Below are 60,948 nucleotides of genomic sequence, written 5' to 3' on the forward strand. Positions count from 1 at the left end.
ATCTATAAGTTAGCCACAGTGTATGTAATTTAATCAGAATGATTCCTATGTAACTGATATTTAACCTGGCATTGAATGTGACATTTCTTAAGATATGCATTGTTTTAGCCATTCCTCTCTTTATGTGTACAGTAGTAGATGCTGAAAAGTCGATGAGGTTTGCAAGATTTCTAGATCATATTTGCAGGAGAGTCATTGTCTGCACAAAGTCCCCTGCTGTGTGTGGTGTATTTTAACCCTGGGAATCAGCATTTACATTGTGGATAGGGATCAGAAAAGTAAAAGAGAGGGGAAAGAAAGCTAATCTTTACTCTCTCTGGCACTAATCAATAAAACAATGCGTGTTGGTCACTGAGTGCAGCAGACATATCCTCATCTGAACTTATATAGGGTCAAATGGGATCATGATACATTACTGAGGATGAAGCAACATTACAAAGTCCTAAGTGATAACACAGGTGGTAGATAAAGAGTCTATAGGCTGTGTTCAAAATACTCCTTCACTTCAGTATCACATAAACATAAGTAACAAATGAGGTACAGGAAACTAACTTCACAGAAAGTTAACTTTGTATGTCTGCAAGCAATTACAGGTATAGTTTGGCATTTTCAGAAATGCTTTGTTGATATCTTGACGCGTAGGATAAGAAGTTGAAGCAGTTTTCATTTCTGTAGCTGCAGCCTGCAGGCGGTTAGCTTAGCACTGAGATGGTAAAGGGAAGGGAAACAATTAGCTTCATTTAAAGGTGATTTATTAACATCAAACATGTTATATGTTGTTTGTTTTAACCAATAAGAAACAAAGATACAAAAATGACATGAGGAATTGTGTGTTTTTTGTGTTTAGTCTGGGTGCAATGTCTTCCTGTGATCTTGTCTTTAAAGTGAAGTTCAGTAAGACTTCAGGAAGGATACACCAGCAAGAAGAACAAAAAAGTATGTGTTAATAGGTCATCTTAAAATCTACCGATCTACTCTGAGGGATGCAGTATTTTTCACCAAAAACTATGTAAACCTATTGACCAAAAAGGTTCCGTTTACTACTAAAATACACAGCTCATCCTACATGAAACTACACAGACTGGGGTTACGTAATGTAACCCAGCTTCTATGAGTATAGGCGCAGCCCTCTAATGGCGCATTTCCACTGCAACGGGGTAGCCCCGTTTAAGCGTCCCTAAGCGTCCTCGCTCAGGCCTCGGGCTGCCTCGCTGGCCGTCCAAGGCCGTGGCGCATTTCCATTACAGTTTAGGACCTGGGGTAGCAACGCAGTGTAGGCGGGGCGATCGGCTTTGTTTTTGTTCACATTTCGAGTTGTTCCGTCGAGCTCCCGCTGGACTTGATCATCCCCAATGAGATGTAGGAACGTCGTCACCTCCTCGGTCGACCACGGTGTGCTTTTCTTATTAGACGTAGCCATTTTTGTAGCTCATCCGTTTACAAAATGCTGTTTATAAAAATGCTGCAAGCTTGCTTCTAAATATATATGCGACGCTAGGGATGAACTCGCGCGCGATCTTGTGACGATTCTCTCTGACCAATCAGCAGTCGAGAGTGTTGACGTCACTAGTTCAGCCCTGGCCCTGGTCTGATAGAACCACGATTTTATGGGGCCGGAAAAAGAGGGAAAAAGTACCCGCTAGCCGGTACTAGGCTATATGGAAAGGCCACCAAAAACTGGCCTGGCCGCTTGAGGACGGTTAAGGACGCTTAAACAGGGCTACCCACTGCAGTGGAAATGCGCCATAAGGCTATCGCTATTGGGTTAATCCCACTGCACGTTTGCAGCACTGACAGACTTATTCCACGCCCACCTATGACGTGGGCCCCACCTCCGGGCTCACTTCCGTATAAATAGGAAGTAGGCCCTACAATCCACTCCAACAGCTTTTCTTCAGCTATTCGCGGAACCAGTGGGGCCCGAACCTTAGAGGGCTGCGCCTATACTCATAGAAGCTGGGTTACATTACATAACCCCAGTTCTATATCGTATAAGGCTTCGCCCTCTAAGGCTATCGCTATTGGGTTAAGGGTGAAGCAGGATGTAGTCTACTGGTTCCGTCCGTTACCAGAAGCACAAAACACACCTACTCAGTTAACAACCCATGTCCATTACGCCATGCGTAAATGGAGCATCACATTCCCAGGGAATATAGCATTAAAAAATGAATATTCTCCATCAGGGAACGAAGGTAGGCTTACTCGGCCTACCTGTCGTTTATAAAAAGTAGAGATCGAGTCTCACTTGTTAAAAACGATCAAGAGAGGGGAAAAAAAGGCAGCTCTCTAAGTGCCGACAGGCAGGAGAGAGGGCATGCAATTGAAAAACCCCGACATTACTCATTCTGGCAGGCTATTCAGTACTAAATGTGTCAGAGAGGAATGGGAGAAATCCCTCAAATACAAACGAATAAAAGAACAGGGGGAAGACCAAGATGCAGCAATGCAAATGTCTTCCACTGTCATTCCTCCGTGCAACGCCGTAAAGGAGGTGAGGAGGAGGAAAGAAGCCATCCAAAGTTATCACTCTCGATCTAAAACGAGCTTGTGATAACCTTTGGCATAAAAACCGGGTTAGGGCGCAAAACAGCTAAGCTGCCATCTCCTTGGATCCGGAGACATGACGGAGCCACCGAGAGAGCAGACCAATCACTCACCCTTTTAGCTGATGTCAGAGCCAAGAGCAGAGCTACTTTGGCTGATAAAAACTTCAGGGGAACCTGATCTAAAGGTTCAAATGGAGCTTTAGGCTACTCAGTGCGCGTAACACTAAAGCCGAAACCCATTGAGGCGCCAAAGCGCGTGACACAGGTCTGAGTCTCTGTGCTCCCCGTAGAAAACGTTTTGTCAGAGGGTGACTACACACCTTGCTGACACCAATCTAGTGGCAAGATGAAATGGCAGCAGCATATGTTTCGACCGTGCTATAAGCCAATTCCTGTCCAGCAACAGCTGGAGGAACGACAGCACGAGGCAGGGGGCCCAACGGGGTCCAGGATTTTCCCTACACCCCAAACGGAACATTGTCCATTTGGCTGTGTAGGATGTATTCAGCAGCTGCGCTGATCGAACACCTCCCTGGTGATTTATGTAGGCCGCCGCTGCTTTGTTGTCTGTTCGATTCAACACATGTTGATTGTACAGCAACAGGGCGAAGTGCTGGATTACTTTCCATATAGTAATTCCAGCACGTTTATATGGAGAGACATGTGACCCGGCCACTGTCCCCCCACTGCCTGCGACATGCACGTTCCTCAGACTGCTAGAGATGTGTCTGTGAACACTGTGGTGTGAGACGTCACTCTGCTCAGGGGCACCCCCACTAACGTGGAGATTTTTTCAGTGGGTTCAATCCAAACCCACGGAAGGAGGAATGTACACCGTGCGTCTCCTCTGACGCACGGGGTCGATACGCAGGCAAATAAACCACCTCTGGAGTCTTCTCACTGTGAAGGAGACCCAGGGGGATCACCACGTGACCAGCTGATATCATACCTAACAGCTGCATCACGGAGAGGGCTGTCACCGCCCCGCGGGGTGTGACGCGCCGGAGGAGAGCTGTCCGAGCTGCTTAAAAACCAATAGGTTTTTAAAGACAGCCGGTTTATGCAGCGAGCCATGCTGCCTATAACCGACAGGTCAGGGGCAGCCGGCTTAACCGGTGAGCCTTGCTGCTTATTATTATCCATCTGTCCATCGAACACGCGCGTCGCCCCTCTGAGTAATACTCTGAGAGCACGCGACCTGCTCTGGATGTGCTGTGGTCGTCATGGTGACGAGCCACGTCAGAGGGGGCCTCCACACGCTGCATCTCACACCGGCTCTCATCCTGTCTCTGTTTAGGAGAAGGCTCGTAAACTGGACATTGAGGCGCGTTCACGCTCAAACCTGCTGAGGAATGAGCGGAGGTGTGTGCAGTGCTATTCACACAGTGCGTAATAACAGCCCTGGGCTCATTACGACCGTGTGTAGTAGGCACATCTGGGACAGAGGAAAAACCGTGCTGCCTGCTAACCGACAGGTTAACAGCTGCACCGGTGGAGAGCTGTTACTTTCTCCGTTCTCTGCTGTGAGAGTCGCGCTCTCATGCGGGCTGAGTTCAATTCCACTCCCAGTTAAATGTCTGGGAGGGAAGAGGACAGCTCTTCTTCCAGTTGATAATGAAACCCAGGCTTTGACAGATGAGATACGAACTGTATCGTCTGAAAAACCGCTTCCTCCCTGGAGCGAGCCAGCCACAGCCGGTCGTCCGGGCAAAATAACCCTCATCCCCATTCTGAGTAGCTGCTCCAACCGTCTCCACCCACTTTGAATAAAGTGTGTGGAGCCAGGGATGAGAAACGCAGGAATTTGCTGTGTTTCGGGATGATGGTTACGTGGAGGTAAGCATCCTTCAGGACTATGGATGTGCACCTCCCTGGTGAACACACTCCAGCACCTGTTTGATCGTCAGCATGGGAAAAGGCCATTCCCTTGTTGGACACTGACAGATCGAGGATGGGTCTCATTCCCCCCGCCCCGTCTCCTTCGGGACCAGAAAATAGCGGGAGTAACAACCCCTGATTTTCTTCCCTTTGAGTAACCCCGGGAAAAGGCTTTCTTTAACCAGAGTTCCTGCCGCTCTGCACGGAGCACGAGACACTGTTCCTGGGATGACAGGACTTCCTGTATCCCGAAGAACTGCGGGGGGAGAGGCGAATTGCAGAGACTACCCTCTGCCCATCCGCCTGCTCATCCATCTGTCCATCAGACACACTCGCCGCCACCCTGAGTACCATACAGTACTCTGATAGGGCCGGGTGTACATTCTCTGGCTGTGCTGTGGTTGGTGACAAACCATGCCAGAGCCCTCCACACGCTGCATTTCACACAGGCTCTCAATATGTCGTTGTTTAGGAGAATACTCGTAAACTGCGCGTTCACGCTCAACACCACTAAGGGATGAGCGGAGGTGTGTGCAGTGCTGTCCACACGAGGCGTAATAATGGCCCTCCGTGGGCTCATTACGACCGTGGGTAGGAGGTGTCTGAGACAGAGGAAAAATCCATGCTGCCTAAACCCAAAAAGTTTAAGGTAGACGGATTTGAATAGCAAGCCCAGCTGTTTTATTAACCGATAAGTTAAAAAAAAACAGCCGGCTTAGGCAACGAGCCATGCTGCCAAGTAACCAATAGGCTATTGGCAGCTGGCTTAACCGGGGAGCCTTGCTGCATATTAACTTCCCTCTGTCCATCTAACCCACGCGCCGTCACTCAAGGCGCGAACCTGCTCTGGATGTGCTGTGGTTGTCATGGTGACGAGCCACGCCAGAGCCGTCCAGACATTGCATTTCACACAGGCTCTCCTTATGTCGCGTTTAGGAGAAGGCTCGTAAACCGGACATTTAAGGTGCGTTCACGCTCAACACCCCTAAGGGATGAGCGGAGGTGTGTGCAGTGCTGTCCACACTGTAATAATGGCACTCGTGGCTCATTACGACCGTGTGTAGGAGGTAGGTTTGGGACAGAGGAAAAAAATCCGAGCTGCCTAAAACCCAACAGGTTTTAAAGACAGCCGGTTATGCAGTGAGCCATGCTGCCTATAACCGACAGGTTAGGGGCAGCCGGCTTACCCGGTGGGCCTTGCTGCTTATTATTATCCATCTGTCCATCGAATACACGCGTCGCCACTCTGAGTAATACTCTGAGAGCGCACGCATGTTTTGGATGTGCTGTGGTTGTCATGGTGACGAGCCACGTCAGAGCCCTCGCCGCCGTTGCCCGTGAAGCAGCCCAAGAGGGGCCCGGACTGAAAAGGCTGCGAGGGGCCCTCCACACTCTGCATCTCACACCGGCTCTCATCCTGTCTCTGTTTAGGAGAAGGCTCGTAAACTGGACATTGAGGCGCGTTCACGCTCAAAACCCGCTGAGGGAATGAGCGGAGGTGTGTGCAGTGCTATTCACACAGTGCGTAATAACAGCCCTAGGCTCATTACGACCGTGTGTAGTATAGGCACATCTGGGACAGAGGAAAAACCGTGCTGCCTATAACCGACAGATTAGGAGCATCAGGTTTAACCGTCAAGCCCTGCTGTTTAATAACCGACTGGTTAATAACAGCCGGCTCAAACGGCGAGCCCCGCTGTCTGTTAACCGTACAGGTAGCAAACAGCTGGCTTATGCACCTCCACACGCTGTATTACACAGCGGCTCTCCTCATGTCGCCGTTTTAGGAGAAAACTCGTAAAACGGACATTGAGGTTCACGCTCAAACCTGCTTGAGGAATGAGCGGAGGTGTGTGTACTGTGTAGGAGGCACATCTGTGACATAGGAAACAAACCCGGGCTGTCTAATTAACCGACAGGTTTTTAAAGACAGCTGGTTTGAGCCGTAAGCTTTGCTGCCTAACAACCGACAGGCTGTGAGGCGGCCGCTTATGCAGCTTTTTTTATGTCATCCGGAGGAGAGCTCTCCTGAACCGGGGAAACGGGGAGATTTCATTAGGCGGCTGCCTTTCCGATGATCTCCGGGAGTTCCTGGAGAATACCGCCTATCGACGGCCGAGCCGTGATGGCGGATAAAGGGATCCGTTGACCCGTCGTCAGCCCGGCAGCCGAACCTAGGCTCGGCTACCGGGCTGACCCCAGGCCCCCGCCCCGTCTCCCCCGCCGGAGGAGAGGGAGACAGGGCGGGGGAACCACATGGTGATCCGTGACTGGAGGGGAAAGAGTCGCCTGACTGCTGCCCGCCACTCGGATTCAATAAATAAAGGGCTTGGTCCACAGAGTAAAAACTCCTGGACTAGCCAATCATTCTCGGCCGCAGCAGCGAGAGCGTCCGCTCTCCACTGTCTGTGGGCCAGAGGGAGACGGACACAATGAGTGCACGACACCTGGGGAGTGAGAGCCGCGTTTGCGTGCTCTAATCCCCGGCAAAACTCACACCGTGAGCTCCGGTCGTAACTCATATGTCGGGTTGACACCGGGCCCTCACCCTGTTTCCCCCGTCCGGAGGAGAGGGAGGATGGGCCCAGGGGAACCAGGAATTTTTAGTAAGTGGATCTTAAAAGAACTTGTTTTGCCTGTCAATGCTTCTGCAACGGAGTGCTGAAGAAAAGTAGGAGTGGATTGTAGGGCCTACTTCCTATTTATACGGAAGTGAGCCCGGAGGTGGGGCCCACGTCATAGGTGGGCGTGGAATAAATCTGTCAGTGCTGCACACGTGCAGAGGGATTAACCCAATAGCGATAGCCTTAGAGGGCGAAGCCTTATACGATATAGAACTACTCGGACACAGTATTTGTAAACACGCATGCACATTTTCAGTTATCAATACCAGGACATTATAACACATCTGCTCACTTGTTCTCAACATACACGTTCCTGTTGGATGATGCTTCTGCGTTAAGTCTCCATGGTGGCACATGGAAACACTTTCCTTATTAGGTCTCGACAGGAAATCTATGGAAAAGAAGATGAAGAAACACTGTTGCAAGGACGATTGTTCCCGTATAGATTAATGACTACATCAACACAAGTGATTACATCATTAAGGACGTTTATTTATTTTGTTTCTTTGCTCTTTTTTTAAAAGGCAACACCCTGGAATAACGGCACCTTCTTTTTAAATTGTGAATTATTTAACTGTAGAGTAGATTGTGTGGTATAAAATGTGATGACAACCTGACAATCCCATTTCTTCTTGGCATCACATTTTGATTAACCAGTTGATTTATACCAAGAATATAGGCCTGACTTTAATAATAATTGCATCTATATATTACTTCCAACCGGTCTAAAAACCACGTATCTACATTTTGTACACAATATATAGGTTTCCACACCCCAATTATATTGCTACAGTCAATTATAGTTTTGCAATTCTTCTCATTTTAAATAATTAGAAAAAGGTTTACCTATGATTACTCTAATACCTTCTCTTCTATGCTTGACTGCCTCCTGGCACTCACATGTAGCTCTCAGAAAACAACCCTAAAATCATTTAATGGACCTGATCCGAGAGCCTTTGGGAGGAGAGCTGAGTGTATGCCCCAGGGCCGTGGAAAAAAGGCAGGGAAAGGGAGAGATGGAAGGATCACAGTGCAACAGTAAATAATGTTACAGTATATGAATAATGAGCTCCCTCTGTGCCGGGGCCTCAACTGGACTAATGGCAGAGACCTGGTTTAGATTAGGTATTGCACAAATATATACACACACATGCATGACCAAACACACACACAAACCTGACTGTCAGGAGGGACGTCATATCAGTTTAGATAATCTGTTGCTCTCTGGAGCTCTGGGACAGCTAATATAAAAGGAGGAAACAAAGGAGGTAGAGGGCATCACACACACCTTTAGTCAACCATACACCCTTTCCTTTGAATTATATGTCGTCTTTTTCCCTCTGTTGGTCTTCCCAGTTTTCTTCTGATAAGACTGAGCCTCAAATCTCCCTCAGCAGTGAATCTGTTTGTCCAGAGCTACACAATATTTGAGTCACTTTTAAATATTTGATGGTGCAGGTCTGCCATCTGCTGTCAGTAGTTGGTTATTTTAATAAAACAGACACGCAATGATATGCACATGGTTTATTAACAAAACAAAAACTCCAGTTAGTTTTCAGCTTCAACATCTCCCATTAGACATACTTCAAAACCATATACCTTTTATTTTAAACGGCAAATGTTAAACTTGCTTACTGAGATGGTTACATTTCCAGCTGTTGTCTAAACAGTAACCTTTTTTATAGCTTTTTAGACCAGTTTCTGGTTGTGTCCACACCATCTGGACAAGAAAATGTTTTAAAACAAATAATTTCAATGTACATGTTGGAATACTATTACTAAGTGGAAATCTGTCAATCCTTCAACTATCAAAATAGAAATGCTGGAACTTTAAATAAAAAAACCTATGACTATTCTTCATCATGTATACATCTACATATAACAATAGTGTATTTATATCTAGTCATACAAGTCTCTGTCAATGTGCTCGGTTTCTTTGTTTAGTAGTAAAATAGTATATTCTGATCCCGCCACTCAATCAAGATATGCTAATAATCAGGCAGATTTAGTGAACATAAAGTGTTTCTGCAAAAACATTTGGGTGACCTCCACACACTCTTATCGTCTTGGCTGTTTTAACTGATGCCAAAATCAGTGATACTGGAGTTAAATCTAAGCCAAGCACTTCGCTACTGATTCATGTGACTTGAGCTGCTTCCTCCTGGGTCCTTTCTAGGTGTCAAAGTGGCTCTGACTGTTTGTTGTTCCAGTCTCAGTTCACATCCTCCCCGCAGCTCCTGGCTCCACTTGCAGGGAGAGAAGAAGGCGAGGCAGTGCTAAAGTAGGTGAGAAGGCATCATAACTCAAAAGTCTGCCTCTTCTTCTTCTTCTTCCTCATCGCTTCTCCAGCTTCTTGAACCTGGCCTCTGTAAAGATAACAAAAGACAGGGATGTGGTCACTATTAAGCCAATGGCTGTTCATGTTCAAATGCAACACAATGTGGTATTGGTTCCCTCTCATTGAAGGATTAACATTTTCCCTTTAGGGATTGACTGTGGTGTCACAGCACCATCTGCTGGTGGACTTCATAATGCTTTGCAATACGAGCTGCTGTACTATTATTGGTCTTGACTGCACATACCAGACAAAATAGCCAGCAAATAGAAAGGAAGCTATTCTATTTCTGCTGTCATGATGGGGCTCTGCTCTCATTGACAAATACAAACAACACATTCACTAACGACAGTTAAGTACATTTTGGAGTTTTACAAATACTATTTTGACCAACAAATGTTGCAATCATTTCAATAGAATCAGCTTCACTCAATAGATTACTGTACAAAACATATTATACATACAACATAACTTCTCTACATTAAAAGTCTTACCCAGTTTCTTGGAGTACGCATCCAGTTTGTAGGCACCCTGTTCAAGTGAAGACACTTGCTCTTCAATCTGATTTATCTGGTCCAAGTAGGGCTGTAAACTGGCATCTAAAGAAAACATACATACCCGCCATAAATCATTTATGAATTCCAAAAAGGACAAGAAAAAGCCTTTGAGCAGATAATATGTGTCACGCACATTTGTTGTTGAGATCCTGCAGGTTACGGCTGATGTTGATGCTAATGTCCTTCATTTCCATGTACTTCAGACTGGTAAGCTTATTCATGTTCTCCAACAGACGGTAATCCTCAGAAGTTCCTGAAAAGGTAAAGACATATGCATGAGAGAAAATAACACTGAGCAAATACATATTCATCATACAGGTTTCCTAGACCTTTTCCAAAAGTAACTTCAGCGTGCCTTTTTTTGCACATTACATCTGTGGTTAATTCCATTTTGATATAATGGATACTTATTACACTTCTCCATCACATATCAGTGTGCTTTAAGCAACTCTGATGATGAGTTGTGGATTGCAGCTGTCTGTAGTACCATTGCAAAAGCACAATAACGTATTGTCATCAGTAAATCAGTGCTATGGCTAAAATATGTTTGGAAAAGCGGGAGTGTGCAAAATGTTTTTTTAAATACCAGTTAGTTCTCCTTGCAGGACGATTGCCATCTTTTCAAACATGTCAGCGCATAACTCATTGATATCAGGCTCTGCAGGCTCCACAGCCTCCTCTGCTGTTTCCACACCACCATCACCTGAACACAAGCATTACAGCAGGATAAACACAACATGCAAATCCAGTTCAAACATAACTGTCAACAATGGCTAAATAAAATAAAGCCAAATATAGGATTACATACAACAGTCAAGAGATCGACAATGATGCTTTTCAATGCAACCATCACTGACAAGACAATTAATATGATAACTGTAATGCTGCTTTAGCATTAGCAAGCTACGGAAAATGCGAGGAAACATCGCTCACTGTTTGTGCTGGTCTTTTTGGGAACAACAGCCGGAATTTCTGCTACGTCCTCCGGGGCTTCTGCCTGACTGCTGGAGGCTGCAGCCGCGTTCAGAGCCGCTAGCTGGGCCGCTGGAGCCCGGGAGATGCTGTCCATTGCTGCGGCGTCGTCTCCCGTTGCAGCCATTTTGTTCCTGTTTTGACTTGTGTCACGTGAGCTGAGGCTCACGTGACATCCGCCACCACAACCACCACCCCTACTCGCGCGCATTGCCACGCCCTGATGAGGTCGGAATGTGAGGCATGTGCGGTTAATTCATATTTACTAATGTAACTATTATAACGCACTTTTCAATTTGTATTTAATTACCCAGTGTAAACAAGAAGCAAGAAAAGTAAACATGTCCAAGGTTAGGACCTCGGTATTAAGTCATCTGTATGAAGGCTGCAGTCATAGCAGTTCGACCTTTTTCCATTTAATCAAGACTCAATGTAAAAGAAACCAATTCATAAAAAAACACTGAATTTGAGAGTTAATGAATTACAACGTTTTTTTACATTTTCTTTGAAATGATAAGTTACTTATGACAATTATGTACAAGAGAGAAGCAGTCGTTGGCAATGAAAATCTCAGTATCCCTCCAGCATTTATTCAATGTAATTTACTGTAGGCTATTCAATACGTCTATTCTTTCCTTAAATAAAATATAAACGTTTTACTATTTATTTCCCCAAAAGTTCATTGTTTTTTTAATATCCATAACCGATATTTGCACTGTTTCCCTAAATTATAATCATTGTGTCACACACATCATCTGAAATACCCGAAGAGCTATACTTGGCAGCTAAATTAGTTCTGCCAAACCACCTCTCATATCACAATTGGTTTTACCAGGATATATTGTCCTCTGATTTGTCATGAAAGTGTTGATTTTAAGAAGAAGAAAAAATGTAAGGAAATGCATTTCTCAAACGCACGCATCAGTACCGAAGCCAATTTCTGCCAGTGCAAAACATAATAATAAAAGGTATACACCTATTTAAAAAAAAGTCATTAACTTTAAAAAGCAAGTCTAAGTGATAACATGAGTTACATTTTTGCTTTAATAATAATAATTTATAATATTTATTTGCTTTTAACTTAAATGTTTTAATATGCCTATGATTATTGTTATTATTTCTTCACTTGTCTTTTCTTGCAATTAGCTTCCATACATGATTAGTTAGTCCATGACAGTAAAATATGCCTCAATAAAAATTCTTAGAAATCACAATATGTTTGCACAACTTTTCCCTGTGCGCGCTCCCGCGAGAAGCATGCAGTTCTTGGCATGCAGAACTCGACACAACACCTGTGTCGGCGGCGCTGTTGTGGGGGAAGCTCGATCGTGACAGGCTAGCATCAGTGGACTGTAAACATGGCGGCGTGCACAGCTACAGGGCTGTGCCGAACACCCCGTTACTATTAGTCCGAGAGACGGGAGACAACACAAAAATGGAGACCGAAGAGGAGCAGCACATCACCACGCTCCTCTGCATGGGTTTCCCAGACCCCGACGTGATAAGGAAAGCGCTCCGGCTAGCAAAGAACGACATAAACGAGGCAGTGGCGCTGCTGACAAACGAAAGCCCCGGACTCGGGTATGGATATGAGCCGATGGAGAGCGGGCCTGCCCCCGGCGTGGGCTCCACTGGAGACGGGGAAAGCAGCGGGCGGACTGGGACTGGAGGGTTTGATCCCCCACCCGCATACCACGATGTAGTGGATAGTGAGGTAAGAGCAACTAGAGTTTCACTAAGCATCAACTGAGTGCACGAAGGAGCAGAACATGATTAGTTTCAACTTACTGGGAAACAGTGGACTCGCCCATTTAACTAGCTAAACTTAGCTTCAATGCTACATGCAGCCAACGTGAGCTGTCAGAGCAGGATATGAAATACTCTCCCGTCCTACCGTACTGAACATGTCAGTGTTTAATGGTGACTTGGGAATTGTCTGTTAACATGAAGCCTTGCTACTTAAACGATGGACCTAACATAAATCGCTGCGGTTATTCTAAACTTACAAGCTAACGCGGCTAGCTAGTAGCCGGCTAGCTAACGTTAGAGAGTTGAACGCGCCAGCAGCACAGAGGCATCATTCTGGAGGATTGCAATCACAGATTTTGACTGGCAGTACTATCCTAGTGGGTTATCAGTCCTATAAGTCAGCCTGTAAGTAAGGCTGTGTCATTTAGGTCTGATTTTGAAAGGTTAGCTAACGTTAGCTTCTAGGTTGCCTGACAGCGTCACCCGCTCCATACTGAGATTGCAGTCTAACCAACTCCAACCAGACTACAATCAATTTCGCAATCCGTGTTCGTTTTGATCATTCTTCAGTGAGCTTTATAAGCTGTCAACATAATTTGTTTTACTGGTTTATTATTAATTAAGAGTATTTGTTAGGATTGATGCATGAGATCATGTAAGGCCAGCTAGTGGTTCTGTCAGTGATTTACCTCCAGGTCGTATCATGTGGTCCGAGTTTGCTATGTGTATGTGGTGTTGTAACAGTAAACTGCATTGGCCTTCCTAAACAAGACATGTCAAGATTGCTTTGACTGGCACATTGAGAAACTCGAGGATGTTTGCGTTCAAGTACTTGACTTCCAGCCTGTTGCTCTCCTAGATCTCTTAAAATCCTGCAGGTACTGTCAACAGCTCTTAGAAACTCACAAATCATTTGACCTGGCAGATTATTGATTCAGACCTTCCAGCCACTTGTTGTATTCCTTTAATGGCTGTTTGAGCTGCAGTGATTATGGGTCAGCATAATACACATACATTACTCACTACCTTTCTTTCTCCTCTAAGTCTTTCACTGCTGTCACACTTTGATGAAGACGGTTATAGTGTGAACTACAATTGGCACTTACAGCTGCAGGAAATAGCCCACACCTGTAGGTTACTGTAGATACTGTGCCTTATTTTGTATGTGAATAATGGAGTTGTTGCAAATCTACTTAGCCCAAAGTGTACAATTTTCATCTTCAAATCTGTGTTAAAAACAAAACTCATATTTGTCATGAGATATAGTAATTGAAGTGTCACCCCCTCATTGTATAGTAAAACATGCTTTATAGGGAATAAGCTGAAGAATGAAAGTGCTTTATTTCCTTTCTTCACTTCATCTGTTTGCTACATTTGTGCTAAAGAGGCATGTCATAGGTCTATGGCCTTATGCTCCTAAATATAGCCCTGCAGTCTCCCTAAACACAAACACATTGCAGTTTAGCTCGGGGACCCAGGAGGGTCGCAGGGTGCGTAGTAACAGAGTCGCGCTGAGATACCTCACCGTCCTGCGCAACAACAGACGTGTTCTGGGCCTTGGAGCTCTAATATTTCCCCTACTGTAGGTCCTGAAACACTGAGAACTGTATTACACTTAGTAGCTTATTGTCATGTTTGTATGCACATTTGTTCTCCTGGTTAATGATTATTTATGAGAGGAAGGTTCTTCTCTTCCCTATGCTATCATTGTTATTTAAATCAAAGGATCACATTCTGACCATTCAGTGAGTTCTGATTTTGTAATCTTTCCAGTAATAATATCTCTCCTCTTGGTTACTATTGAACCCTTTTTTCCCTTTAAACCAGTTAGTCTCCTTTCCTTCTGCTCTTCCATCTATCTGTCATTTGTAATTTTGCTAGAAAAGAGTGGTATGTAATATGATACTTCTCTGTTGCCTTTTCCTTCCTTTGCCTTTCTACTGTTATTTTCTTCTTTTAGATATCAGTCCCACCACTTTATATGTATCAGTAAATGCTGACAGGGAAAAATATATTAAAAAATGGTCAGACTTAACCCTTGCCGTGTTAATTGGAACAAACACTGACCACAGGCAAAAGGGACAAATTATTTGTAGTGTATGTAGTGATGGCTGAATCCCAAAGCTTAGTCAGCCTTTTAAGATTATTATTCTGTCAATTCTTTGCACAATATCAGTGCAAACATTTGTCACAGGCTGGTTTAAAATTATGACACGCTTTAGTGTAACACATGTGTTCTGGCATGTTCCACTGGTTAATACTTAAATTCAGAGCATGTACTTCTTCATTATAATCAGGAATATTCAGATGATTTCATGAATATGTTAACAACTTTATGATGTAAATAATTCAAACACCTTTGTTTGCTCTCGCCACATGGAGGGATAGAGTTGACTGCCACTGTCCATGTTTTGATCTCATAGCAATATTAGCCTCTATTTAGCATTGGGAATCATAAACACAAAACATATAAGAAGTGACTTTTGAGTGAGATGAGTTTAAACATGCTTTCATAACCTGTTGAGATATGTCAGCAGAAAAGGTCACTGGGGGCAGCACCACTCTGCCAACAAGAGAGTGTCATGGCACAGTGTTCATTATATTCCACTTTAACTCACTCCCTGGCTTACCTGTATTTATTGCTTAGTAAAACACTTGAAAACAAGCCCCTGACTGGATTCGTTTTCGAAGCTTTGATGAGGAAATAGAGGGAGAAAAAGATGCAGGGACGAAGGGCAGATTGTGAGGGAAGGACATTTTCCCAATGACTGCTATCGCTCTTCTCCCAAAGGGCGGAAAAGAATCAAGCATCCTCCTGTCTGACTTTATCATTGCCAGAGGCCATTTGTATTAACCTCGTGCAGAGGACAGCTGCAGCGTCCTATAACAATGTCGCACTCGGGGACTATCTGTGTGAAATAAAGTCACCCATTGCATTAGGTTGTAATTATGCCATGCCTGTGTGTTTTACAGAGGAGTAATGATGAGAATGGGAACTGCTCAGGGGGCAGCATGGAGTTTCCCACCACCAACCTGTACGAGCTGGAGAGTCGAGTCTTTACCGACCACTGGTCCATACCTTACAAGAGAGAGGAGTCCCTGGGCAAGTGTCTCATCGCGTCCACCTGCCTCGCCCGGCACGGTAAGAACATGATTGTGTTTTATGACATTTGTTTTTAAAGGTCTGCTTTAAAATAAATTCCCTCCATCTACGTATATTTATGTGGGTGGTGTGTTTTGTTGGATTGTTGGGTGTTTTTCACATGTTGTTATTTTGGACACTTGCGTTACATACCTCAATCTGTCTCCTTCGTCACAGTTTTTTTTTCATGTTAAATAAATATGTAAATCCAACATTTCCTTTACTGTCAGGTCTTGCTGACGCTGATGAGAACTGCAAACGATTTATAGACCGGTGCATGCCGGAGGCCTTCAAAAAGGTGAGCAACACAGGGATCTGAGAGACTGTGAAGTACTCAAGTCATTACAGACATGGTCCTGACTTCCTCCTTTCTGTCTTTCCTGTTCCCCATCACCAGTTGCTGACCAGCAGTGCCGTACACAAATGGGGCACGGAGATTCACGAGGGAATTTACAACATGCTCATGTTGCTGGTGGAGCTGGTAGCAGAGAGGGTGAAGCAGGATCCCGTACCAGTTGGCCTGATGGGCGTCCTGACTATGGTGTGTTCTCTCTCACTCTCTTAATATTTGCCTTTTTCTACTTTCTTTTTGTATTCTTTCTATATATACATGTAAATCAGTGCTTTTCAAAGTGTGGTCCGCGGACCACTGGTGGTCCGTGAGTATATTGGTAAAATTTCACATTTGAAATAAATAAATTCATTTGAGTTTCCGCACTCTCGCGGGAATATCTCTGCAATGGAGCGAGCTTACGTTTCACTTTCAATTGCATGATATAGCCCAGCGCAACACCTTCATCACACATGTTGCCACTTGTTTGTACCATTTTCAGGCGATTTGTAATCTGTTCTAGAAAAACTAGGGGATTTTGGATATGTGTGGAGTTAGGTGGTCCGCGAGTGTTTTTTTATTGGTTAAGTGGTCCTTGGTATGAAAAAGTTTGAGAAACACTGATGTAAATAAATTACCCTTAAACATTTAGGGGAAAAACAAGTTTTGATTGATTTTGTGGTGGTAGTTCAATTAAGGACATTTCTTTAATGTGCTTTCTCAGTGAATTGGAGCCATCCTACTTTATAATTGTAGATTCATCTAAATGCCTCCCCCTAGAAAATTTAGATTTTTGTCAGGTCTTAAATGCTGTCTGGTGAATTCTCTAGACTGAATTATAAGATGAACCACCAATTTCAATTTTATTCTTAATTTCACTTGTTTGTTCTTGTTTGTGTTTGCTCGCTTGCATGCCCTGCATAGCTATAAGAAACACTTAAGTTGTTGGTCAAGACACTTTCCATCTGATGAAGGCAAATGCCTTCCAGATGTAAAAAAGTAGAACACATTACATTCAGTTATAACTGCCAAAACAAACATTATTTACACTATTATGGCCCCTGTTAAAAATGTTTGTAATGTTATCTACTGTAAGTTGGTCGAACGAATGCCTCCTCATCCGGAAGCTGACCGAGCAGACCCGAGCAGCAGTCGAGAGGAGCCGAGCGCATCCGCGAAGCACACAAAATGGCGACGTCAGAGTTCCCGTTAGCCGGCAAATCTAAACCTCTCCGGTCAAAATGTCCGGTCAAAATAATTTCCCTTTAGCGCAATACCGCTTCAGTTGCGCCACTTATGTGACGGACAAGAAAGTATGTGACAGACAAGAATAGTCAATTATAATGTCTAACACTTAATGTGGAGAAAGAGATGTCCTGTATGGGTTGATTGTGCGTTGATCTGTTGGTAATGCCTCAGGGTTCCGATGGGCATGTAAACAAATGCATGCGCTATACTTTGTGGCCTCACCCGGTTGCATAGCGACACTTATTGTTTAGGTGTCTTTTAATAAGCAGGTAGTCATATCATTAGCTAGAACTAGCTGGATCTGATCGATATGGACATAAACGCGAGTGAAGTCTAATCTGACGGAAGAGAGAGATCAGCTGCTGCTGATGAGTCGACACGCAGCTCTGCATGATCACATGCAGCGGTGAGCGGACAAAACACACACTTCAGGTTAGAATATCACACGTAGCTATTTTAATTACCTCTCAAACTACCTAAACTTGTTATAGATATGTTTAGTTTTACTGTCGGGCCACTCATTACTGGATCCGCGAGCTGCATGATACTGGCATAATAGATTGCCCGATCGGGCAACCAGCAGGTGAGGCTTCATTGCCCGAGATAAATACTAGATGGCCCCGGGCCATCGGGCAGTCCTTAATGTCGAGCCCTGCAGACATGTGACATTGAGTAGTTGAAATGTAATATATGTATGTCCTGTTTCTTTGTTGCTGTGTCCAGGCCTTCAACCCTGATAATGAGTACCATTTTAAGAACCGGATGAAGGTCTGTCAGAGGAGCTGGGCTGAAGTTTTTGGAGAAGAGGCCAACATGTTTGCTGTGTCTCCTAGTAACAGCTATCAGAAAGTAAGAGGCAACTTGTGTGTCCAGATTCTTCCTGTACCCTTGAGTCCTGTTATTATATATATATATATTATAGTATTAATATACACACTCCCTTATTAGCCTTTGTTTAGTGTTTATAGTCATTCAGGGGCGGACAAACAAGTTCTTCATCCCCCGTGTTGTGTAACTGAGCCACAGGAGCTCAACAGAATATGTGTGACTGACAAACAACAGCTGTCAGAAAAATGTGTGTGTATGTCACAATAATTTGCAGTGTCATTGCTGAGTAAATCCACTGAAAACAAACGTATCTGTTTCAGGAGCCTCATGGTTGGCTGGTTGATTTGGTGAATCGAGTGAGTAACACACTTCCAGAAATTGTTTCCATATACATATCCTAATATTGCATCAGTTTTGCCTCATACATTTCCTTCCTCTCTTTTATTTTCAAGTTCGGAGAGTTGGGAGGATTCACTGCCATCCAGACTAAGCTCAACATAGACGAAATTGAGATTGCGGTAAGAGTAACCATCCTTAGTTTGATCTTTTCCCCTTCCTGACAAATGGACTAACATATTTTAAGAGTAACGAGATAGTTGCTACCCCGGGGATGGTAGACAGACTTTGAGACAGCGTTTGCAGGCGAAAGGTCACCATGTTTACCACCACTGCTCTCAGCTGCAGTGCACTGAATGTCTCTCTCTTTCCCCTTCCCACCAATACTCACTTACACACAAACACACCCTCTCATCCCCCTGCTGTGTGTGGTCAAAACGCTCTGTTGTGTTATGTGTTCTGAGGCATCCTTGTACTGATGCTTCCTTCTGGGAACCTGGCCGGAACCACCGCAGTGCAAAGCCATTGATTCAGACGCACACATTCACACACGCAAACACATTCGCTCGAACCATTAGCATATTAAAAAGGCAAAGACTGCTCTCCAGTAGCAGTGGGAGCTCAGTAGAGTGTGTAAGCTGTCAGATACCTAACATACCCCGAGGAAAAGGAGAGAGACACAGTGAAAGTGAAAGGAGAAAAGATAATGGGAGTGCTCCACTCCTATACTGTCTCCCAGGGCTGAGTCATTCATTTGTCTTCTTTGAGCAGGAAGTCAAGTGGGGGAGGGGGGGGGGGGGGTTCACTGAGTGAATAGAGGATGAAGGGGAGCTCAGAAGCAGAAATGGATGATTGCCAGAAAAAAAAGAAACGGGAACCATTCATTAAGCTCCCGTGATTTAGCAGTGAATGACAACTGACAGCTGGGCTCTGGTATTAGAAACTCAACCACACATCTGTTTACTCTCACTCACATGCACTGGTGAACACACAGTATCAGTTTAATGTGACCTTATGCCTTAACACTTCCATTTGAGATGAGTGATACACTTCTTTGGTTGTGTATGTCTTCATGATAAGCCATCACATGTGACACCCATAAATACATCCCACTCACAGCTATGCAGGAACAATCGTGTCGACACTCCTACAAAAAGAAAATTGAGTTGGAATGATAGTCTTATCATAGTTAGTCACACTCAGCTGGTAATGATCACTGGGTTCCTTTTTAGTTTGTGTCATGTTGAGTTATTCTCCTTCCCTCTGATTACAGTGTGTGTCGGCTCTGGTCCAGCCTCTGGGAGTCAGTGCAGAATACCTAAACTCCAGCCTCGTCCAGGTGAGACACACGCACGCATGTACACACACACACACACACACACACACACACACACACACACACACACACACACTGGATGCTAGTACTATTTGAAGATCTGTATTTATTATCCTTTTCAATTAGTTCAACTGCTGCTCTCTTCTTTCTCCTTTTATTGTTATTCACATGCTGCTTATTTATATTCTGTGTAACCTTGTTGTTGTCTGTTGTGTTTATTTACATGTCCCTCCTACTTATTTAAATGTATATAATGTGCTATATGCTCTTACTGTTTTGCTGCTGCTCTGGCCATCAACATTTCATATTGCTTTTCCTAGCCCATGCTGGACCCAGTCATCCATAAGATGATCACCTACGTGCAGAACCTGGAGGAAAAGGACCTAAAAGACAAGGTAGTGCTTTTTAAGTCCCCCTCTTTTGATTGATATCATTTAAATCTACAGAGAAAAGGTATCAGGACGGACAAAGTTGTTTCCTCCCTAGTTATACTTGGTTCCTCATGTGTTCCTTAGCGTCTGGTGAGCATCCCAGATCTGCTGTCGGCCATCAAGCTGCTGTGTATGCGCTTCCAGAGGGAGCTGGTTACTGTGGTGGACGACCTGCGTCTGGACACGCTGCTGCGCATGCTCAAAACCCCCCACTTCTCTACCAAGATGAACTCCCTCAAAGAGGTCAGCTCCTATAGGAAGTCATCTCTCAAATCTGAACTTGATCAGTTTTATTAACTGAAATTACACTCTGTTGTTTTCTTCTCAGGTGACAAAGTTGATAGAGGAGAGTACAGTGTCTAAGACGGTGAAAAATGCCATTGACACGGATAAACTGTTGGACTGGCTGGTGGAGAACTCAGTCCTATCAATAGCGCTGGAGGGTAAGAATATCCATCACTTCCCTCCACCAGATGACCAATTTAAGTGTGTCACGAAGTGCTTTGCAAAACATTTAAACCGCATTGAACTTTGTAACCACTTAAAAGCAAGACAGGCATAATAAAAATTAGGCTTTTGGCCTTTGTTTGACAGTATTCACAGTGGTCATTAAATATCTTTATGCACCAGGTAACATCGACCAGGCTCAGTACTGTGAGAGAATAAAGGGAATCATTGAGCTGCTGGGGAGTAAACTGTCCCTGGACGAACTCTCCAAGATCTGGAAAATCCAGGTCAGCACCAGAGCGCGCACACACACACACACACACACACACACACACACACACACACACACACACACACACACACACACACACACACACACACACACACACACACACACACACACACACCATGACAGTAATAACACTGTCTTGTGTGTGTTATTTATTATTTTCATTAAGCATGGTGTGAACATGTTTTCCTTGTGCAATATGTCAACTTTAAAGCTGAACTGTTTGCATAATTATGTACATTAAAAACATAATTGATACTGTATGTATTTATATCAATTGTTAGCACATATTTTACGAGATAAAATAACAAATGTCCTGCTTTTGATGCATCTGTTGATTGTTGTGTGATCGTCTCAGGCGGGCCAGTCATCAACGGTGATAGAAAACATTCATACAATCATCGCCGCTGCTGCTGTGAAGTTCAGCTTTGATCAACTCACCCACCTCTTCGCCCTCATACAGAAGGTCAGTGCCGTCTCTGTGACATTTTGTGAGTAACTTGGCTCAATGAAGAGTTGTTTGTTCGTCTGTGTTTAGTGTTAATAATCTGTTTGCATGTGTTTCAGAGCTGGGAGGTTGAGAGTGACCGTGTGAGGCAGAAGCTGCTCAGTCTGATCGGGAGGATCGGCAGAGAGGCTCGCTCTGAAACCACAACAGGGAAGGTGGGTTGGTATATCTGTCATTCTGGATATGAAAATCCACAGTATGTTAGAGTTCATTGTTAAAGTCTGGAGTGTGTGTTTAGGTGCTGGAGGTGCTGTGGGAGTTGGCTCACCTCCCCAGCCTGCCTACCAGTCTCGTTCAGCAGGCGTTGGAGGAGCACCTGGGGATCCTGAGCGACGCCTACGCTGTCAAGGAGACTGTGAAACGCAATTACATCATTAAATGTATTGAGGACATTAAGAAGGTGAGACAGACGTGCTACAGATGCCTAGCATTGTCTCTGTAGATGTGTGGGCGAGTGTTTGTTGCCGTTTAGTGTTTCACAAAGTCGTTACAGGATAGTAAATAGTAAACATATGGGTTGTTTAGAATACTTTCAGATAGGAAATCACTGTTCCTTGTGCAGTTAAAAAATGCAGCTCGACATGTTGAAAGGAAACGACTGCATGGGGGCACCAACATTTTTCTGCTTCTTGTGACACTTTTGCTCTAAAGTTAGCATGCCGCTGTTAGTTCATGACCTTTTTACTTTAGTTTGTTTTTTATCTAAGTTTGCCCAAGTGTCCCTGGAGCTGCAGTGAATAACGGAGAAAAGCCAACTCTGGCTGACAACAATAGTCTATCATAAGTTTAAAAAAGAAAATCTAAAATATTCGATTATTGAGAATAATTTCTTATTTCCTCTCTTTCTGACCATGCAGAGAAACAATGTAACAAAGTGGTGGATGTCACTTGATTACACTTATTTCCAATCTTTCAAGAAAACGTCATATATTGTGATGAAAATCAGTTCTTTAAAAGAGCACTTTCACTTTATTGATTAAAGTTATTATTGAACAGTCACCATCAATTACCTTAAACCTTCCCATGTAATGTTTATAAGCAGTACATAACATGCATGATGTTCTACACCATTTTATTAGTAATTAGCAGAACGGTTGATTCATGTATTTTTCAAACTCCTTCTCTGGGCACTGGGGAGTGGAGGCTGGTGTATGAACAGTTCACAAATGACCATATAATAAAACACAGTTATAATGTAAACTATGTTTTAGAGGTGATGGTATAATTGTTGACGTAAACTGTACATAAATAAACACTGAATATCTTGACATTCTAATCAAAATATCCTCATATATGTTATAAATTATTTATCAAATGTTTATACATTACTTATTAATGATAAATAGCCAAACTTAATCTAGATTGTTACCAAATAGACTAGATTAATTTTTTGGATATTGAAATTATTAAGTAATTTTTATTTGAATTAATGTGTATTTTTTTATTTAAATACTGGAAGGGGACTAGTTGACTTTTGTTCAGTGCACCGTAAATAAAATGTATGTTTTCAGACACACATTCAGGACGACTGTAAAGGCAGCGACACTCAAAGCTTATTTCTTACCGGCACTTGGAGCAAGAAGAAAGCTAACTCTTTGGCCAAAGTAAGAGAAGAAGCTCCTATAATTCATAATTCCACTGAAAAATCTGTTTTAAAATCTCGCTGCTTCACGCCTGCAAACCAATCGTGGAGGAGGGCTTGACCACAAAGGGGTGTCATTGGTCACAGGTTGATAATTCCACACTTGTTTCTAACAGCAGGTAGTGTAACCAGGTGTGTGTTAATCTTCTGCTTGCCTCACTGAGAGGGCCTTGGCACTGACTAATAATTACACTGTGGTGTTGATCTTGTCCTGGGGCGAGCTGGCTGGTTTAAAAAGTGATTTAGCTTCTGGATGAATGGTCAGCTTTGGTGGAAGTGCCCCTCACATTTACTCATGCAAAGAGGAATCTAATCAGAGCCTTGGATACATTAAAAACATAACATGTTTGATATTTAATTTGGCCTTTTAAAAGGGGTGTAAGGAAACACATTTAAACCTAAGCATATTTAAACGGGCAAAGTCTCGTCCAATGTTTTACCTCCCTGGCTCTGGTTCTGTTCCTCCTGGTTTACACAACTACACAAACAGTGGGTCTGTGATGACAAAGCAATCCCCTTTTAACATCTGATTTGCACATGTGTGTGTGCTCACTCTGCTGTACTGCCACACTGCCGGGATATCATTATCTTTTGTGTGTGTGTTTTTAACAGGCGTCTCAGCCGAGCGCTCCTCAGGCAGTGTGGGTTGTTCCTGCTCTCCGTCAGCTGCACGAGATCACCCGATCTTTCATCAAGCAGACCTATCAGAAACAGGACAAGGTAACACAGAAACGTGCAAACGGACATTGTTTTTCAATTCAAAGCTTCTTTTTAAACTCATATTTGATGACGTCTTCACCCTAAAATGAAATGTTGTGGTTATATGAATGTAATTGAAGGTTCCTTTAGATTGCTGCTTTACAGCACCGTTGATACAGCTGAATGCCTTCTTTTGTGTGAAGCAAGCAGGAGTGCAAACTATTTATATTTTATTTATTTTATGTTGTGAATTTTAGAAACTCATACATCAATCTTTTTTTCAATTTCAACTTTCCGACCTTATAACAATGTGAAGTTATTAGAAATGTTTGGATCACACAAGTTCAAAAGGATCTTGTGCACTAAGTTCTACAAAGATCATTTTTACCTGCAACAGACACACAAACACAATAAAAAAAAAAAAAATGCTGTTCAACATTCGAATGTATTTATAATTTGAGTTTCAACTTTATGAATACAGCTTTTAGGCTTCAAACAAATACCTCTTGAAATGATGGTATAGTAGATGCTAACGTTCCCCTGCCTCCCAACAGAGCATCATTCAAGACTTGAAGAAGAACTTTGAGATCGTGAAACTGATCACAGGATCCCTTGTGTGCTGCCATCGGCTGGCTGTGACCGCGGCGGGAAATAGCGGCCTCTCAGGCTCCACTCTGGTGGACGGGCGGTACACCTACCAGGAGGTATACTCTCGTTTTTTTGTGAATTGTAATTTAGTAGCCAGTGCTATATCCAAATAGTTTTAAATGTTATATCCAGTGTAATTACATTGATGCTGTTCTGTGGAGCTGTATAGCAAACCATTGATGTTTCAATCCATCATTTGAAAGTGATATGAGTAATGTCATTTGAGGTATCATTTTATCTGAGTTCGTTGGTTTGGAACGGGAAGTAATCATACTGGAGCAGCACAGTGTATGTTGACAGTTTGAGGGTCAGGATGACATGCTTCTCTCTGAATCTATGTGTTTAGTATCTGGACAGCCACCTGCGCTTCCTGGCCTTCTTCCTCCAGGAGGCCAGCCTCTACCTGGTGTGGAACCGGGCCAAGGAGCTCTGGGAGTGCCTGGTGTCCGGGCCGGATGTCTGTGAACTCGACCGTGAGGTATGAACACAGTTATGCAAATGAAATCCTTGTCCTTGATTGTGTCTTTGATTAGCAACCAGTTTTCCCTAGATGAATGCTCTGGAGGAACAAAGGCACTGCAAATATTTGATGTTTGCTCCGTTCTCTGCTTTATTTTAGAACAGTGTTCAAGACAAATCCAGAAATGTACATTCAATTTAGTTGATAATAAAGACTTTTGGAACATGATAATGCAGGTTTTAAGTTTTTGTTCATCTTGCTGTTTTGAGTGTTTGCTGTACATTTTGTACAAAAATCTTCCAAGCAAAGCCAATGTCAGGGATGGCACTGTGTACAGAAGTCAAGTCTTGTTAAGTAATTTTTACTGCACTGACCTTGAGCTCCCAGTTCTGTCCCCAGTGTGAAATGTGGTCTTTTTGATGGTATATGTTTGCATTTCAACTGAAATTTAAAATAAAGTGTAACCTTGAACATAATGTTTCGATGTGTGCAGATGTGTTTCGAGTGGTTCACCAAAGGACAGCATGACCTCGAGAGTGATGTTCAGCAGCAGCTCTTCAAGGAGAAGATCCTAAAGCTGGAGCCCTATGAGATCACCATGAACGGTGAGACACTCTGCAAGAGATGCACTGACAACAGCATTACAGCCTTTCAGGAATAGTTAATGAATAAGTGTGTGATACAGCATTTAACCTGTTTTCTGTATTTCCCAGGTTTCAATCTGTTCAAGACCTTCTTTGAGAACGTGAATCTGTGTGACCATCGCCTCAAACGCCAGGGAACTCAGCTGGTCAGTCCTCCCTCACATTTAGTTTTTTCATGCAAGACTATTTTCCTTCTCAGTGAGCGTTGATATGCACTGACATGTATAGAGGTATAACACATCTGGTCTGATTTCAGTGTGTGGAGCGTCTTGACCTGGCAGGGATGGATTTTATCTGGCGCATCGCCATGGAAACCCCTGATGAAGAAATAGCCAATGAAGCAATCCAGCTAATTATCACATATAGCTACACCAACCTCAATCCCAAAATGAAGAAGGTCAGTATATGTGCGAGCGTATATACTCCTGAGGCTCACTCACTCTTATCGTATCATCCTCATGTGCGTCACCTCATTTGAGAATAACAGTGTATTTTAAGATGCTGCACGTCTTGTGTTAGCCATTATGGGACATCATTAAGCTCCTGATGCATAGGAGTATTTTGTGATATGTAGTGAAGCTTGAAAAGAACAAATACTGAACTACAGAACTCCAGTGTTAACACAATTATGATTTGGTTTGTTGTCTACCTTTTTTGAAACCTTAAAGCACATTCAATATTAACTTTTACTTCCTCACAGGATTCCGTGTCTTTGCACAAGAAGTTCATTGCTGATTGTTACAAGCGACTGGAGGTAAGAGGCAGAACATGTTGATTACTGTGCGGAGTGATTGTGCCCTTTCACAGTAATCAACACCTGAAAGCTCATTTCTGTTTCCCTCCCAGGCAGCAAGCTCGGCCCTCGGAGGGCCTACTTTGACACATGCTGTTACCAGGGCGACCAAGATGCTGACGGCCACTGCCATGCCGACTGTGGCCACATCTGTACAATCACCATCCAGGTACAGAGGGGGGTTTGGGTAAGAGCATAGTCACTTAAAACCTTTTTTAACCATGTTTGTGTACGATTGCTCCGATTCATTACAGAGAGTAAAATGATCCTGGGCTACTAAAACATTTTATTTTTCAGTTTTGTTGAAATGATTATGTTTTTATTAATCTGTAGATCCACTAAGCTGGTGATAATCGAAAGACTGCTGCTACTGGCTGAACGCTACGTCATCACTATAGAGGTATTCATCTTATTTGCTTTAAGGGTTTCATTATTAAAGGGTCTATTATGTTGACAGTAAATATGTTTGTTATATATGAGAAGCAAGGACATAGAGTTATTGTGTGTGTTTGTTTCTGTAGGATTTGTACTCAGTTCCTCGCACTATTCTACCTCACGGGGCCTCGTTCAATGGACACCCTGTCGCTCTTCACATCACCTACGAGTCAACCAAAGACACTTTCACCTTAGAGGTATTGTACAACTTTGTCTAGTAGGGCTCTACTGAATGGCTTTTGTTTATTTTTATAATCAAAATGTTGTTTGTAGTGTCTGAACAAAGCTTCAAATGTCTCATCTGTTGTTTTAACATCATGTGATGGAAATGATGGTACCAAAGCTTAATACAGTGTAAACCTAATGAAATGTAAACTGCTGTATTCTGAAAGTGTCATGTCAACGGTTTGACTGATTAGGTCAAATCCCTGGAGTGACCTTTGAATGTGTGTGAGTGATCAACAGATGTTTTTGCAAGGGGGTTTTATGACACTACAGGAAGGATGAGGGGAAAGAAGTTAGGATAAGGTGTTATCTGTATCCCTTTTGCTCTGTGTAGGGGGTGAGTTTTGCATACAGTGCCAGGGGGTCTCAGCTGGCCTAACCAAAGGTTGTTTGTAATGTAACTAAGCTTTCATGTCCTCCTATAAAGGAGAGACTGTTTCACTCAGAACAGTACGTCCTCTGTTGGAGGGGACGTCATACTTGGAAGTATAAAGAACCTTATTGCTTTTAATACGAATATTGTGTTGCTGTACGTTTGTTACCTTACTGATTATTCTCTCTAGACCACAGCTGATTTTAAAGCTGCTACGACAATCATCATCCTACAGAAATTATCCTCAAAGTCATCTTCAAGTGGTTCATCACATAAAATATTTGAATCTTTTTTAATAAGTCAACATAAATACATGTGAAGTTAAACAAATGTAATGTACTGTTAGATTGCTGCTAGACTGCCTTCTGGTGCATCTGGAAAAGGTTGAATGCCAGAAGGTATGGTTTAAAACACAAACGCTGGAGTTAGTGGATATGTTTGTGTCGGAAAACAATCACACGCAGACACCACTGGAATCTATTTCTACAAATAGCATTATGCTAATATTAGTCTAGCGTAATCTTTATCTGCAGCTGGACGGGGAAACATTACTGAGCGCTGCAGAGCATACAAATGTTGTTTTTTAAAATTAGAGTTTCTAATGTTGTGTTTGAACTATTTGCTACAGCCATATTTCCTAATGCCCTATAGTTCACCTTTGTCGTGTAGTTACATCTCCAGAAGAAATAATCGTGTGTGTGTGTCCTGCAGACGCACAGCAATGAGACAATAGGAAGTATCCGATGGAAGATATCTGAGCACTTGAGCTGTCCGGTGGATAATGTCCAGATCTTTGCTAACGACAGTGTGGTAAGTCTCAACGAGTCTGTTTGTGACAGGGACTCAGTGTCTCTTTTTTATTAAAAACACAATTGTATCTTTCATTCCTTCATTAAAGTATAGTGTTGTTCCCCTGCATCTACCGTGTGGCAGGGGAAACACAGCTTTGAACAACCTCAGTCCCTGTTTTTCTCTCACTCCGTCCCTTCACTGCTCCTCCTCCATGTTTTAGATGACCATGAACCGGGACCAGAAGCTGCTGTCCCAGCTGGGCTTCAATGACGAGCAAAGCCTCACTGTGAAGAGCTCGGGCACCGGCACCCCCTCTGGCAGCTCCGAGTCCTCGGCCTCGGCCTCCAGCAGCTCCAGCTCTGCAGTCTTCAACTCTGCCTACGCCTTGGAGCAGGTACCACATCAGACGTGACTGTGCAACTGTGGACACTCTCTGGTGTTCTTGCTTTTGACACACATGTTTTTCTGTCTCCAGGAGAAATCCCTGCCCGGTGTGGTGATGGCTTTAGTGTGTAATGTTTTCGAGATGCTTTACCAGCTGGCTAATCTAGATGAAACCAGGTGAGAGTGGTTCATTAACATACACCTTGTTGACAACAAGACAGACACAGACTGAATATTAATCAGTCAGTGTGTTTTTAATCTCCAGGATCACTCTTCGTGTGAGGAAGCTGCTGCTGCTGATTCCAACGGACCCAGAAGTGCAGGATGCTCTCGATAACTTTGTTCCCAAAGAGTCCAGCGTCTGGAGCCACCAGGTACATCAGACTGTGACGCGCTCAGGTCGTGTGGTAACTACCATGGCTTAACGTTCAAGCTCTCAGTTCTCTTTTTACATTCTTATTTTGCTTTTGCCTGTGTTTTAATCAATCTATATCCATCTTTCCTCATTTCTCTGCTTTACACATTCTTTCCTTCTCCATCATCCGTCATTGAATGATTTGCCTAAATCCCTTTATGTCTGCTTGATATAGAAGACACTGTTCCAGGGTACAGGCTCTCGCTCTCCGTCGATGTCCTCCAAGCAGCAGCACCAAGCGCCGAGTGCTGCATCCATCTTAGAGTCTCTCTTCAGGTCTTCTGCCCCGGGCATGTCCACCTTCAGAGTGCTGTACAACTTGGAGGTACATGCACACACAACATCATGCATCAAGCATTCTTTATCAACACATCACACACAAAAGATTAGTAGCTTAACATGTGTTTCCCTCTCTCTTCTCTCTCTGTCTCAGGTGTTGAGTTCAAAGCTCATGCCCACCTCTGATGATGAGATGGCCAAAACCAGCAGCAAGTCCTTCTGTGAGAACTTCCTTAAAGCAGGAGGCCTCAGGTAACGGAGTTCAACAGACCTGTTAATGAATAGTGTTGTGTATGTCTGGAGTTTGACACGTCAAACTGCGTCACATACTGATCCACATTTGCCACCTAGCGTAAGCTTTCATGTAATACTTCTCTGTGTTTCCTCTGCAGTCTGGTGGTGAATGTTATGCAGAGAGATTCCATCCCATCGGAGGTGGACTATGAGACCAGACAAGGAGTCTACTCAATCTGTCTTCAGTTGGCCAGGTACAAAATGCCTCACACACACAACAGGGTTTCCATTAGCCGGTAATTACCGGTTTTTATATGGTAACATTTATAAAAAAACGATAAATTCAAAACCTGCCGGTCAAAATGTCCGGTAATAATTAGGGATGCTCCGATCGATTGGCCGCCGATCATTACCGGCCGATATTCACTCTTAATAGTTTGATCGGTGCTCTCTATAAAGGCCGATCAGGAGAGCTGGAACCGATCGATTTGGACATAAACGCGAGTGAAGTGTAACCGGACGCGAGAGAGGGATCAGATCAGTTGCTGAGTCTGACTGAGACACGCAGCTCTGATCACCTGAAGCTCCGCCCACTGTTTAGAGAGAGAGAGAGAGAGACAGAGAGAATTATTCAAAGTTAATGTAAACTTTTGAATAATGTACTTCATCTACTATAAGTAGTTTGTTTGAATGTATTAATTTTGTTGTTTTTTGAAAAATGAATCTGAACTTTTCGATCTTTTACGATTTATAAACTGAAGCAATATAAAAATGAGCCCCATTAACTGAGTTTTAAACAGCATATCCGGTCATAGTGCGGTAATTGCCTGCTAACGGAAACTCTGCTACACAATTCTTTTTATTATTATTATTGAAACATGACCGGTAAGTTTCGAATTTGTCCGGTAAAATGTATTCTTTCCGGACATTTGACCGGCAAGAAAAAATCCTAGAGGAAACCCTGACACACACTGGGCTATATGTTTTGACTTAAGACAGAAAGTGCATAGCTTTGTATCTTACCAGAGTTAGCTTAGAGCTTACTTACATCTCTTGTCCCTGGGCAGAAAACAAATATTCCTCTCTGTAGAGAAAATGAATACTTTACTGTACAACAATGACAATATCATTAAGGCAGCACAACTATCCACAAGATATCACAGCATTGAGAATGAATTCCTGCATGGGTGCATAATTGGTTTGATTATAGTCATGATTTCTCCTAGAATCTCAAATCAGTGGAGCTACAGCAGCTTATATAACTTGATACTGAGCTTCTTGCTCTGATAGCGAAGAGCAGATCTGCCAAACTCACCTCTGTTGTTTGTCGTAATTGTCCTCTCATTATCTGAGTTCATGGCCACATACTGACTCAGACTTTATACTTATCTGTCTTTGTTTGCAGGTTTCTTCTGGTTGGGCAGAGCATGCCTGCAGCGCTGGATGATGATGTCATCAGAGATGGCGAGTCGCTGTCATCTCGTCCGTTTCGTAACGCTGGACGGGCCGGGCGACAGCTGTCTCTCTGTGGAACTCCAGAGAAGTCTTCTTACCGACAGATGTCGCTCTCTGAGCGCTCCTCCATCAGAGTGGAGGAGATCGTACCGGCCGCTCGTGTAGCTATTCAGGTGAAACACACTTGTTACCATGACAAACACACCATTCATTAAGCACCCACATTGATCTCGTTAACATTTACATATTTAATGTTCTCTTTTCCAGACCATGGAGGTGGGTGACTTCACTTCCACTGTGGCCTGTTTCATGCGTCTGACCTGGGCAGCTGCAGCCGGCCGATTGGACCTGGTCGGCAGCCCGCAGCCAATCAGAGAGACCCACAGCTCCCTTCTGCCGCAGGGAGTCCGCACCAGAGTCAGCAGTACAGGTGACAAAAAGCACCATTCCAATGTGATTGTATGTCCTTTTTTGTATTTTTGTATTTTGAAGCATAAAGGGACTACAACTCTCATTTTGTTTTTCAATCCTGTGTTGTAGGATAAAGGAACCCTATAACTGTGTAGCTCTTGTTACTATCTCAAATGTGCTTTATCATATAAGATGATGAATTGTTGTGGTGTCAACTAGATGTTTACAGTCATTAGGTTTTGTAATTTTTCCTGCACAACAAGCGTTCCCGTTAAGTCACAAACAAAAGCTAAAGATAATAAGTCTCTTTCTTTCTTTTCTTTGTCTGTTTGCAGGAAGTAACTGCAGCTCCAGCAGTGAAGGGGAGACCCCGCCAACAGCGTTGCATGCAGGGATATGTGTGAGACAGCAGTGTGTCTCAATTAAAGACACCATCATCGCCCGCGAGGCTCTGTCCCTGCTGGTCACCTGTCTGCAGTTACGCTGTCAGCAGCTATGTAAGTCTCATTTAGGAACTTGAATACACCACAAGCCTTTTCTTTTGATAATAGCTTTACATTTCCGCAAGTCCAGTGGAATAGTACTGTAGTTTAAGAGGTTGCTGTGTTTGCCAAACTTCTACAATAACACTAAATCCTCTGTTGGTTTTTTCTCTCTTCAGGTTCTTTTTACAACCTTCCCTCTGTCAATGATTTCATTATTGATGTTTTGCTGGGATCTCCCAGTGGAGAGGTAAACAACACCCTCCTTTCCTTAAATAGCCAGCAAAGAATAAATATATCCGTAACACTGCAGTGTGTGTTTACACTTGTGCTCTCTTTTCCTTTCTCTATCAGATCCGCCGGGTAGCTTGTGATCAGCTCTACACTCTGAGCCAGACCGACACCTCAGCCTTCGCGGAAGTCCAGAAGCCCAACCTGTTCCTGATCTCAGTCGTTCTCACTGCTCAGCTGCCGTTATGGAGTCCTACATCTATTATGAGAGGCGTCAACCAGAGGTAATCGAGCAAGAAACACTCGGAACATAAATCCCCGAAACTTCAGCAGAGGTCTTATGTTGACTTTGCTTTTCTTCTTAGGTTGCTGTCCCAATGCACTGAGTACTTTGACCTAAGATGTCAGCTTCTGGATGACCTAACCAGTAAGCCTTTCAATTTCCTTTTTGGTCACTTTTATCGATCAAACGGAGAGGTTATAGCCTCCTGTTTAAACAACTAAAGATCAGTGTATCATACAATCTCTGTCTTCCTTCCTCTGTCCCTCTCTGCCTCCTCCAGCCTCAGAGATGGAGGTGTTAAAAGTGAGCGCAGCCACCATGCTGGAGGACGAGATCTCTTGGCTGGACAACTTTGAGCCTAGTTGGAGCTCTGAGATGGAGACCAGCGAGGCGGACAACATCCTCCTGGCAGGACACCTCCGTCTCATCAAGACCCTGCTCTCCCTCTGCGGCAACGATAAGGAGCATCTCGGTGAGCACAGATAAATATCAGAACCCGTTCAACACTTTCTGGAAGATTATGAAATTGAGAACAGTAATATGTAATTTGACTCTTTTCTTTAGGTCAATCTCTGATTCAGCAGTTGTTGGATGACTTCCTGTTTCGAGCCTCGCGCATCATCATCAACAGTTCAAACCCCACCCCGTCCCCGGCCCCCAGCCACGACTTCCACCCAAAGTATATACATTATAATACATTATTTTATTCATCTTTTGGAGCAATGGAAAAAACACTGAAAACATTAACCTTTTGTCATGTTTGTGGTGTGTTCAGGTGCAGCACAGCCAGCAGCAGACTGGCGGCCTACGAGGTTCTGGTGATGCTCGCAGACAGCTCGCTCTCAAACCTCCGCCTGATCGTCAAAGAGCTCATGACCATGCACCACCAGTCTGATCCTTCCCTCTGCAAGGAGTTTGATGTAACACACCAGTTTGACTCATATTGATTACAATGATACTTTTCGGTGCATATTTTTTGATAAGAGATGAATTGAACTCCTCGTGCCTCTCTCTCTCAGTACCTCCCTCCAGTAGAGAGCCGCTCAGTGTCCGGGTTCGTTGGGTTGAAGAACGGCGGCGCCACATGTTACATGAACGCTGTGTTTCAGCAACTCTACATGCAGCCGGGTCTAGCCGAGGTACACATGTGCTCTTTATCCTCTGTATTCTGCTCTTTGACTTCCACACACTGGATCTAATAATACTGAATATGTCTGCTTGGTTTAAAGGCTTTCCTGTCCATCGAGGAAGACACAGATCAGCCGGAGGAGAGCGTCTTCTACCAGGTCCAGTCTTTGTTCGGCCACTTGATGGAGAGCAAACTGCAGTACTACATACCCGAGAACTTCTGGAAGGTAAGAGACACTTCAGATTGTAGTGCACTCACCCCGTCAACCTCAAGTGTAGCTGCACATATGTGGGAATTGTCATAAAGGTGCAAAGTCGAAATCTATTTACATGGGGAAGAAACATTTACCATTATTTGTATCCAGCTATAAGTGGGTTTATCTTATTGAGAACTGAGCCGTGTTCAGGTTATTTATTTGTACCCGTAGGTAGATTTTGTTTGCAGAGAAAAAGACAAGGGATCCATCCTGACACTAAAAACAAACACAAACAACAGACTCATCTCTAATAAAAGGACTAGTAAAAAGTACAAGTATACCCTGCTCAACCAAATCTCAAAATATTTTAGGAAGGAAAACACTAGTACAAACATGGACATTCAAAATTCATTATTAAATAAATAAATACAAATAGGCATCTGTGTGACACTCCTATGATGTGTTAATGTGTGCAATAGCTGCTGGGATAAAACTGTTTTTACACCGCTTCGTTCTACTCTTTGGGACAACTAACCTCCGGCCCGAAGGTTTATGATTGACTATATGTATATGTCCCTCTCAGCAATAAGAGTATAATAAATCACAAAACCATTGACTATTATCTAACTGCAAATGGGTTTTGCCTTTTTCAGATCTTCAAGATGTGGAACAAGGAGTTGTATGTACGAGAGCAGCAGGATGCTTACGAGTTCTTCACTAGCCTGGTGGATCAGCTTGACGAACATCTCAAGGTAAAACCCATGCCCATTACAGCAAATGAAAAAAACAATAGCTAGGTTCCTAATTAGTTATGATTATGTTATTAACAATGAGTCTCCTATCCACCAGAAAATGGGTCGGGAACAGATCTTCAAAAACACATTTCAAGGAATCTTCTCTGACCAAAAGATTTGCAAAGACTGTCCTCATCGGTGAGCAAGAATATTTGTTTATCAAAATGCAAAACTTTTTTTATTTTGAGACACACATAGGTGAGGTTTGACCTTTTTGATATTTTCCTCTGCAGATACGAGCGTGAAGAAACATTCATGGCGTTGAACCTCGGAGTGACGTCTTGTCAAAGCTTAGAGATCTCTTTGGACCAGTTTGTCAGAGGAGAGGTGCTGGAGGGCAGCAACGCCTACTACTGTGAGAAATGCAAGGAGAAGGTGTGTATAGTGCTCTACATATTATTTTGTTCAACCTCACTGATATCATGCGTATCTACAATGTTTGCATTTGTTCATCCGCACAGAGAACCACAGTGAAGAGGACATGTATCAAATCCCTGCCCAGCGTTCTCTGCATCCACCTCATGCGCTTCGGCTTCGACTGGGAGAGTGGACGCTCCATCAAATACGATGAGCAGATCAGGGTACGAAGCCTCAAATCTCACGTCACTAAGATGCTGTGCTTAAAGCAACTCAAATCCCAGAAATAATTTAAACAATCCTGTGTTATTGGTGCACAGTTCCCCTGGGTGTTGAACATGGAGCCGTACACCGTCTCTGGGATGGCCCGTCAGGACTGCAGCGGAGAGGCCAGCGAGAGTCGAGGCGACGGGACCTCAGGAGGGTCACCCCGAAAGAAAGTCACGATTTCTGAGAACTACGAACTCGTGGGAGTTGTCGTCCACAGCGGTCAGGCACATGCCGGTCACTATTACTCCTTCATTAAAGATAGACGGTAAGAGACACTGTATTTTTATTTATTTAACAGGGACAGTGCACATTAATCAACATTTCTGTAAATGTGCCAGTTAGCCAAGAGGCTATTTTTCATCTGTAGTCCCTGGACAGATTTTGTAAGTCAACCTAAAGACACATTTCATTACAAGTAAGTACAATCAAATAAAAACATGCAGTACTGGAAATCTTAATAAATAAACATAACAATAAAACAAAACAAAATGCTAAAACACCGGCAATGTAGACAGACAGTGGGTTGTAAGGTGCACAATTGTGTCAGTGTTGTGACTCCTCACTAACCAGGTTTTGAATTGAGATTTAAATAAACTAAATGTAGTCTGGTCTCTGATTGTAGATGGGATTGAGTTCCATTGCTTTTCCTGAGTGGAGTCAGAGGTTCCTTCACTTCTCCCTCATTTAATTGGCTTATATTATACATTCATAATAATAATAAATATTCTGAAAATCAAACACATGTATTGTATGATTTGCTTGTCAGAGTTACAGGCTGCGAAGTTCCCCGTTTGTATTTTCCAGCTCCTATTCCTACTTTACCAAAAATTCACCTAACCAGTGATTAGCTGAGCTCATTAGTCTGTTGCATCAGTTTTCCAGGCACGTTTTAGGGGACCTCCTTAGGGCACATGAATGCAGGATCAGACTTTGTGTGGGCTGTTCTGGTTTAGTGGGTAAGCAATGCATCTCCAGATGTCTGGCTCTGGAAGGCAGGGTTGCTCACTGGAGCGTTGGAACATAAAGGGACCACAGGAGCTAATATCTGGCAGCCCTGCTCTCGCTCACCCGTTTGTTCCTATCCCCGCGTAATACTACAACAAAGAGAGTTTGTAATAAGGACGCTGATGTCTTTCCAAATATGTAGTCATTGAGACTTGTTGTAGAGCTCCTTTCAAATTCTGTTATCATTGATGTCAGTAGATTCCAATTTAAGTTGAAAGGTTTTGTTTTGTAGTTTGCAATGAAAATCTTATTTCCCAGGCAACTTCATCAGTCTAATAAACAATAAACTTACATAAAAAAAGACAAACAATCTTCCACTAAAAGAGTGAAAGTGACAATATTAAGAGATCTGTGTGTGTTGAGGCTGAACCTGGACATCACACAATGGTCCTGCAATATGTTGACCAGGTATATCATATGCTCCATTTAAAATCCTCTTCATTTGTCCTTATCTCTTAGTGGCAGCGCTCGTGGACGTTGGTACAAGTTCAACGACAACGTGGTGGAGGAGTTCGATATGAATGACGAAACTTTGGAGTATGAGTGCTTTGGGGGAGAGTACCGTCCCAAAGTGTACGACCAATGTAAGTAACATCTGACATCTAAAGCACTTAACCTAAACCTCCCATGTATACATGTTCAAGACATATTATTACTTTGATTTGAATGGCTTTAAAATGTGTTCTGATGACACTAAATGATGTAAATTTGTTAAACTCATGAGGCACACAAGTCACCTTGATGTTTTTGTGTGTGTGTGTTACAGCTAACCCATACCCTGATGTGCGGAGGAGATACTGGAACGCCTACATGTTGTTCTATCAGAAGATCAGCGACCAGAACTCGCCCGTCCTGCCCAAGAAAAGCAGAGTCAGCATCATGAGGCAAGAGGCTGAGGACCTTACACTGTGAGTGAACCTCACACGTAATACTTTACTCATTTTAGAATAGAAAAACATTTATATATTAGTTACGATATTTAGAATCAGCATTAGGAACATTCCCAGAAAATGTCACCAGTGCACAACCTCGTACTAACCAGCCTGTTTCTCTTTATTTTCCAGTTCTGCCCCGTCCTCCCCTGATGTTTCTCCACAGTCCTCTCCTCGACCCCCCAGGGCCAACAACGACCGCCTCACCATCCTCACCCGCCTGGTCCGCAAGGGAGAGAAAAAGGGACTGTTTGTAGAGAAGATGCCCGCCAGCATTTATCAGGTAAAGGCCTCAAGATATAACAAACAGGGTTCGTACGGTCATTGAAAACCTGGAAAAGTCATGGAAATTCAAAATGCAAATTCCAGGCCCTGGAAAAGTTATGGAAAACAATATTTTTCCCAAAGTTTTGGAAAAGTCATGGAAATGTAACTAAAGTTGCGTCAAATATAATATACATTTTATCTAATCGCCGAAATAATCTGCTGTCGCGAGCTGTTGTGTGCCATCATGACGCACATGGTGTTATTTTTTAATATATGAAGCGCGAGCTGTGTGCTCGAGTCTTCCTGCCTGTCGGGCCGGCTGAACTCTGCTGCTCCGGGATGAGGGTCAGCTACATTAGCTACGGTGCGTTCGTTAACTGTGCGGAGTCACTGTGGCACAGACTGAGCCGCTGGTGAACAGCTGTTAGAACGGGCCGTTCAGGTGTTCAGAGCAGAGCGGCAGAGCGTGATGTGAACTGAAACGTTTTTCTGTCGCAATATCATTTAAGGAATCGTTGAGCTAGCTAGCTAGCATACATTGTCACTATCTGCTAACGTTAGCTTTAGCCTTCGTTTTCTAATAGTTTTTTTTCATAGGCTATAAACGGAGGTGGTATAAGTAGATATTGTGCTAGAGTAAAAGTAGAAGTACTCAGATCTTGTACTTTAGTAGAAGTACTCAGATGTTGTTCTTAAAAGTAGAAGTACTCAGATCTTGTACTTGAGTAAAAGTAGAAGTACTCAGGTCTTGTACTTTAGTAGAAGTACTCAGATGTTGTTCTTAAAAGTAGAAGTACTCAGATCTTGTACTTGAGTAAAAGTAGAAGTACTCAGGTCTTGTACTTGAGTAAAAGTAGAAGTACTCAGGTCTTGTACTTGAGTAAAAGTAGAAGTACTCAGGTCTTGTACTTGAGTTAAAGTAGAAGTACTCGGATAAGTAAAAGTACTCAGATCTTGTACTCGAGTAGAAGTACTCAGATCTTGTACTTTAGTAGAAGTACTCAGATCTTGTACTTTAGTAGAAGTGGAAGTACTCAGATCTTGTACTTAATAAAAGTATAGTACTCAGATGTTGTACTTGAGTAAAAGTAGAAGTACTCAGATCTTGTACTTGAGTAAATGTAGAAGTACTCAGATATTGTACTTGAGTAAAAGTAGAAGTACTCAGGTCTTGTACTTGAGTAAAATTAGAAGTACTCAGATCTTGTACTTGAGTAGAAGTAGAAGTACTCTGATCTTGTAGTAGAAGTACTCAGATCTTGTACTTGAGTAAAAGTAGAAGTACCAGAGTGTAGGAATACTCTGTTACAGTAAAGGTCCTGCATTCAAAATGTTACTCAAGTAAAAGTACAAAAGTATTATCATCAAAATATAGTTAAAGTAGCGACAGTAAAAGTAGTCATTGTGCAGATTGGTCCATTTCAGAATAATATATATGATATGTTTTATAATGATTGATCATGAAAGTGTTCTCAAAGTTGGTAAAGGTGCAGCTAGTTTGAATGACTTTGTATACTGCAGGGTAGCTGGTGGATTTACTCCAGGTGGAACTAAAGTCTGATTTAACACTTGATTATATTTCACATCATTCATCCACATCTGTAAAGTAACTAAAGATATTAAATACATGTAGTGGAGGAAAAGTACACCATGTACCTCTGAACTATAGTGGAGTAGAAGTACACCATGTACCTCTGAACTGTAGTGGAGTCGAAGTACACCATGTACCTCTGAACTGTAGAGGAGTAGAAGTACACCATGTACCTCTGAACTGTAGAGGAGTAGAAGTACACCATGTACCTCTGAACTGTAGAGGAGTAGAAGTACACCATGTACCTCTGAACTGTAGAGGAGTAGAAGTACAAAGTAGCAAAACATTGAAATACTTAAATAAAGTACAAGTATCTCAAAATTGTACCCAAGTACAGTACTTGTTGAGTTTATGAACGTAGTTACTTTACACCAGATGCCATAAAGATAGAAAGACTAAGCCTTGCACAGAGGCATGAAAATACATTTTCAAAATGCTCAACAGTGCTGCCAAAATTATAAACTGACTGCTACACAATTAAAATAAATGCTTTTATATATTTCTACTAGATGTGACTCTTTGGCGTTTCTGTTATTATTAACACTGCTGCTTTAGTTGTTCTGACTGCTAAAATCATCTGTTATTCCTCATTTTAAAGCCGATATTCCGTGGGGTCGGGGGGCTCGGATCCTTGTCACCTTTTCCATACCTGATGAGTTTGCATCCCTGACTACAGTTGCTTTAGCGTGTAGAAGCTAGTAAGCCTACTATTTGATTTGTTTTAGGTAGGCACAACATGTTTCATATGCAGACCTTATTTTCCTGTTCCATGTTAAAATAAACCATTTTCAGTGGTAATTTTTTTTTGGTCATGGAAAATGAGGTGAAGGTCATTGAGAAGTCATGGAAAAGTCATTGAAAATCATTGGTGAAAAAGTGTATGAACCCTGAACAAAGAGGTCTTAAAGGGGACCTATCATGCAAAATGCACTTTTTGATGTCTCTTTTACATAAAGATGTGTCCCCGGTGCGTCGGGGAACTCACGCAGCGTCAGAAAACAAAACCCTCTCTCTTTTCCTCCGTACCCAAATCTCTAAAAACGGGGCTACAACGGAGCTGATCCAGATTTGCGTCCGATATGACGTAATATCGGAAATGTAGGCTGGCTTTACACCCACGGCCCTATCAGAAACGTTGCTATCAGAAACAATGCCCGACTGTTTTGGACGTAATATGGTCGGTGCATGTTTACATTAGCATCGCTAACACTCAGAGCTAACCTGTACTGGAGAGCATGTGTGTGAAGAAGCAGGAAATAAAAAGGAACTCACCTTGTGGTAACCGGCAAGAGAGAAAGCCTTTGAGCTCCATACTGTTTCAGAAATAATCCATGATAGGTGTTTCATCACCGCAGTATTTAGTTTAGACAGTAGCTGCCGGGGGTTCCGCATGAGCTCAGCCCCCTCCTTTTTTATTTTGTATCAATTTTTTTATACAAGCTTTATACATAAAATCAGCACTTTTGAAACAGGAAGTGAAATAGAGGGATATGAGGCATGGCTAGAATGGGTGATCTGTTTGGTATTTTGAGCAAAACACTTCATAGACATGTTTTTTATATATTTGTATATATCTGAGACCTATGCTATTGCCTAAAAATAGCATGATAGGTGACCTTTAACATTTGTTCTGTTAGTAATAGGTGGAGAATTAGCTGGAGAGGAAACTGAAAATCTCTGTTTGTTTGTGCAGATGGTGAGAGATGAGAATCTTAAGTTCATGAAGAACAGAGACGTCTACAACAGCGACTACTTCAACTTCACTCTCTCCCTGGCCTCCGTCAACGCAGTATGTACCGTTTGTGTTTGTCATGTGCTTCGACTGTTTGGGTTTCATTTTCTTTTTGTGTACACTTGCAAAGTAGAGCCACACAGGGAGCTTGATCTATACAGCAAGCATTTTAGTCATTAGTATTATCTTACGTTTTCTCCTTTTGCAGTTCTTCTTGAAGTAAATGCAACTCATACATCTTCTTTCTCATACCATATATCTGTCACTTTTTGACCGTCTTACTTACGAAGTAATCGTTAGATTTTTAAGACCATAAATAGTATGTTTCTTTTGGTTTTTTTCGTCCACCATAAATACTTAATTTTAATTAACCACACACTGTGAGTGGAGACTTGTTAGGAAGGGACCACACTGGTACCAAGGAAATTGATCATTTATTTGCAGTCTAACTAAATGATACAACCGTTTATTATAGTAAAATTGAGTTGCAGCAATCAGTGTCTTACATGTTTGTGTGTGCGTTACAGACGAAGCTGAAGCATGCGGACTACCAGCCCATGGCCAAAGAGAGTCTTAAGCTGGCGGTTCACTTCCTCTTTCACACCTACCTGCACACCAAAAAGAAACTCCGGTATGTACCCACATGCAGCCTCACCGCAGTAATGAACATCTGTCATACGCAGCAATGTAACCCCTTGATTGAATATGTGTGTCCTGCAGCGTGGACACAGAGGAGTGGATGGCCACAGTGGAGGTGTTGCTGACTAAGAGCAGCGAAGCCTGTCAGTGGATGGCGCAGTACCTGGTGGGGCCGGAGGGACGAGAGATCACCAGGTCGGTGCTTGTTGACACACACACACACACACACACACACACGTTGAATACTAGGACTGTACCAAATGTACTTTTTTTACATTAGAGGCATTCGTTCAAGTTTTTTGAGAAATGTTTAAGTGTCTTTTTTCATGTTTTATGAAGTCATTGTTTTTGTCATTTATTTAACTGCTAGACCTCCTGGCTTCCTTTGTGCACTGACTTTTTTTTTTTAAATGAATTGAAGCATAATATTTTGTCAGATAAAAACAGTTTAGTGGAATTAATAAATACATTTTGGCTTCATAACACTTTATATTTTCAAGTTATTGTAAAGGTTCAATTTGCACTTTCAAACCTACCATAATATGCGTTATTCACCCACCCACAAACCTCCAACTTTATATTGAATTCACTGTAAAACTGCAAATTACGACCCCATTATAATTCTTTGAATGCCAGCTTTAGTGAAAAAGGGCATACAAAGTGCAGTTTTCTGTCCTGCTCCGCAATTTTTAGCTTTTAGAATCACAATAAAAAAGTATAAATGACGAGATTTGAGCTCGGCAACTTAAAAGACAGTGCAGTGACAGTTGCCCCGACATAAAGCTTAGATGCGTGTGCCTGTGGGTGCCTTGGTTTAATCACTGCAGCAGTTTGTAGCAGTCCTTGAGAAATGCGATACTACAGACTTGGCAGCTCACAGTGCTGCTCCCTCACTCCAATCAATGCTCATTGAACTCTCTGACCTTAGTCACATTATTCCACCCTCATAAGCAGCGAGAACATACTTACAAGTCCATTCAATCTCTATAGTATGTTCACATACACACACCACCTGAGAGTGTCTTTAAAGCTTGTATTGCATTTGCGCTGACAGTGGGAATATTATAAATGTGTGAGTGCATGTTGCTCACTGACTGGATGCTGATTGGCAAAAAAAAGTCCCTTGGTATTATGTGATGTAAACATTTGGCCCCAGAGGAAGGTGTGTGTTTTCAAAGGTGTTGTCTCCTCTTTGTTTAGGCATGAGTGATCATATGGCCCTCATACATTATTAGATTTTGCACATCGAACATTTGGACAGCCGTACATCCGGCCCCCGAAACGCCCCAACATATGGATTACAGCATTGTGTTTCATTAAATAAAAGCACGTGTTTTTTTTGGAAATAATTACATTTATCTTTTTCCAATAAATTAATATTCTGGGAACAAGCAAAGTCAGCAAACAATCCTACACTTCCACCAATGGACTATAGATTACCTTATATTATTATAATAATAATAATAATAATAATACTACTAGTATAAGTGTAGCCAAATATTTGCAACGGTGTAAAATTTGCTGATTTAAAAATAAATATACACAGGATAAAAAGGCCACTTTCCATGCTAATTAACAGCGATTATGTATTGTTATATCTTCCCCTCAGGGTCTGTCTGTTGGAGTGCAGTGTGAGGGAGGTGAGGGTGGTGTTCGCCTCCATCCTTGAGAAGACTCTGGAGTGCTCACTTCACTTTGGAGACCCGGGAGCGGACAACTTAATGGACACTCTGCTCTCCTTATTGGACAAAGACGTTCCTGAGAATGTGAAGAACTGCGCTCAGTACTTTGGTCTCTTCAGTAACTTTGCTCAAAGGGTAAAAAACCATCAACGAATCAGTAGACTTGTCTGCAGTCTTTATCAGTGCTGACACATTGAGTTAAATGACATTGTGCTTTATCTTTCTGTTCTCTCTCAGGGATGCGGTCCTTGTCAGCTGTTGTTGAAACACTCAGCTTACCGCCGGATGCTCATCTTCCTGCTGGGACCCAACAGGCAAAACAACCAGGTACAACTGAAGCAAGAACAAATATACAAAATGACAGTCATTACCAACAGCCCTACTAACTACTGTGAATGCAACTTATACAAAATGGTCTCCACGTTTCTTCACAGAACCGGCGCTGGAGTCCCGCTCAGGCTCGGGAGTTTCTTCACCTCCACAACACGCTGGCCTTCATCACACTACACTCTGACCTCGACCCCCAGCGGACGCATCGTGAGACATTTCAATCAAATCTTGAAAGTCACAGGGTTTTTGTACGATCCAGTTCTCAGTCTGATCCTCACCTCTCCCCCCTGTTGTCCTGCGTAGCTCCAGAAGGGTCTAAGCTGCGTGTGAGCTGCATCCCGTCCTCGACCCAGCTGCTGCCGCTCAACGCAGACATCCAGGCCTCTCTCTTCACTCCAGAGGGACAGCCTTACCTTCTCGAGGTAAAGTACACATTTAAAACTTGTTTAGGCATTCTTCTCAATCAGGGATATAGAAGAATCACAAAAACCCAAATGGGGGTTTAAGAAGCTCAGAAGGTCTTTGATGTTTTTCTTTTAAAATATTTCCAGGTGATGTTTGCCATGCGGGAGCTGTCCGGGCCGCTGTCCCTCCTGATCGAGATGGTGACCTACATTTCGTACTGTAACGAGCCTTTCTCCCTGGGTGTGCTGCAGCTGCTAAAGGTAAACTTTAACATGCTAAGCTTCAAATGTTGGTCTTATCTTTGAAACTGTCTCAGAACTAATGACCTGTACCCGTTCATAACCATCTTTGGTTCCCCTCCAGACCCCAAGTACAATGTTAGGACTGAAGCCCAATGTAATTTCACTGAAATGGGAAGACTCAGATCCAACTACCTTTACTCACTTGAATGAAGATGTACTATTTCCCTGTATTGAAAATACTTGTCACGGGTCTCCTCAAAGACTTTGAATAAGTATGGAATCTCTTCTTTACCACATTAAAGAGAAAATCCAACGTTTTCATTCAAAGTAAAAAGTCATAATTAGCCGTGTTTGCTTAAAACAGCTCTTGTTCATTTTTACAAATGCATATCCAATAGCCTACTATGTGTTCCCGCTATTTTCATCTTGTGTTTTGATTTATTTAACAGTTTTTTTTTATCAATTCTTGTTATTTTGTAATGTTCTTAAATGTTGTTAGTATTCTCTATTATAATTCCTTCTGAATATGTTGTGTCTCGTAGTCCCAGCTGGAGACTGCCCCCCCTCATGAACTGAAGAACGTTTTCCAGATGCTGCAGGAGCTACTGGTGAGTGACGCTCACCGGTTGACTCTGTAACCCTTCACCTATTTGTAAAATCTGATTGCTTTAATGAACAGGTTTCCTAACATCATTTCAATCTTTCAAATCAGGTAATGGAAGACCCTCTGCAAACCCAGAGACTCAAGTATGCATTTGAGTCAGAGAAAGGCCTTTTAGGTATGTTTGTTGTTTCTCTAATACCCACAGCTGGGACATCAATGGAGTAAAAAAACGTTCTACAATATAATACTGTTCTTTTAAACATTGTTAGTTAACTGCCATGCATATTGTCAACATCTTCTGATTTTGTGTGTGTGTGTGTTACATGAATGTATTGATTGTTAAAAATCTAACAGAGTGCTTTTTCTTCCCAGCTTTGATGCACCAGAGCAACAACGTGGACAGCCGACGCTGCTACCAGTGTGTGAAGTTCCTGGTCACATTAGCCCAGAAGTGAGTTCATCTCAGGGCCAGAAGTATAGAGGTGTAGTCTTAGATACATTTGAATGATTCAGTCAATGTCAAATCTTATTTTCAATGTCCCACTAGGTGTGCTCCAGCCAAAGATTACTTCAAGGACTTGTCTGGTCACTGGAGCTGGGCGGTGCAGTGGCTGCAGAAAAAGGCAAGCTTCTCTCAGAAATATGTTTGGTATTTTTTAGGCATTTTTGCGCTAACTAGTGAATGTAGATATCCTTCTGAAACGATGGGAGAGAGATACTTTTAGATAACTATTCAAGCAAATTGAAATCATGGCTTTTATATTCAAAATACTTTCAAATTAGTTGACATAAGTGAATAAATACCATGTGCTCATTTTTAAATCATATTTCTCCTGCCCTCAGATGACTGAACATTACTGGACTCCACAGAGCAACGTCTCCAACGAGACATCCACTAACAAAACCTTCCAGCGCACTATCTCTGCACAGGTACACACACACACACACACACACACACACACACACACACACACACATACACACACACACATATACATACTTAATCAGCATGACATGATCCCCCGTAGTTCCTCCACCTCCCTACACAAACCCACCCTGTCACTTGGTCTTGACATTCTCTTCTGCTCTCAACTTGTCTGTGTTATTGTGTGTATTCATCTCTGCAGGACACCTTGGCCTATGCCACGGCATTGTTAAACGAGAAGGAGCAGTCCGGCAGCAGCAACGGCTCAGACGGCAGCCCGGCAAACGAAAACGCCGACCGCAGCCTCCGACAGGTAGCCCTCAGCACAGCCAGCTTCTTAACATGACTCATCGTATTATGGCAGCTCGTGCTCAGTTCACGCAGCCAAAAAGGAGAAGAATGGAACAAAAATGGAACATCTCTGCAGTTTCTTTCAAAAGCCGTAAAGGCAGTTTGTTACCTCCTACGGTGGTTAATAATGGTGGATTATAAACGGCTTCATTATTCTGATGACTCCTGCTGTTCCTGACAGGAAGCCCACACAACTCAGCGCTTTCAGACTCACTCTGGCACTGACAGGAATACTCCAGATAATCAGAGTGCTGTATAGAATAATAATAGAATAATCTCGCTGTCACTGCTAGATATTCCACCATTTGTTCCTTTTCCTTCTAAAAAAAACCCACGACATTTCTTTCTTTGTTCTCATATATTTGTTGTATCTGTCTCTCCCACAGGGGTCAGAGTCTCCCATGATGCTCGGCGATTCGAAGAGCGATCTAGAAGACGTGGACCCGTAGCTCGGCCCCCCCGCAGGAGAGGCCTCCGATGGAGAGGTGGCACAGCTCCGGGCAGCCGACTGAAAGGGCTGCACTTTGCCTCTGATTGGTCGGGACATTTGGGACTCCAACCACAAGCCAATCGGAACACTAATTCTCTTGGTCGCTACAGCAACGAAGGAGCTATGAATAAATCATAAATTACTTCCTTTCAGAGCAGCCAAGGCGACGATGGAGATGCATTATCTTTAAGGGCAGCAGAGTTGATTATGGGGGAAAGTAGAAAAAGAAAAAACCTTCCTCGGTCACGCGGATGACTTCAGTTTATCCTTTTATTCATTCATTCACTCAGAATGACAGCAAGGTGGAGGATGGGTTTGGGTTGTGTTTTAACAATTTTCTGCTCATATTTGCCAATGTATCTACATAGACATATTCATATTGTAAAGATTTGTTCCATAGATGTACTTTCCAGTGTAAGATAATATTTTAAAGTCTCCTGTGCTCTTCTCCACAGCCATGCAATTTGCGAAAGGTCACGTTAACGGCTCTAGAGGAACGTACAGACGTACAGTAACCCCTCTACACACGAGCACTTGGGGGGGGGTTGGGGTTAAGTATGCACTTTATAGTCCAGCCCAGTCTATTGTGATGTACAGCTGAACTGGTCACTTCCTCTAGAGCCTCGTCGCCATTGTGTCCTCTTCTTCTTGCTTTTAACAACTTATATTTTCAGTGCCACTTATGCCGACACATGGAAGCCCTGATAGCTTTGCGTGACTTAACCATTCACCAGGGCCGCAGTACAGGGCTCTGTCCCATAAACAGGACACGGCCTCATCACATCTTTAAAAAATGCAGTGCCATGGTCCGCACTCTTCCTCTGTTCACGTCGTCTCGCTGTCAGGCAGCCCCATGTGCTGGAATTTTATTATTTTTATCGCTGTTTTTTATTTTCGTTGCCATTTTTCTTTGACTCCGGATGCATTGAATATTGGAGAGGATGTTTAGGGACTCAAGCCTTATGCAAGAAAAAGCTGATCTGGAAGTGCACAGATCAGTGGTGGTGGGCCGTCAGTGCCGACTGAGGGGAAGCTCAGGAGCATGTTTTCTTTTGAGGTGCCACGGTTACACACATGATAGAACTTGTGAAAACCATGCAAACGTGTGTCACTCATTCACTCCGCTCACGAACACAAAGAGCAGGTCCTTATCGCATCACTGTTACCTCTGCTTTATCAGGTTTGATTATTTTTTTGTCTTTTTCAATGGTGTTTTTCTTTTTTTGCTTGGCCTTTTGTTTGCTTTTGTCTACCTTTTGGAAACACACACACACAGAGGAGCTGAACCCAAATGTAGCTCTAGTTTCACAGCGGAACAGCACCAGTGAATCCATCGTCCCTGCCCCCAGTCATCGGGAGACTTGAAGTGCCTTAACCTTTCGATCTCTCCCCCCGTCCCACCTCCGAAAACTCTTATCACATCTCTGAGGAGGTGGGTCAACATCTGCTCCACCTGACCACGACACCCAACCAGTGTCCATGTGGTCAGATAGTCTCGCTATAGGAGTACAACAGGGCTTCTTCATCCCCATTAGACCCAAAATAAGACAGGGAAAATGTCCTCTGTGTGTTGTGACAAAGGATTGTAGAAATGTAACTGTTGATCCTGTGTGTATGGGGGGGGGGGGTGTAAGTTTGACCCTAATAAAAGAGGGTCAAGAGGACAGGGTTTTGGTGATGGTAAAATGCTGCTTCTTTTCACTCTGCACTCGAGCAGAGACACTTTGTAGATACAGATTTATGCTAGGTAGTTTTAAAGAAGCCACATGTTCACTGAAACGTTCTGAAGACATGAGCCTAAACTAGCTTAGCGGATTAGCTCTCAGCTTTAACAGGTCAATGTTTACAGTGTGAGAATCTATCAAGCAATCATTCAAAACCGTTTTTCTGTTGGGAGTCATCACGTGATCAATCCACTGAGGCTCTGTGCGTCCTCAGAGCCTGAGAAGAGGCTGTTTTATCCCCTCCACACCCCATCCGGCCCATTACCCTCTCTCTAGATGTGAATGTCACGTCGTGCTGTCTCTCGGCACGTTTGCATGTGTGGCAGTAAGTGGTGGTGAAGTTTGTCTTTTTTGTGTGACAGATAAAAAACAGCCCCCCCCCCCTCCACATGTGTTATTTGGTCATTAGCACTCACTTTCACATCATTGGCCCCTTCTCTGTCTGATGGAGCTGCATGCAGTCTGTGCCAAGAGATACATGGCAACATGAGCCACATTCAGCCAACAGCGTCTCCTACGTTTTCCCCACTGCTACATCACCACAACTACTTAAAAAGAAAAAAAACTTCCAAACAATCGTTGTTTTAATCCTGGGATGCAGGGCGTGGAAGGGATTGGCATCTGTACGGGTTTTTTACTGTCATTCGATTTTGAGACTTCACTTCTGCCATCGCAGGATTCTGTAATGCATGTTAAAACTCAGTTTTAATTTGTACATCAGAGTTTGAATAAGGGGAAATTTGATATAAAATAAACTGGAATGCACAACCTTTTGTAAACATTGTTTTTATGTATGTTTACACCTTGTCACATTACAAAATGTAGGTGCACCTTGAGGGTTTTGTTTTTGTTACCTTTTCATGTTGATTTCTGTAGCATATTCTGGTTTGATACAGCAGACAATGAATAGACCTTTTTTATTGAAGACTTTTGACATCACAGGTGATGATGATTTAATGAATTACTGCTGAATTATTTGAACCACTTCAGTATTAAGATCCTGTTGTACTGTTATTAATAGAGCAGTTTCATTAGTACACCTGTGCTGTTCCTCAATGATAACTCAAATAATGTGCTGTGAAAAAGTAATATTGGGCTGATATATATATATATAGGTGAGCTCCACTTTAAGAATAAACCCAGCTTAATGTGGTGGCTTTTGTTTTTGTAGAGAATAATCTAATCTGATGAGACATAAATCATGACGCGTTGTATCACCTTAGCAATTATGAAACCACATCTCCTGTGCCAATCAAACTTCAATCCACTCATGCTCTGCGGTGCTCTCCATGTGACATCTTTAAATCAAAGTCCTTTGAGTGTGCTTGGTTTAAATGGCATTGTGTTTTTCACTTTATTTTATTCACTTCACATAAATGCAGTTTATTCAAGCATTCAAGACAGCTGTTTAATTGTTTTGTGGGAACACACAGAGAGAGCAGAAGATATCCGGCTCATCATTATTCAAGCTGCTAATAGGGCAGATTATTACCCACAATCCTGCTGCTGCCTGATTTTCACCTACACTCAGAACTGTCAACACTATTACGTGTGTGAAAATGTTTGCTGCACTGATGGATATTTCAGCCCTGATTTGACTAAACTACTGAGCGTCCGTGTGTGTCAACTGTCTTTTAATATGAGTTTTTCACAAAGACATTCTGACATGACTGTAGGAAAATCCCGGCTGTAAATAATAAAATGAATGATGACTGAATTACATTTCAGCTGCTTTAGTCCAGGGCCCTGATACTGTCATGTCTTACTGGGACTCTGAATATAAGATGACCTTTGTTAATGTCTGCTGTGAAAAAGAGGTATTACTTGATTACCCTCTGGTTAGATAATGTGTATTGCCTCTACTTCTACTACCTCTACTAAATGTTACCGCCTCAGTGGAAGACCAATCAATGTTGTTGCAAATATAGTCGACTGAAGCAATAAATTCCATCGGTAAATGGAATTTATTTATCGGTAAATCTGAGTAGGCCGCTTCAAAATGTAATGTTTCTCCTGAATCCAGATTGTCTTTTGAAGTAACGGCATAGCCGTGGGAACATCGTTTCAAATGGGGGGGTGCTGTGGGGATGACACCAGGGACGGTTTTGACCAATTTGCTGCCCGAGGCAAGATTTTAGCTGGCAATGAAAAACCTCTACAAAAGACCACTACACTACAAACAGAGAAACGTATTGATATGGTGGACAGCTTATGTAAAAAGGCTTCAAATGTATTTAGTATTGCATGAACATGTTTTAATTGAGGGGTGGACTTCACATCCTCTAGGGGGGTACGGGGGTGTCCCCCCGGGAAGATTTTTTTTTAACATTTTAAAGTAAAATGCTTCAATCTGGTGCACTTTGAGCGCCCAATTACTAGAGACTGATCTAGGGGATACAACTCTAAAACACCCATATGAAAAAGATCGGTTTGCATTTTAATAATCAAATAAGTATGTGAACATAACCGATAACAAATACATATAGGCTAACTTGTTTTATTGTTGTGGTTCATTTATATCTTATTTTATCAGTTAACATTTATTTATTTATGCATATTTTTAAATCTCTCCAGTTTTAAACAATATTTTTGGTTTACTGTCCTATAGTATACATTGGAATGCTTTCAAACCTGTTTTTATTTATCCAAATAATTATAAAGGAGTGCCTTGGAAATATTTGTTTACATAAATTGTGATCAAAACGTTTGAGACCCACTGAGACAACTTAGACTAAAGTGAACTATCTAAACACTCAAAGAGTCCTTTACCTCACTGAGCCTCTCAGTCTGACAGGACAGCTCTCCCTCCACATTATTGTAGAAACAGCTTCTTATATCCGTTAGCGCAGCAGAAGCTAACAACATTCCCCGCCACCCGTGCACCCTCTCTCTCTCTCTCTCTCTCTCTCTCTCTCTGACTCACACACGCTGGCTGTGAGCTGCGGGCGCCTGATAAGCCAACATCCCCCACTTACAGCGCCCATCGTACGGGGCAAATGGAAAATGTAACCGGGGTGAAAAGGGTGTTATCTTTACTTAATTATGAATGTTGTTACATCAAGACTGAAAATTCATTTTTTTTTGTTGTATTTAATCTTGTGGAAGTGCAGATCCCCTGTCCTCCACTAGGGAGTGCTGCAGCACCCCTACTTCCCACGGCCCTGAGTAACGGTGACGTAGTTTTGCGCAAGGAAACTATGGGCACCCAGTTTGTGAGCTATAGATAAATCTTGGCTATTCAGACATGATCATTCAAGCCTGAGTAAATGGCCAAAAAATGCAGGGCAGACAGAGCTGAGTCAGCAGCAACAAAAGCCGAGGATATGGCCCGTGGAGACCCTGTGCCTCAGAACCCCACATGCAATGCATCCTGGGACATTTAGGCCTTACCAGGGTGCCACAATTAGTTTCAATATATCACCTAAAATACAATGTATTCAATTAACCACAGGTTCGGGGAAAGCTTTTTCAGAATATTTCCTTTGTAAAAGATATATAATATTTGTGGTTATATTTTACAAACTGTATACAAAACAATATCTGCTAGGGCATATTTGACCTAATTCTAAAACTGAGAAACAGACAAACGTTGACAACTGATCAAAGTTATAGGCCTAGATGATATGAATAGACACCTAATTTCATAGAGTTCAAGTCAATGCCAGCACACACTTATCAACCGCTCTGCATTTCAGTCCTTTATCAAGTCGTTTCTGAACTTCAACTATTTTTAACTTTAAGTTAATCAATGCAGAGGTTAAAAGTGTTTCCTGGAATTGACCTTTTTCTTTAAAATTAGATCCCCATGTGAATGTATTCCCTGCACCACAAAGAAGACAAAGCAAGAGGAGTGTGTGTTTCCTTCCAGTCAACATTACAGACATATAAAGGCTGTAGGACATCAGAGTGGAGTGAGGCGAGATCAGGGAGGAGGTGAAGCGCGGCGCTGCTCTGGTTGTCTGACGCGGCAGCAGACAGCGACGCCAGCAGCCCCGCCAGCTCCTGATGCACTGCCGACATGGCAACTGTTCCCCTTAGCAACTGGCGCTAAGACGACAGAGCCAGGAGAGACAGCGCTACAGTCGGTCAGAGTCCAGCCGGAGGGACAGGACACCTCCACCTGCAACAGGGCAGTAGTGAAAGGGTTTTAAAAAACGGTCTGGAGGAAGGACCCCTAAAGACAGTTAATATTTTCTATATTTCACTTTTTTTTCACTTTTTTTTTGTCAGGATAATATTTCTAAGTGTTGTAATAATCATTTGGGCCACAAAAGGCACCACTACCATATGTTAAAGCTACAAGTATTTATTCTTGCTCGTGAGTTTTTATTAATTAATGCACGAATGTGTTTAAGTTTTGTAAAATACTGTCACGTCTTTCATTTTTGCTAGAAAGTATATTTATCGAAGCTAATCTAACGCTTTTAGTCCTATTAAAAACATCGGGTAGTGTTGCACTTCAGCCTGTGGTGTACCAAATGAGTATTACATCAACAAAAACTGGTGAGAAATAATTTGCTAAAATTAACCTGATCAAAAAAAATCACCTCCCAAAAGGTTGATCTGTCTTATCAGATGAAACATATTTGAACAAATGATAGGCAAACATTTTTTTCCACCTGTCATAAAGTTAAGAACATAAGATTTTGGTCTGATTTTTTTCTAATTTGCCTCCATAGGCATTTATATTGGTCTAAAATATGTACCTGATCTTTATCAGCTGATATCTTTTCCAACAGGTGGCACTCCAGAGATGGAGCATGGCAGCACACAGCATGAGATGTGGCCCCGCTGCTCCCAACACAACGCCTCCGATCACTGCCATGTGGACGGGAGTCAGCTGAGATCCCAGCAGCAGACCACAATGTGCAGCCTGTAGAGACCATAGAGACACAAACAACACTAACATCAGTAGCTGCTGGCCCCGCCCCCTTTGGAGCACTGCAAGGCAAACAGTGAGGTCTCCTCTCTACCGGCAGATACTCAGCTAAACACTGCCGTGATTAAACGCCATATCATGTTACAAACCACTTCAAGGATTATTTCTGAAACAGTATGGAGCTCAAATGCTTTTTTTCTTGCGGGTTTAAGGTGACTTCCTTTTTTATTTCCTGCTTTTTTACACATAGCCTACTCTCTCCAGTACAGGTTAGCTCTGAGTGTTAGGATGCTTGCTAATTTAAACAAAGACCATATTACGGCCAAAACACGTCGTGCATTGTTTCTGATAGCAACTTTCTGATAGGGCCGTGGGCGTAAAGCCAGCCCACATTTCCGATATTACGTAATATCGGCAGCAGATCTGGATCAGCTCCGTTGTACCCCCGTTTTTAGAGATGTGGGTACGAGGAAAAGAGAGAGGGTTTTATTTTCTGACACTTTGTGAGTTCCCTGAAACACCGGGGACACATTTATGTATAAAATACATAAAAAAGTGCATTTTGCATGATAGGTCACATTTAAGTGTAGAAACTACAAGAGCAATTAAAAACAAGGTTACGAGGAAAAGTGTCAAAACTCAACAGTATACATGAGTATTTAGCCTTAAAGGTGGGGTAGGTAATTTTGGAGAAACCAGCCCGAGTGCGCTAGAATTTGAAAATACACAGCCGAAAAAAATCTGCCACTTCCTTACAGAGCCCCTCCTCCAACACACACGAACGTGCACATGACCAATGAGGGCACGAGATAAGTTTGTGCACAGATGGAAGGCTGACAGGCAGGTAGGCCATCCAGTTATTTTAGCCGGGCCGGCTCAGATGATTGGTCGTGCTTTTTACAGCGCCACGGCTTCCACAGATGACATTTTTGTATGGATTTTTTGTCAAAGCACTTCAGATATTCATTGCTATCGGGATGTTAAGAGCATTCCATGGAATATCACAAAAAGTGTATCTCGAGCCGGTTTCTCAAATTTACCCACCTTTAACAATAGCGATTAATTATCATACTTGGAGTTAGTTATGTTAACATAGAAAGAAAGAAATATAGTTAGCTATTTCAGGGGGGAAGATATCTGAAATATGAGATTTACTGTAATATAAGGGCGAATGTGGTAGTAATGTTTATAATGAGGCCTTGGAAGTATTTCTATCCATTCTCCATGAGTGATTATCAGACCTGCAGTGACCCATTTACCTCACAGTGATCATAATGAAAGCAGAGGCTGAGGAATATAATGTGAACTATGTGTTTGGCGACCCTGCACTTCATACGCTGCGTGTCGCTGATATTTATGTTGGCGGAGAAATCATTTTCCTTTCAGGGGGATTGCCATGGTAACTGGCATAATTGACCATGATGTTCTAAAAGCAGCCACGTTTGAAGCATGAACTTGGTGTACCGTGCTTTTTTCTAAAGGGAAAACACAAAGTACAGCACAAGTTTCACTGACTTCAACACACTAAGAGAGACACATTTTAAAGTAGGTGGATGTTTTTGGAAATATTTTATTTGCTTTCTTAATGAGATTTAGATGATAATTGATACCATTCTCATATCTATCCATTCATAATAAAGTAGGAGGCTGGCATAAAGACTGGAAATGGCAGTTCATTGATAGTCTGTTTTATGTTTAAAGGTTTTTCCTTCCACCAGTGCATTTGTTTAAGATTTGAAAGGGGGAGACAGAGGGGATGACACGTGGCAAATGGTCCACTGGTCTGAGCCCCAGTTTAACGGGCCGCCAGCTCCACCCAGTCAGCTTTAGAGCAGCCCTTTTATTGTCTGTTCTGTCCAAAGTTACAAGCACCTCTAAAGCTCACAAACTAACTTGTTAATAAGTGAATGACACATATACCTTGTTGGCAGTCTTTCAACTAAGATCATCTAAGGGAGGGTGTATTAAGCAGAGGAGGGTGGATAATCATTTCAGGAGCAGATTTATTTTCTTTTTTTTAAGAGGATGCACTATTTTTAAGGTCAATTTACACAACATCCAATTCCAACAAAATTGTCTCTAGTTGCATTTTTTTCTTCCAACCTTTAAAAACACTAGGAAGGGTTTGGTGTCAAACATAAGTTATTCTGCCTCTCACCACCCACATCATTTTTCTACAGTGCTTCTGGTTGTAACTTCATATCTTGTGAACTGACATAAAACTGCTATCACACTTATCTAAAACTTGGCAAGAAACCAAATAAGTGTCTTTTACAACATTTCTAAAAAAGAATGCTTTAAACTCCACATAGCTGTGACTCACCGGTGAGATGGTGCTGCGTTGTGACCCCTATGGTTGCGACACACTCAGAGCTGGCATGGACCTGACACTGCAGACCACCGATCACACAGCACCGCGCCACAGCATATACACCTTCCCCCCCCAGAGCATTAAAGGCAACACACTCCATCTGCCCGCTGCTCTCCTGTAACCACATATGAACAGTTTAGATTGGAGTGTTTTTTTAGTGAAAATGAAATGGTAGTTTGGACTCACAGAGACGGTTTCTCCAGCATGGACACCATCAGGGGTGTAGCTACTGCAGCTCATCATCTCCTCCCCCAGACGACAGCGACTGACAGCCTGGTCAGAGCTCGTGACCCCTGACCTCTTGGACCACACTGATCGACACAGAAGCTCCTCATCTGCACACCCAAACAGACATACAGTTTGAACTATAAGTGATGCTGTGTTTTGCCTGTGGTTGTGTGTAAAATTAAGCTTTATACATCACTAACTTGTGCTTTTGGCAGGAGGCATGGCTGCTACCAGATTGGGAGAAATTAGACGATGTGAGTCGGGCAGAGAGAGGAAGTTGATCGTGTGGCTGATGGAATAATGCAGCATCATCTGCATTACCTGCACCGGCGACACGTTCTGATTGGAAGAGAGGATCACAGCTGCTATACCTGCAGGTGCACAAACAAAAATAAATACTCAGCCGTTTTATTTTTAGTAACTTGTGATTTATTTAAGTTGTATTTGTGTGTGTATACCTGCAGCATGTGCAGCAGCCTGGGAGGTTCCACTCTGGGATGCAAAGCAGGTGCTGCAGTCACTGCTGGCACTGACGATGTCGTCGCCGGGCGCGAACAGATCGATGCAGCGGCCGAAGTTGGTGCCCCCCGCTCCCTGTGACATGAGCTGGTCCACTGAGTTTACTGCCCCTACTGTGATGACCTGCACACACAGACACACACACGCAAAAATAAGGTAAGAGTGTGTGTGAATCGTCTATCAGAAGCTTTGTGTTAAGTGGTATGTTATCTCACAACAAGTTCTTTACTCCCAACCTTTCAAAAATGGCAACATGGTCCCTAGTAATACACATCAAACTATCAATTCATGAACCCTTTCAGCGTCATTTGTACACATGTAGGCTGCCTCTAGTGGATGTAGTAATTTTGACGAGAGTATAGTCAGGTGATGTAGTTTAAAAAGTGACAATGTCTTAGTAAATGTTTCTGGTTGAAGGGTGGCTCCAACAAACAAGAAGAAGACTGTTTAGTGTTCTGTGTGACACCAAAAGTGCAATTTTCATACTTGTTCTTATTAACCCTAACCCTAATAATTTTAACAAATATTTTCGTTTGAATCCACAACGTTAACCATGCGTCTATTGGACTACACTGCATGTTGTACAATTATGCCAAATATTTCACCTGTTGGGGAAATATTTTCCAAGGCCCATAGCTTTGACCCAGTTCATCAATTCATACTGTCCTGACTGAGCACAGGCACCTGTAACCTTGGCTGCTGTGCTCTGAGTGTTTTGTCTCCCTGTTCCTGCCTGTTGGCGTCAGCTGATAGAGGTGTTATGATTCTATCTTGTTATGCACAATGTTGATTATTCTCTCTGAACTAGCTAAATACACAGGTCTGGGGTAGAGTTCTTCAGAATTGACGTGGCAACTCTACCGTGAAGTCAGAACCTCTGGCTCTTGGACTTGTTTTGTGAATTCTCCGGCCAGCTCCTAAATAAACCATCAGTGTTTGACATCAAAGCTCCATTTCTCCCCGTGTCTCCTTCCTGAGTCGGTGACTCCCACTGCATTGCTACACAGAAGTTTCCCCCACAGTACCCAGATGATAAAAATGGACTCCAAGGTGTCCTGACCGAGCATCTGTATGTGACGTGTTGCAAAGAAGATGTGTGCAACCTCAGGCTCTGAAGCGGGTGAGTAGAGGCAGGCGTCATCTCTGTAGTTCCCTGCAGCGGCGATGACCACAGCTCCTTTAGCCACCATGTCCCGACAGGCTGCGTTCAAAGACCGGCTGAAACCACCAGAGAAAGGCAGCAACACAACCACAGCATCCACGGGGCGGGCCAGAAGAGTGGATTGGATATACTCGAGACCTGGAGAGGGATGTTGAGAAAAGAGAGATGTAAATCCTGCAGATGTAGTGACCCTTGCATTCCCTTTTCAAATAATGGTTGCATGCAACAGCAGTTCCATTTCCACACCTGCTTTCCATGGAGAATTACACTGTGAATGGGCTCAAAGGGTGATTTAATAAGCCATAAAAAGAGCTGCTGGGCCTATCGAAGGACAACCAATGGATAATGTTCGGTGACATTTGTCATAAAACATAATCCCAACAGTGCAACGGATCTGAAGGTGTCCTACCTGCCAGAGCTCCGGACACGGTCCCTTTCCCCTGACAGTTTAGCACACGGACCAGGTTAACACCGGCCCCTCGAGCAACACCAGAGTCCGACCCACTCACCACCCCTGCAATGTGTGTGCCGTGACTGTCACACTGACTGGCCTGTAGAGGAGAACAGTTAGACATACATGGGAAACTGAGAGTTTTCTATTTATCTTCAATGACAAATAAGCAAATTGGTGTGTGCAACCTGTCTATGAACTCTGACTCCATCCTCCTCAGGGACGCTGTTGAAGTCTGTGATGAGGACCCGTCCCTCGATCTCCCTGTGAGAACTCTGAACACTGCCGTCCAACAGATAGACCAAAGCCATTCCTCCGTCGTCTGCAGAGGGCAGAGTGTGTGGATTTTAGATATTACTTTAGATCTGTGTGTGTGATTGACATATTGACACAGAGGCAGACTCACTGGGCGGTCGGTATGTTCCGTTTTCAGAAGAGCCGCCGTGAGGCTGCAGTAACCTCTGCAGGTTCCAGGGGGCGCTCTGAGCAAAGATGGACGAGTCCTCCTCGATGTAGTGGACCTGAGGGAGCTTCAATGCCTGTCAGGAACACAATCATTATATTAATATTAAAAAATAATCATAATACATTTTATTTAATGTTACCTTTTATGGCACTCAAGGTCACTTTCAATTATACTAAATCACTAAAAAAAACATCCTATCAAATTAATAACATGCAACAGCTAAAAAAAACATCAATAAAATCAACGATAACACAAACATATATTTTAACAATTTTTCAAGAGTCAAAGGCTTTATTGTCAACTACACAATAGCTACAATGTATGGCAATGCAAATCTTAGTCCCATGCACCTCCAACATTGAAACATAACTATCTATAAGACATAACATAATACAAATTGTGCACAAGGAAATATAAATTAGGAAGTGAAACTGAATGTTGCAAGTGACTAATGTGCAAATAAAGGCAGAAATAAGGAAACGTTATATATGTAGAATACAAATAATGGGTAAAAAATAAGATGCATTTGTTGCAGTTAAAAATAATAAGCTATTTAAAAAAAAAATGCTTCTAAGAGCATCTTTGATTTCTATAAAAGAGTGCAGGGTCCCTATGCAGATGAACAGTAATGGAAAGTGATTTCCAGAGTTCAGTTTGGGTCAGACTTTATTGAGTGTCTCAAATAAAAGCCTGCACAAGGGAGTTAATGAGAGTGAAACCTCACATACTGCCCCGAGGACTGGTTTCATGTTTTATTTTTTGAGTGAATCAAAGAGGATGTAAGCCTAATTAGGATGTGTGTTCACAGTGATCAAAGTGTCTATGGTGTGATGAATATTTTGGTTGATTCACAATGTATAAATCAATTGTATGAGAAGCTACTTTGACATCGTAACAGGGACTCGAAATTGCTTTTATCATGAGCTTTCCTTACCCTTAGCCCCCTATTATTCTCCATCTACATGCCCTTGGACATTATGTAGACATGCACTCTTATCCAGATTGCATGTCTACATATATGTTCTTATAATGCTTGATACTACAGACATGTATTTCATTATGTGGAAGTCTAAAATATTCCTACTGTAGAAAATTATAACTCCAAATGAGAGTTCATTATAACTAGCTCATCCTCGTTATTTATCTTTTACATTAAATTCTGTTACATGTTTATTCTCGTTTTATAGTAATGTATGTTGCTTTATACAAAATACCATCCATTTAAAATAGACTATCATATAGTGTATCTAATAACACTTAGTTATTTTGTATTTATATATATTTTACTGTTTTTACAATGCAATATATATTGTTTTCCTTTTTGCATTCACATTTAAATTAGTTGTCAAGAAATCCTGAATTGGGATCAATAAGGTAAATCTAAGAACACCTTTATTTACCCTAACCAGGTTTCACAGGTAATCTCAGCAGCAGCTCGCTGACAGGTGAAGTGTTACCAGGTGGAGGACGTCGCTGCTCATCTTGACCATGAAGCCGTGCAGAGCTGCAGAGTAAGTGTGCAGGATCTCCAGCAGCTGACCTCTCCGGGCTGCTTTGGCTCTCAGTCTCCTGATGGTCCTTTGCACGTGAGAGCCATGCGTGCCCTGACGCAGTACGACCAGGTACTGACCATGCACACGCCACGCTGCCTGAAGCACAGTGGAGAGAAACATAAGAGTAAAGTGATCCGTCCCAATGCTCACAAATGGATTTTTTTAAATGTCAGTATTATTACTTAGTCTTGGAAGGTACATATCATTTATTTTCTGCCTTTCTCCAACATTGCTTTCTTTTTCTGGCAACGTTTGTCAAGTATATTATAATTTAAGTCTGCTAAGCATTGACAAAAACACATAGGATATACATAACAATTATTTCAGCATAATGAGATGATGAAGACCTCAAACATGTTAGGTGTCAACCCAGACTGAAGAGAGTGGGTTGCAGGTGTACACAACCTCGTGTACAACAGGCGGTTACGGGTCGTTGGAAAAATCTAATCTAGATGCGCTTCAATGCCCCTGACATGATGATGGTTACCTTGTTGCACTTGAGGAACTCAGCAGTGGGCACAGCTCGGGGTCCGGGTTTAGTCCCGTCCTCCCTGAACAGATCCAGGATCATCTCGTCCTCGTCCGGGTAGTCCTGCGCGCTCGCAGCCAAAGATGTGCACAAACAGAGCACCCAGCCAACCCAGGCTGAGGTGCGTCGCATTCTTCAAACCTCTTGGATTGTTTCAGTTAAATTATCAGTATAACTATTACATTACACTGATGAGAGTTTCTATTCCAGTCTGAGTTGTGCAGATGTGCGGAGCCTCAGACAGCTGCGCGTCCTGGCCGTCAGATAACGCCTCCGATCATTAATTCTGATTTAAGGGCACAAACATAAAGAAAAACGATCGATTCTTATAATATAAGGCGGGGACTGCTGACGTCTCCAGGGCTCACGCCACCGCTTTTGAATCGAATGATTGTCCTCCGTTAAAACACCTCTCACTGTGGAGGAGTCATGTTTCATGCTCCCCCTGAAGCATCCTGTGCACTCATCAATCTCAAACTCTCTCTCTCAGTTCAAGTGCATTTATTGATGCTGTTTTCTGCACTAAATCTGAAAAATCAGAGTTGTGCATGCATATACTTGTTTATAAACTCATGTTGCGTCATGTGTGCAAAGAGGCTGATCATGGTGAGCTCATATTTGCTATTTATTTGATGTATTATTATTGTATAGCCTTGGCCTACTTAGTTGCAGTCCTTTTTATT

At 42.7% G+C, this 60,948-nt stretch overlaps 3 protein-coding genes across 10 annotated transcripts; 1 reads left to right on the plus strand and 2 right to left on the minus strand.

Annotated features, from left to right (window-relative positions):
• Positions 1-8,557: 8,557 nt before the first annotated feature.
• bloc1s2 (biogenesis of lysosomal organelles complex-1, subunit 2) lies at positions 8,558-11,128 on the minus strand. The gene is made up of 5 exons (XM_034229927.1): positions 10,874-11,128; positions 10,527-10,643; positions 10,074-10,193; positions 9,878-9,982; positions 8,558-9,414 (listed from the first exon to the last, which is right to left on the minus strand). The coding sequence occupies exons 1-5, from the start codon at positions 11,121-11,123 to the stop codon at positions 9,383-9,385; spliced, it is 624 nt and encodes a 207-aa protein (XP_034085818.1). The 5' UTR covers positions 11,124-11,128; the 3' UTR covers positions 8,558-9,382.
• Positions 11,129-12,177: 1,049 nt separating this feature from the next.
• On the plus strand, positions 12,178-49,722 carry usp24 (ubiquitin specific peptidase 24). Of its 7 annotated transcripts, none has more exons than XM_034229712.1 (67): positions 12,178-12,626; positions 15,635-15,803; positions 16,034-16,101; positions 16,201-16,344; positions 18,106-18,231; positions 18,531-18,566; positions 18,663-18,728; positions 19,820-19,885; positions 20,203-20,277; positions 20,398-20,556; positions 20,642-20,756; positions 20,944-21,047; positions 21,408-21,515; positions 21,617-21,712; positions 21,796-21,957; positions 23,069-23,161; positions 23,812-23,919; positions 24,453-24,602; positions 24,893-25,024; positions 25,500-25,611; positions 25,720-25,796; positions 25,907-26,047; positions 26,351-26,404; positions 26,497-26,630; positions 26,777-26,843; positions 26,965-27,075; positions 28,188-28,286; positions 28,489-28,662; positions 28,744-28,829; positions 28,918-29,059; positions 29,243-29,392; positions 29,501-29,598; positions 29,739-29,834; positions 30,986-31,208; positions 31,303-31,465; positions 31,782-31,943; positions 32,108-32,178; positions 32,283-32,443; positions 32,525-32,586; positions 32,723-32,914; positions 33,007-33,121; positions 33,218-33,362; positions 33,462-33,581; positions 33,672-33,797; positions 34,421-34,519; positions 34,617-34,699; positions 34,795-34,936; positions 35,023-35,142; positions 35,239-35,453; positions 36,653-36,777; positions 36,960-37,101; positions 37,258-37,408; positions 40,677-40,772; positions 41,243-41,346; positions 41,436-41,549; positions 42,964-43,171; positions 43,274-43,363; positions 43,471-43,573; positions 43,670-43,788; positions 43,918-44,031; positions 44,556-44,621; positions 44,726-44,792; positions 44,990-45,068; positions 45,165-45,240; positions 45,461-45,547; positions 45,745-45,855; positions 46,280-49,722. In XM_034229712.1, the coding sequence occupies exons 1-67, from the start codon at positions 12,348-12,350 to the stop codon at positions 46,340-46,342; spliced, it is 7,911 nt and encodes a 2,636-aa protein (XP_034085603.1). In that variant the 5' UTR covers positions 12,178-12,347; the 3' UTR covers positions 46,343-49,722. The 7 variants fall into 7 exon arrangements, with proteins under 7 accessions (XP_034085603.1, XP_034085606.1, XP_034085604.1 ...); XM_034229715.1 differs by having other exon boundaries at positions 12,348-12,626; positions 36,960-37,077; XM_034229713.1 differs by having other exon boundaries at positions 12,348-12,626; positions 29,246-29,392.
• A 1,405-nt stretch (positions 49,723-51,127) lies between these two features.
• On the minus strand, positions 51,128-60,695 carry pcsk9 (proprotein convertase subtilisin/kexin type 9). 2 transcript variants are annotated; one of them, XM_034229931.1, is made up of 12 exons: positions 60,224-60,695; positions 59,641-59,832; positions 58,124-58,256; positions 57,906-58,039; positions 57,676-57,817; positions 57,208-57,404; positions 56,044-56,227; positions 55,786-55,956; positions 55,544-55,692; positions 55,310-55,472; positions 52,814-52,947; positions 51,128-52,227 (listed from the first exon to the last, which is right to left on the minus strand). In XM_034229931.1, the coding sequence occupies exons 1-12, from the start codon at positions 60,395-60,397 to the stop codon at positions 52,030-52,032; spliced, it is 1,971 nt and encodes a 656-aa protein (XP_034085822.1). In that variant the 5' UTR covers positions 60,398-60,695; the 3' UTR covers positions 51,128-52,029. The 2 variants fall into 2 exon arrangements, with proteins under 2 accessions (XP_034085822.1, XP_034085821.1); XM_034229930.1 differs by having other exon boundaries at positions 52,814-52,980.
• Positions 60,696-60,948: the final 253 nt, after the last annotated feature.

The sequence above is a fragment of the Gymnodraco acuticeps genome, unplaced genomic scaffold (genome assembly GCF_902827175.1).
Source record: "Gymnodraco acuticeps unplaced genomic scaffold, fGymAcu1.1, whole genome shotgun sequence".
NCBI classification, from domain to species: Eukaryota; Metazoa; Chordata; class Actinopteri; order Perciformes; family Bathydraconidae; genus Gymnodraco; species Gymnodraco acuticeps.

Coding starts and splice junctions, on each gene's coding strand:
- bloc1s2 (XM_034229927.1), bottom strand. CDS start 11,123: ATGCGCGCGAGTAGGGGTGGTGGTTGTGGTGGCGGATGTCACGTGAGC. Junction 10,644..10,873: donor CAAAAAGACCAGCACAAACA/GTGAGCGATGTT, acceptor GCTTGTGTTCAG/GTGATGGTGGTGTGGAAACA. Junction 9,983..10,073: donor GCAGGATCTCAACAACAAAT/GTGCGTGACACA, acceptor TGTTTTCTTTAG/ATGCCAGTTTACAGCCCTAC.
- usp24 (XM_034229712.1), top strand. CDS start 12,348: ATGGAGACCGAAGAGGAGCAGCACATCACCACGCTCCTCTGCATGGGT. Junction 32,179..32,282: donor TGGGATCTCCCAGTGGAGAG/GTAAACAACACC, acceptor TTTCTCTATCAG/ATCCGCCGGGTAGCTTGTGA. Junction 36,778..36,959: donor TCCCAAAGTGTACGACCAAT/GTAAGTAACATC, acceptor TGTGTGTTACAG/CTAACCCATACCCTGATGTG.
- pcsk9 (XM_034229930.1), bottom strand. CDS start 60,397: ATGCGACGCACCTCAGCCTGGGTTGGCTGGGTGCTCTGTTTGTGCACA. Junction 58,040..58,123: donor CGGAACATACCGACCGCCCA/GTGAGTCTGCCT, acceptor TGCCCTCTGCAG/ACGACGGAGGAATGGCTTTG. Junction 55,693..55,785: donor GCCTCCTGCCAAAAGCACAA/GTTAGTGATGTA, acceptor TTGGGTGTGCAG/ATGAGGAGCTTCTGTGTCGA.